The sequence below is a fragment of the Chlorocebus sabaeus genome, chromosome 6 (assembly GCF_047675955.1).
Source record: "Chlorocebus sabaeus isolate Y175 chromosome 6, mChlSab1.0.hap1, whole genome shotgun sequence".
Taxonomy (NCBI): Eukaryota; Metazoa; Chordata; class Mammalia; order Primates; family Cercopithecidae; genus Chlorocebus; species Chlorocebus sabaeus.
Genome location: NC_132909.1, coordinates 38283288 through 38355376, shown reverse-complemented (window position 1 = coordinate 38355376; position 72089 = coordinate 38283288). Strand labels below are relative to the sequence as shown.

The window sequence follows — 72089 nt, the reverse complement described above, 5'->3', positions numbered from 1 at the left end:
CACCAGGATGCTGGAGCCTGCCATCCCCCACTGGGCTGGAGATGGGGAAGTGACACCTAGGGCTATGGACTTTCTCATGAGTGACAAGCCTGCGGCCTGCATGGAGGCCACCAGGTGAACAGGAGCAGCTTCAGGATGTGATCTGAAATGCCAGCGTTCAGGGTGTGGAAACAACACCTAGCATATGGAGCGCACTCTCAGCAACATGTTCACTTCTTATATAAGGAAAAAACCTCGCTATTCTATGGAAAGTGCTATATATATAGCTGGAGGTATAGTAAGATGTTTTCTTACTCTCTTGAACTGCCATCAGCCAGTATGTGATTTGCAGAATGGGGAGAGGCATGCATTTACCTGCTGCATGCCCCATGGGAGGAGAGCCTCCTGAGAGCGTGCGGCGCCCAGAGTGTTGGAGACTCAGCCTGCTGTGAGAGGCCTTTAGGAACAACTTCTTCCACACTTCCCACAACAGACTTTTAACTTAGAGCTTATCCGACTTAACACCCCAAGCAGCCTTTTCAGTTCTTTCCATTAGATCCCACAGCCTTCTCCATTTCCTCCACCCCCTTGGCATTCCTGTGAATAAGTGAACACTGGCTTCTCTCCGTCAAGATTCAAGCCAAAAGACACAGAGATCAATACCCACTGCTCACCCCACTCAGGCCTCAGGCTGGAAGGCAGAGGTCATGCAGTGGCTTCCTGCAGTAGTTGTTCACAGCCTAAAGAGTCTTCTCTCTTCAAATACAGGAATTTTTCTCAATGTGTCCATCCATTATATCAAAGTTCCATGAAATCATATGGCTTTTTAACTAAATTTGCAGAGGTCAAACTTAGTCAATTTTTGCTTTGAAAAGGCATGTGTCATTTTTCCAGGGATATTTTAAATCAATTAAATAATACAATATACAATTCTGAAATAGAGTTTAATTTTGAGAGGCCAAGGCAAGTGGATCACTTGAGGTCAGGAGTTTGAAATCAGCCTGGCCAACATGGTGAAACCCCATCTCTACTAAAAACACAAAAATTATCTGAGCCTGGTGGTGCACCTGCCTGTAGTCCCAGCTACTCCAGAGGCTGAGGCAGGAGAATCACTTGAATCTGGGAGGCAGAAGTTGCAGCAAGCCAAGACCATGCCACTGCACTCCAGCCTTGGCAACACAGTGAGACTGTCTAAAAAAAGAGAAAAAAGAAAAAGAAATAGAGTTAAAATCAAGAATCACAATTGGCATTGTAGAACAAAGGAACTGAGTGACCGTTCTGGTTCTCAATTGTAGCCACGCTGCAGAACCCTTAGAGATTGCAAAGACCTTTAAACAACTACGTAGGGAACCCCTGACTGCTTGGATGGTCTGATTATGGAACACAGATGGTGATGGTATTTCTTTAGCCAGGAATAAAGCAGAAACTCTGAGAAACATCAACACCCACCAAGCCTGCAGCAATGCCTTCATAACTCAAGACAAACACAAGGGGACCACGTTGTGGGTGAACGACGACTATTTTGGCTGGTGGCATGGGGGTGAAAGAAATTACCAAGATGGTTGTAGATTAAAAAGGCAGATTTGTTAGAGAAAGTAGGAAAATACATTGCAAGGAGGCAATGGTCAAGCCAGCAGAAGCTGACGGCAAAGAAACAAAGGCTTGCTGACGAGTTTGTAGAAGAGTGTTTGTGCTGTGTGCTGAAGTGTTCGTGCAGTATTGATAAGGCCAAAGTTGCAGAGAGCTAACTTGCAGATGTCTGGTGATTGTTGGGAGCAGAAAGACTGTGAATTACTTTGGCAGGAGGGCTAAGTGTCCTGGACGATGAAGTAAGGCAGACTTGTAGTTTATCTGCTGCTTCTTTTTGCTTTTCCCAAAAAAAAGGCTGGCCAGGACAAGATTGAATAATATATCAGAAATATACTACTGCTTGTTCATATTCCTGGTGAGTCAGACAATATTACTGAATTGATAACTAATTTGAAAACGCAAATCACCATCTTTCAGACTGAAAGCTCACTTGGAATGACTGGTTGCATAACTGGGTTGGGTCGTGGGGTACCTGGCAGCAGGAGCTACTGCCTGCTTTGGGTGTCATACTTACAGGCTGTTCACTATCCTATTTTTGTCTTTGCTATTCCTGTGCCATCTGCCTTTGGCGGAGTCAACACAGTGCTGCTGAAGTCATACAGTATCACACATCCTTCCTCTAGGCCCAGGAACCGTGATGGGAAAGGTGGGCATGTGAGATTGTAAGGGCCAGTTTCAAGGGTGGACTGCAGGAAAACAACTTAATGCACGGGAAGAGTAAGGCCACCTTGAAGCAAAGCCATGATGATGACAAATATTTGACTCTGTATACCATCATGTTCCACAAAAAGTTGCTCAAGCAAAGCCAGTAGCAGAGACAAGCCTTCCAAAAGAAACACTCCCTCTAACATAGATATCCCCCAGAGAAACACTGCCTGTAGCATAGATGATGACTCCTAGAGAAACACTGTCTGTTGCATAGATAACTCCCCTAAGAAACCTGCCTGTAGCATAGATGACACCCCCAGAGAAACACCATCTATAGCATAGATGATACCCCAGAGAAACACGGCCTATAGTGTAGATGATACCCCCCTTAGAGAAACACTGCCTGTAGCATCGATAATCCCCACTAAGAAACTCTCCCTGTAGCATAGATGATACCCTGGAGAAAACTGCCTGTAGCCTAGATAACCACTTCTAGAGAAACACTGCCTGTAACATAGTTGATTCTCCCAGAGAAACACTACCTGTAGCATAGTTGATTCCCTCTAAAGAAACACTGCCTGTAGCATAGATAGCCCCCTTAGAGAAACACTGCCTGTAGCATAGCTAATCCCCCCAGAGAAACCCTGCTGTAGTGTAGATAACCCCTTAGGGAAACACTGCCTGTTTCGTAGATGGCTCTCCATAGAGAAACACTGCCTGTGGCATAGAAATAACCCCCTTAGAGAAATGCTATCTATAGCATAGATAACCCCTTAAAGATGTTTATATAACCTCTCCAGTGGTTATGAGTTTCAGCAAGAAAGTTTGAGACATGACTAGCCACATATGTTTTACACCAGAAGTTTGCTATACAAAGATATTATCTGGAGGGCAGGTGCAGGGATCCAGCACCTTGTGGCTGCCTGAGACATTACATCTTTGGTAAGTTCCTATGCCATGTTTCTTTCTGAGAAACTGCATTCCTCAGCCTCCTCCTCCAGCCTCTCAGCCTAGAAAGGCCTTTGGCAGTAGGTTTGCATAGACCTGCTCACTGTGGGACATTGATATTTGACTGTTCTGTCTTGGTGTACTCTTACTTGGGTTTAATCTGCTTGGTGATGTTGACCTTCCTGTACCTGGCAGTTTATATAGAAATATGAAAATTTCCACAATTTGGAAAGCTTTGTTACTGTTTCTTTGAATTAGCTCTGTATGCTTTGCTGGTATTTAACCCACTCTTAAAGGCCAGTGACTCTTGGATTTTCCCTTTTGAGGCTACTCTCTAGATTTCATAAATATTTTTCACTCCTTTTCATTCTTTTTCAGAAAAAAAAATCCCGACTGTATTTTCAAATAGGCTATTTTTGAGCTCACCGATTCTTTCTTCTGCTTGAGCAGTTCTGCTGTGAAGACCCTATGATTCACTCTTCAGTTTGGCCAGTGTCTTTCTCAGCTCCATGATTTCTAGTTTTTAAAATTATTATTATTTTAATCTACCTCTTAAATTATTCTGGTAAATTGCTGGATTGGTTTTATATTTTATCTTAGAGTTTGCTTTTTTTCCCCAAACAGAAATTTTTAGATTGCTTTTCTGTGTTATCTTTGAGTTTGCTGAGTTTTTTTTGTTTGTTTGTTTTGTTTTTTTCCAAAACTGTGATTTCTGATTTTTAATCAGAGAGTTCAGACATCATCATCTTGTTTGGGTCTGTGACTGATACCTTGCTTTGTCCATTTGGGGGCATCATGGTTTCATGTCTATTCTTGTTTCTTATGGATGTATATCTATGTCTTTGCATTGAAGTTTAATTTGCCTTCATTGTCTATTTGGGTCTTCCCTGTCTGACTTGTTTTGATTTTGCTAGAGTATGTCTGTCTAGGTGTCCTGATGTTTGAGTTCTCTTAGCCCGAGACTGCTGCCTTCCTCCCAGCACTAGATGAGGCCCAAAGCCCAGGTTTGCTGAGGCTCTGAGACTAGTTCCCAGCAGGGCCTTTTCCTGATGGTGGGGGGCAATCCCCTAGGGGATTCCTGGGCAGTGTGGTCAGGCTGGCCAGGGCTTCCTCCTGGGAGCACCAGGGCTTCCTCCTGGGAGCATCTCCTATAGTGCAGGGCTGCTGCCAGCAGGCTCAGTTTTTCCTGCGTTTGGGTTAAGGGTTCACCACAAACCCTCTCTCGAAATTCTGGCATAGCCAGGCATGTGCAGAACCAGGCTGCCAGGGCGCGGCTTGCACTTTACAGTGAGGAATGGCACCACCTAGGAAGTCATCTATGGGCTCCTTCTCCCATGGACAGGGATATGAGGTTTGCAAAAAATACAATATTAAGAGGCTATTGTAATCGAATCATGGAAGGGACGTCCCATTGCTTTTGCCATATCCATTTAGTAAAAAGCAAATCACTAATCCATCCCACATGCAAGGGGAAGGGACTCCACAGTGTGTGGGTGCTGGAGATCATGTCTGCTTGACAAAGCCGAGAACACCCTTTCCCCGAATAGCCTTAGGACTTGCTCCTTTATCTCCTTCAAGTCTTGGCTCACATCAGATGGGATTAATAAGTTCAAGAGATCTGTTGTACCACGTGAAGACTTTAGTTAATATTAATATATTCTTAAAAATTGGTCAGAAAATAGGTTTTTGGTGCTCTCACCATGAAAAATGATATGTGAGGTAATAAATGTGCTATCTTGATTTAGCCATTTCATAAAGTATACATATTTCAAAACAACGTGGTGCACACAGTCTACACTTTTATCAATTAAAATAGATAAAATAATTAAAATCAATGAAATAAAATTGCAGTCCTCACCCATCACTTCCCATCCTGCTCCCCAGTCAATGTCTGCCCATACAGTGGCTTGCTGGAGCCAGCTCTCACTAGTTCATGAGAGAGCTGATTGTTACATTTTCTGAAAATTTCTGTTTTTTTTTTTTTTTTTTTTTTTTTTTTTCATATTGGTAGCATGAAACTGACCACAGTGGGGACATATACACCACAAAAATTGAGAAATCAGGGCTTTTTTAAACTTACAATTGTCTTTATTTTAACTTTATAAAATGTTAACTTTTCTACACACAAAAAACATTCTAGGAATTTTTAAACACTAATGGTTGTGAAACTATAAATCATAAAATAAGAAACTTAAAATTTTTCTCTTACTGAAATCATAGTTCTTCCACTATATGTAACACTGGGGGATAGCTTCAGGAAAGAGTAGAATATTATATATAACACAAGGATGATGAGGAATCGACCCCTTCAGTGTAATAAGTAAGATCTTTTTTCTTCAACTAAGTTCAGGGGTACATGTGCAGGATTTGCAGGTTTGTCACATAGGTAAATGTGTGCCATGGTGGTTTCCTGCACGGATCAACCCATTACCTAGGTAGTAAGCCCAGCCTCCAGTAGCTATTCTTCCTGATACTCTCCCTTACCCCAACCCCACCTCATAGTCCCCAGTGTGTGTTGTTCCTCCCATGTGTCCACGTGTCCTCATTATTTAGCTCCCACTTATAAGTGAGAACATTTGGTGTTGAGTTTCCTGTTCCTGCATTAGTTTGCTAAGGATAATGCTCTCCAGGTCCATCCATGTCCCTACAAAAGGACATTATCTCATTCCTTTTTATGGCTGCATAGTATTCCATGGTGTATATATACCACATTTTCTGTATTCAGTCTCTCGGTGGTGGGTATTTGGGTTAATTCCATGCCTTTGCTTTTGTGAATAGTGCTGCACTGAACATACATGTGCGTGTAGTATCTTTGTAATAGAATGGTTTATATTCCTCTGGGTATATACCCAGTAATGGGATTGCTGGGTTAAATGGTATTACTGCTTCTAGATCTTTGAGGAATCGCCACAGTGTCTTCCACAATGGTTGAACTAAATTGAACTCCTACCAACGGTGTAAAAGCATTCATTTTTCTCCACAACCTCACCAGCATGTGTTGTTTCTTGAATTTTTAATAATTGCTATTCTGACTGATGTGAGATGGTATGTTATTGTGGTTTTGATTTGCATTTCTCACATGATCAGTGTTGTTGAGCTTTTTTTCATATACTTGTTGGCCACATGAATGTCTTCTTTTGGGAAGTGTCTGTTCAAGTCCTTTGCCTGCTTTTTAATAGGGTTGTTTGCTTTTTTCTTGTAAATTTGTTGAAGTTTCTTGTAGATTCTGGATATTAGACCTTTGCCAGATGGATAGATAGGGAAAATTTTTTCCCATTTTGTATGTTGTCTATTCACCCTGGTGATACTTTCTTTTGATTTGCTGAAGCTCTTCAGCTTAATTAGATCCCATTTATCAGTTTTTGCTTTTGTGGCCACTAAGGAAGAGCCAGAAATATTAACATTCACCAACACACTGTGGTCTCCACAACTCTCACCACCTTCTGATATGTGTCATAGTTTACGTATTTGGTTAATATGTGCCTCTCATCACTGAAGTGCAAGTCCACGAAGACACAAAATTTTGTACATTTTGTTTACTGTTGTTCCTGCAACACCAAGAGTAGTGGATGCTCAATGAATATTTATTTAATGTTGGATAAATCAATGGATATTACTTCTTCAGAAAGGGCTTTCCCTGACCAACTATTCCCCATAATCAAAGTTAGATCTGCCCTGTGATTCTCTCTTTCTCTCAGCACCCAGGTTTTTCCTTCAGAAAAGGTGCCATGATTTCTAAATATAAATGCTTATTTATATTTGTATTTTATCTATGACTCCCGGCAAGATTGTAAAAACATTTTGAGGACATGTGTTCTGTCTTACCACTACCTACGACCATTTTAGGTAGATTACAGGTGGTCAATAAAGGTTTCTTAAATATATAAATAGCAAAAGAAAAATCAATAAATACATAGCTTATACCACATACAGGTCTATCACTTTGCAGAGAGTTACAATTTTTATTTTGGGGAGGTGGAAACCCAGCATGGGAGGATGGGAGCAGAAACCAACATCTACGCACAAGCCTACACATGTGCATGCACGTGGACATTTACACAAACACTTGTACACACACATGCACACATGTGCACACACAGAAGCACTGATCGTTTAAGGATCTGAGAGAGAGAGTCCTTAATTCCTAAAGGCATGTTCTGTGATACGTGTGCTAGCCACAGGAAAAACAAGAGGAAGCACATTAAGAAAGTCGGTAGTGTGAAGTGTCCTCCCTCGTGGTTTAAAATGTGAGAACTTTCCCTCTCCACACATCCAGCCTCTCTAAGTGGACTCCCTCAGCATCTGTCAGCAATGCCCCTCCCTGTCTGCACCTGGAGCCCAGGAGAGGCGGCCCAGACTGAGCCTGCATCTCCAGGGAAGAATCCCAGTCCCAGGAGCCGCCTCCTTCCCAGGCCTTGCTCCCTGCAGTCTCAGCTCCCACCTGGCCCAGAACCTGAGGCGCTCACCACTGAGCATGCCACTGTCCTGTGGGTGGCCTGTACATCAGAGCAGGATGAGGAGCTACCAGGGTGCTCTCTGCAGCTTCCTCTTTGGGGGTGGTCAGACCTGCACCAGGCTGGGAAGGAGGGCCAGACTCAGGCGTGCAAGGCTGGGGGTCCTTGCAGGCTGGAACCTTCCTGCAGGGGTGGGATTGATCTCTCATGCTTCCCACGTGCCTGTTACACTATTCTGACACCTGTCACTGCTGGGGTGGCTCGTTCTGCACATTCAGAATTGTTAGACAAAGCAGGACTGGAGGCCCTTCCACAGAGTGAGGCAAGCAGGCTTAGCATCATGCATGGAGATTTATTGTGACAATTAGTCTTAGCCACATAACAAAATAAAATTGATGAGTCAGTGACAGCAAATCATTTCCAAGAAACAACAGATGCCCTTCCACAAGAAAGAGAGATTTTATAGTGTTCAAGTTTTTTTTTTTCAGGGAGGGGGAGGACTCAGCACTCATGATGATGGAATAATGCATTATAATAATTACTGTGCTAACTCTAAATTGGTTTTAAAATTTATGAAGTGATTTGTGTTCCAGTGACCTTAGGCAGGTACTAACAACAGTTACAACAGAAGTGGACAGTGTTTTCCCCACACCTTCGCACACACCCTCCCCATGTCCCTGGGTATTTCTGGTAGAGTGGTGGCTCCTAGGCTAGAAGACAGGGAGCAGAGGGAGCTGTAGCGTTCTGCATGACTTTTGAACATTTTATAAGACACTTACATGAGTGAAAAACCAACTTGTACATATCTGAGTGAGAACAACCATTTAATATGTGAATAAAAGCATTTCAGAATATTTTAATGTATATTGCATTATCCAATTGTAAGATGTAAGTTAAAATAAGATTATACTTCAAAGAGTTTACCACTTTGAAAAAATCGTGTCGATGGTAATGCCATTTTCATATTTGAGATGCCAGTCCAACACATCCCTTATCTATCTGTTTTTGTTTGGTTTGATTCTTATTATATTCATGTAATTCTAACATACACACATACAATTACTTTGTTTTTATTAATGAAAAGCCCAAAGAAAACTGCTGACAACATTCAGTTGAAAATTTGAAATTGGGTTTTATAATTCTGCCCACACAGCAGAAGCTGAAATGTTGTATGAAAATGTAGTTTTTGAAATAATGAAGCAAGTAGAGAGACCAACAAAACCAAGTAAAAAGTATGCAAAGAAACACAGTTATAAGTTAACAGAGGTATTATATACAATACACTTTTGCTTCACTTTGAAAAGATGTGATTTGATCTCATTTAATATTTTCCCTTTCTCTTATGATAAAGAAGTTTGCATGTTAATACATTGTCTGACTCTAATTTTTATTCCAATGTTACCAATATCATAAACACTTTATTTTTTCTTCTTTTATAGAGTGACTTCTGAACTTTCTAGTTTGTTTAAGTACAAACTTATTAATCATGATAAGTGAAGTATCTCATGATCTCATTATGTCTGGTAGTGTTGTCACCTCTGAGTATTTACATCTTCAACTATGTATTCCTTTGCTAAAATTCCTTTTATTTCTCTTTTATGTTAAGCTTTTTAACTACAATTTTTATGAATCTAAGGATCAAATATTTTTGATGAAAATTTCACATTTGAGTTGAGATGTACTAAAATGTAAAATACACAATGGATTTCAAAGATTTCATGTAAAAAAGGCAAACTGTCTCTAATGATTTTCATGTTGACACAATATTTTGAATATATTGGGTTAAATAAACTATTAAATTTTTTTAAAATTTCATACTACATTAAAAAATTAAATTATATGTGAATTACTTCTTGGGATAGAAGAGGGTGCATTATTAAATATTTACTTAAATTTTTTTCAAAAATGTATCTTTACCTAAAACATATTTTCAAACAAAACAAATGTATTTTAATTTTAATTTTGAATAGGTAAAATAAAATTACTCACGCTGAAATTCAATCACGACATGATAGTTTATAATGGATTTGAGGACTCTGTTTATAGCCCAAATAAAATATGAAACTTATGAAACCCTTTCAATAATCCTAATACAAAATACCTGTATAGATATCCATATAAGTATGTAAGTGTGTATGTGTTTATACGTGTGTGTGTGTGTATATATGTATATATGAATATATGGAATTTTCATTCTAGTTAAAAATGTCTGTTCTTTATAAGAAAAGTATATTCCAATCATGAAAATATTCTTAATTTATTTTAAAAGATCACTCTTTTAGGATGCATACTGATTAATATGAGAAGGGATATTTTACAAATTTTTGGAAACTGTTTAGAAACACATCCATTTTCTTATCAAGTTACTTTTCAATGTTTCTTTACTAAGTTTTAACTTAGTTCTTTTTTCATTTTTCCTGGTTTTACAAAATTTTCATGCTTTTTTATCATTTAATGTTCAATCTACAAGAGATTCACTGGCACCGAGTAACCCTCCTTTACTTCTATTCCATTTTTTTAAGTTACTTTCCAGTTTTCATAGTTTCCAGTTAAATGTCCACAGGAGCACATTGAATGAAAGGTCGTCTGAAGAGAAGCAATACAATTTGAGTCAAAAAATAACATCACATTATTTTACTTTATGTAGTGACCTAAGAAGTCAACATTTACCATGCCATTCAGCGTTCTCAGAATGCAGTTTTTCTTTTTAGCAAGATCATATGTGTAAACCAAATAGTCAACATTGTTCTGATGGCACTGAAAAGCAAAAATCCAAAAAGATAAAACAAAAACAACGACAAACGCTGGACTGTTTCTTCCCAGCTGCACAGTCTTACCATTTGTCATCTCCTTTTAAACTAGGCTGGCCACAGTCTTCAACAAAAATCCTGAACAATTATCTCAAAAAAGAAATGTGTCAACAATTACTTTCCTGTTTTCAAGACTCTTCCATTCTTACTTTAAAATAAAGCGGGTTTTCATGTTCTCACATCCCAGAGAATGACATTTGGGCATCGTCCAGCAGAAATTCATCGCTGATGGATCCATCTTCCGTGTCCAAGGGCACCCAAAGCAAGTGGAGGCTCCTTCACTTTCGTCTCAGTTACAATACAGCCTCTTTTCTCATGCAGGATATCTGCACCTCTCGAGAAAACCTCCCTTTGGAAGCAGTCTCCTCAAGCAAGTTCTTGATGCAGCCAGGCTCCTGAGCAGAAGAAGTCAGACAGCGAGCTCCTGAGTTTCTTCCAGAGGAAGTTCAGTTTGTCCCAGTCTCCTGAGTTGAGCACACACTCAGCTTCCAGCTGGGCCCGGCCAGCGTGGGGCTCTGTTGCACGTTCTTAGGCCCCTTCTTCCCAGGCATGTCCGCCAGTGCGGCCGGCAACTCTGCTGCAGACCCCGGAGACCTCGGTCCCGCAACCCGAGCACTCGGGCGTCTGCCGCGATCTGCAAGTGGGCAGACTGGCAGGACGGGGGCGGGGGCGGTGGGTGGTGGCGACACGGCGTGGTGGGAACGGGTGGCGGGGGCGGGGTGGTGGGAACGGATGGCTAATCTCGTGGCGGGAGGGGGTGACGCGATCGGGATGGCGGGATCGGGTGGTGGTCCATCGGGTGGCAGATCAGGTGGCGGGACGCCTCGAGCTACCAGGTAGCTCAGTATGTGCCTGGGGACCTCTAAGGTCATATTATCAAATTTTGTTTTATTGAGAAATTATTTTGTTTTTATTTAATAATACATTCTCAATCTTTTAAAAATGTTTGGCCCGCAAACATTTTCCCCTTATTTACAAAGAGGATTTTAGCTACCATTCACGTTAATTTAGTCCACTCACAGCCACATTGTGTGAAACGCTGTCTTGGGAACTGGAGTAAAACAGTATCATCCAGTCTTGTCAATAAGCAGATCATGGCCTGGCGCGGTGGTTCACGCCTGAAATCCCAGCACTTTGCGAGGCCGAGGCAGGTGGATCACTTGAAGCCAAGAGTTCGAGACCAGCCTGGCCAACATGGAAAAACCATATCTCTATTAAAAATATAAAAATTAGCTGGGCGTGGTGGTGGGCGCCTGTAATCCCAGCCACTCGGGACAGGCTGAGGCAGGAGAATCGCTTGAATCTGGGTGGTGGAGGAGGAGGCTCCAGCGGCACTCCAACCTGCTCAGTGGAGGAAGACTGTCTCAGAAAAAGAAGAAAGAGGAAGGAGGAGGAGGAGGAGGAGGAGGAAGGAGAAGAAAACCAGAAGAAAAGAAGAAGGAATAGGAAGGAGGAGGAGGAGGAGAAGGAGAAGGAAAAAGAAGAAGTAAAGAAGAAGAAAACCCAAAACCAAACAAACAACCAGATCAGAGCATCCCTGTGGAGGAACATTTCAGCTCTCATCTGCAGTCTGAATGGTGGATTACAAATTAATCATGTTCTAAGTATAAAAAAGTTCATGCTTAGGTGCTAGAACCGCAAGGTAGTTTCCACTGTGTTAGGCACTGAACGGTGAAATAGGTGAATGGCAGGAGTAAGGAAGAACAAGTGATGCAGCATCTTTCTTCCTTTTTTTTCCCTCCAACATACTTTTAAAAATGACTTTTCAAGTCATTTTATCACACTTCTTGTCTGTATATAGACAGAACTATCGTAAGGAAAATATTATTAAATTACACAGTAACAAAAACTATTCTGAGAATTGATGGAGGTGTTTTTCATCATTTAATTTTGTCCTAAATATAATAATGTTAAAGAAAATCCGCCGGGCGCAGTGGCTGACGCCTGTAATCCCAGCACTTTGGGAGGCAGAGGAGGGTGGATCAGGAGGTCAGGAGATTGAGACCATCCTGGCTAACACGGTGAAACCCCATCTGTACTAAAACTACAAAAAATTAACCGGGCATGGTGGTAGACGCCTGTAGTTACAACTACTTTGGAGGCTGAGGCAGGAGAATGCAGTGAACCCAGGAGGCGGAGCTTGCAGTGAATCGAGATCGCGCCACTGCACTCCAACCTGGGTGACAGAGCAAGACTCTGTCTCAACAAAAAAAAAAAAAAAAAAAAAAAAACAAAAAAAAAAACAAAAAAAAACTCACAAGTAAACATTTAAGTTCGATAAATTTTATGTTAGTGCTGCCATTTTGTAATGGTAAGGTGAATTCAATTATACTCTGTATGCTTTACAAATGGAACTTGCTTGGGGGCCTACTGTCTCCAAATTAGGAGGTAATTCGTGCATTATCTTCGCTGCTTAAGAGTCATAACAAGTCCCTAGACTTTTCTCTCAAGAATGAATGAGAGTTGGCTTACTATAATTTTACTTTACTGGTGTCACTGAATATAAACATTATTTCAAATGTGTGGCACTCGTACTTCCCAAAACTAGTGAAAGTTTTGTTCTCTATTAATTTATTTGTCTTTGGTCATTTCAAGATTTTTTTTTTTTCTGAGAGGGGAGGGCATGGGCAGAGATATAGTTGGAAAAGAAGGGCTCTTTGTTTTGTTTTATTTAATTTAGGGTATTTCTTTGGTGGGGATACACTGTCTCTGTTCATTTTTTAAAAATTATACTTTAAGTTCTGGGATACATGTGTAGACCATGCAAGTTTGTTACATGTGCCACGGTGATTTGCTGTACCCATCAAACCGTCATCTACATTAGGTATCCCTCTTCTAGTCCCCCACCCCCCAACAGGCCCCTGTGTGTGATATTCCCCTCCTTGTGTTGGTGTGTTCTCATTGTTCAACTCCCACTTACGAGTGAGATGATGCAGCATTTGGTTTTCTGCTCCTGTGTTAGTTTGCTGAGAATGATAGTTTCCAGCTTTATCCATGTCCCTGCAATGGACATGAACTCATCCTGGTTAATGGCTGCAGAGTATTCCATGGGTTGGTTCCAAGTCTTTGCTATTGTGAATAGTGCTGCAGTAAACATACGTGTGCATGTGTCTTTATAGGAGAATGATTTATAATCCCTTGGGTATATACCCAGCAATGGGATTGCTGGGTCAAATGGTATTTCTAGTTCTAGATCCTTGAGGAATCACCACACTGTCTTCCACAATGGTTGAACTAAGTTATGCTCCCACCGACAGTGTAAAGCGTTCCTATTTCTCCACAGCCTCTCCAGCATCAGTTGTTTCCTGACATGTTAAAGATTGCCATTCTAACTGGCATGAGATGATATCTCACTGTGGTTTTGATTTGCATTTCTCTAATGATCAGTGATGATGAGCTTTTTTTTCATATTTGTTGGCACATAAATGTCTTCTTTTGAGAAGTGTCTGTTCATATCCTTTGCCCTCTTTTTGATGGGGTTGTTTGTTTTTTCTTGTAACTTTAAGTTCTTTGTAGATTCTGGATATTAGCCCTTTGTCAGATGGATAGGTTGCAAAAATTTTCTCCCATTCTGTAGGTTGCCTGCTCATTCTGATAATAGTTCCTTTGCTCTGCAGAAGCTCTTTAGTTTAATTAGATCTCATTTGTCAATTTTGGCTTTTATTGCCATTGCTATTGGTGTTTTAGGTCTTATGTCTAAGTCTTTAATCCATCTTCAGTTAATTTTTGTATAAGGTATAAGGAAGGAGTCCAGTTTTATTTTTCTGCATATGGCTAGCCAGTTTTACCAACACCATTTATTAAATAGGAAATCCTTTCCTTATTGCTTGTTTTTGTCAGGTTTGTCAAAGATCAGATGACTGTAGATGTGTGGTGTTATTTCTGAGGCCTCTGTTCTGTTCCATTGTTCTATATATCTCTTTTGGTACCAGTACCATGCTGTTTTGGTTACTGTAGCTTTGTAGTATAAAGTTAGGTAGCGTGATGTCTCCAGCTTTGTTCTTTTTGCGTAGGATTGTCTTGGGTATGCAGGCTCTTTTTTGGTTCCATATGAAATTTAAAGTAGTTTTATATAAATCTGTGAAGAAAGTCAGTGGTTGCTTGATGTAGACAGGATTGAATCTCTAAATTACTTTGGGCAGTGGCCATTTTCACAATATTGAGTCTTCCTATCCATGAGTATGGAATGTTTGTCCATTTGTTTGTGTCCTCCTTTATTTTCTTGAGCAATGGTTTGTAGTTCTCCTTGAAGAGGTCCTTCACATCCCTTTGAAGTTGTATTCCTAGGTATTTTATTCTCTTCATAGCAGTTGTGAATGGGAATTCACTCATGATTTCTCATGATTTGGCTCTCTGCTTGTTTATTATTGGTGTATAGGAATACGCATGATTTTTGCACATTGATTTTGTATCCTGAGACTTTGCTGCAGTGGCTTATCAACTTAAGGAGTTTTTGGGCTGAGACAACGGGATTTTCTAAATGTACAATCATGTCGTCTGCAAACAGAGACTATTTGACTTCCTCTCTTCCTATTTGAATACCCTTTATTTCTTTCTCTTGCCTGATTACCCAGGCCAGAACTTCCAATACTGTGTTGCATAGGAGTGCTGTGAGAGGGCATCCTTATCTTGTGCCAGGTTTTAAAGGGAATGCTTCCAGTTTTTGCCCATTCAGTCTGATATTGGCTGTGGCTTGTCATAAACAGCTCTTATTATTTTGAGAAACATTCCATCAATACCTAGTTTTTTTGAGTGTTTTTAGCATGAATGGGTGTTGAATTTTGTGAAAGGCCTTTTCTGCATCTATTGAGATAATCATGTGTTCTTTGTCATTGGTTTTGTTTGTGTGATGGATTATGTTTATTGATTTACGTATGTTGAACCGGCCTTGCATCCCAGGGATGAAGCCAACTTGATCATGGCAGGTAAGCTTTTTGATGTGCTGCTGGATTTGGTTTGCTAGTATTTTGTTGAGGATTTTCACATTGCTGTCTCTGTCTGTATTATGTAGAAATTGCAAATTGGGGGACAGAAGCACTTCAGCTAAGTCTCTGAGTCCAAGCATTCTAATTCTTATCTGTAAAATGAGCTAGAAATCTAAATCTCAGAGTTAATAAAAAACAATTTTGAGAGAACTTCTTATAATTTTGAAATAACTTTGAAAGAACTATACAGTTTTACCTCTTTTGCCTACTCATTTCAGAGGGAAAAAAATGTAATTAAGGACCCTGAGTTTGCCATCTAGTCAAGTACAATTTGTTGTAAAACAAATACAGAAAACAATCTCTAGTGCACCAGAACATACCAAAAGGAGCCTGAATTATAATGTCATGAAGACCTGGTCTTACCTTCTGCTTTCATTATTTACTAATTATGTGTTCTTCACAATTTATTCAGTACACTTTAACTCCCAGTTTATTCATTTATAAATATAGAGTAATAATAAACTTTATTAAGTTTTTGATATTAAGTTAGATAATATCCACTGTACCTAGAATCTTGTATATCTAAGTTTTATGAGCAAAACTTTTTTGGTTGCTTGAGTTAGCAGTGTTAGGACAATATTTTAAATAATGAATAAAAAAGCATCAGTGTTGTTATACATATAATTTACATGCAGTACAATGACTTAGCAGCCAATTTTGCTCTTTAAATCCAGCCTTACAAATGAGACAACAACAAAAAAGCCATATTAAATAGCAGACATATCACTGGAAAACTCTTACAATTGAATTTGTATTTACTAAGGAAAATTGTGTGTGTGTGTGTATTTCATAAGAAATTACACTCCAAATTTTACTTTAACTTCCTTTGATCTATTTTAATGTTTAGCAACTTATCAATTCACATTTAATATAAATATTGTCAACCACATTTTTACAAACAAAATCTACCCAAGGAGAAGAGAGAGGTAAATTAGTTTTAGAATTGTATTACTGTTGTAGGACACAGAAATAGATTTCTATGACTATGGGATTCCGTTATGAATAACTGCAAGGCTCAATTGCAAATGATGACTATACTAAGCAGGATATGTGATTTTAGGGAAAAAAAAGTATTAATCTCATGTATGGCCTAAACGTTTCACTTCAGAGCTGTATTTTCATCATCTTGAAGATATTACTATACACTATGTAATGAAATATTTTATAACACAATTCAAGGCAGAGTTGATTTTTGACTTTAATGCTTTTATTCAAGGCCCAATATGAAAAATGAACATTAATGTAAAAATTTAAATAATCTTTAATAACAGTTATTTTGGTCTGAGCCTTATGATATTTCAAGTTAACAACAGCTATACTTATTTCCTCTTCCTGTGGAGAATAGAATAAATATACATTTTTGCTATTATTGACATTGTTTGTGAATGAAAATATATGTTACTAGTAAAATAAAAATTTTAAAACATTATGTAAAAACTAAATAATTTGCGTTTCCCTAATGAATGCTTTTTAATTTAAAACAATTTCTTGAAACTCTGAATCTTTACTCTTTTACTTCTAACACATTCTACACTATTTGCCAATACTGAACATCTGGTAGCTTTAAAATATATATATATATCTATTTTTTTTCCATAATGCTGTTCCTTTCTTATTCTCCTACCTTGTAAACCCAACACTACCAGGTTTCTAAAACATAAGTATACACAACAGTTATATCACCATTCCCTTTTCATCTGTCCCTTTTGTAGTTTTTTGTTTGCTTTCTGACTCTGCTTTTTAATGTAATAATTGTACATTTGGCATATATGTGATATTTTGATATATGCATATAATATGTAATGATCAAATCAGTTTAGGATATTCATCACCTCAAACATTTCTGATTTCTTTGTATTCGTGACATTTAATATCGTCCCTTCTAGCTATTTTGAAATGTACTTTAAATAAGTGTTAACCGTAGTTTAACCGTAGTCACCCTACTGTGCTATCAGACACTAGAACTCATTTCTTCTCTCTAATTTTATGTTTGTATGCATTAACCTGTCTCTGTTCATCTTCCCACCCCTCTCTTCCCAGCCTATAGTAACCATCATTCTACTGTCTACCACCGTGAAATCAATTTGTAAACTCCCACAAAGGAGTGAAAACACGTAATATTTGTCCTTCTGTGCCTGGCTTATTTCACTTGTTATAACGTCCTCCAGTTTCATACAAGTTGCTCCAAATTGCAGAATTTCATTATTCTTAATGGCTGAATAGTATTCCACTGTGTATGTACACCATATTCTCTTTATGTATTCATCTGTTGATGGACACTTGCTCTTTCCATATCTGGCTATTGTGAATATTTCTACAATACACATGAAGGTAAAAGTGTTCCCTTGGATATGCTGATTTTGTTTCCTTTGGATAAATATTGAGTAGTGGAACTGCTGGATGGTATGGTGGTTCTATTTTTAGGTTTTATTGAGAAACTGCTATACTGTTTTCCATGATATCTGTATCAGTTTTCATTCCCAAAAACGTGCATTCCTTTGCATCCACATCTTTCCAGCATTTGTTATATTTTGCCTTTTTGATAATAGTCATTCTAACTTGGGTGAAATGATATCTCCTCATGGTTCTGATATACATTTCCATGATGATTACTGATGTTGAGCATTTTTGTATATACCTATTGGCCATGTGTGTATCTTTTTTTTTGAGAAATGTCTACTTAGATCCTTTTTCCACTTTTTAGTGCAATTACTTATTTATTTTTGCTTTTTGTTTGTTTATTTTAGTAACTTATATTTTCTGGATATTAGTTTATTGCCAGATGAATACTTTGCAAATATTTTCTTTCATTCTAAAAGTGTCCTTTTACTCTGTTGATCACTTCTTTTCCTGTATTGAAGCTTTTCCATTTGATATAGTATCATTTGTTAATGTTTGTTTTGACTACCTGTGCTTTTGGAGTCGTACTCATGAAATCTTTGCCAATACCCTGAAGCATTTTTGCTGTATTTTCTTCTAGAATTTTTATACTTTCAGGACTTGCATTGAATTATTCAATCACTTGTGAGCTATTTTTTTATGTATAGTGAGAGATAGGGGTCTATTTTTATTCTTTTACATATGGATATCCAATTTTCCCACAACCATTTATTAAAGAAGGTGTTCTTTAACTACTGTATGTTCTTAGTGTCTTTTTAGAATATCAGTTGGCTTTAAATATGTACATTTACTTCTGGCTTCTTTATCCTATCCTATTAGATGGTTTCTTTTTATGTAAGTTCAATGCTGTTTTGGTTACTGTAGCTTTGTAGTATATTTTGAGTCAGGTAGTATGCTGCGTATTTTTGCTTGTTTGTTTGTTTGTTTTGCTCAGTATTGCTTTGGTTATTCAGGGTTTTTTTGTAGTTCCATACAAATGTAATGGTTGATTTTCCATTTCTATGACGAATGTCATTGATATATTGATAGCAATTGCATTCAATCTACACATTGCTTTGGGTAGTATGGCTACTTTAATAATATTAATTTTTCTAATTCATGAGTATGGGATGCACTTCCATTTGTTAGTATCCTCTTTAATTTCTTTCATTAATATTTCATTGATTTTATCATAGAGGTATTTCCCCTCTTTAGTCAAATTTATTCTTAGATATTCTATTTTTATTTTTGTAGCTATTGTAAATGAGATTACTTCCTTGACCTTTTCATATTATTCACTGCTGGCATATATAAATGCTACTAAGTTTTATATGTTGACTTTGTATTCTGCAATGCTCCTGAATTTATTTATCATTTACAACAGAAATGTTGGTGAAGTCTTTAAGGTTTTTCTTTTTTTTAATATTAGATCATGTCATCTGTGTACAAAACTATATTGAGCTCTTCCCTTCCAATTTAGATGTTCTTTTTTTTTTTTTTTTATCTTGCCTAATTGCTCTGGCTAGAACTACCAGTACTATGTTGAATAGGAGTGGTAAAAGTAGGCATCCTTATCTTGTTCCAGATATTAGCGAAAAGGCCTTCAATTTTTTTCATTGGGTATGATGTTAGCTATGGCTTTTTCATATCTGACCATTATTATGCTGAGATATGTTTTCTCTATACCCAGTTTGTTGATAGTGTTTAATCATAAAATATGTTAATAAATTTTATTAAATTTAACATATTTTAAGTATATTCAACATTCTAATATATACTTTAAATATAAATTCAATATATTTAGTATGTGTTTAGACAATTATATGATTTTTGTTCTTGGTTTGTTAATGTGGTGTATTACGTTTCTTGATTTTCATATATTAAACCATCTTTCCTTGAATCCCTAGGATGAATATCATGTGAACATGGCAAATGATCTATTTAATGTATTCCATTGCTAATTCCATTGTTTAATGTGTTTCATTGTTGAATTCACTTTGTCAACATTTTGTTGAGGATTTTTGCACTTATGTTTATCAGTGATATTGGCCTGTAATTGTTGTTGTTGTTGTTGTGTCCTTGTCTAGTTTTAGTATTAGGGTAATCCTGGCCCTATAGGATGAATGTGAAAGTATTCTGTCCTCTTTAATTGCTTTGAAGAGTTTCAGTGTATTGATAATAGTTTGTCTTTTAATGTTTAGTAGAGTTCAGCAGTGAAGCCATCAGGTCCTGGGCTTTTCTTTAATGAAAAACTTTGTCATAGCTTCCATCTTCTTACTCATTATTGGTTTTTTGAAGTTTTCTCTTTCTTCATGATTCAATTCTAGCAGATTGTGTGTTTCAAAAAATTTATCCTTTTCCTCTCATTTATCAATTTATTGGCATATGGTTGTCCATAATAGTTTCTAATGATTATTTGTATTTTTGTGGTTTCAGTTGTTATATAGCCTTTCTCATTTCCAAATTCATTTGAGTCTTCTCTTTCCTTCTTCATCTAGCCAAAAGTTTGTTAATTTTATCTTTCTTAAGAATTGAATTTTTTTCTGTTAATTTTCTGTATTGTTTTTTGTCTCAACTTTATTTATATCTGCCCTGATCTATATTATTTCATTTCTTCCACTAATTGTGCTTTTTTGTTTTACTCTTGCTTTTCTAATTCTTAAGGTACCTTATTAGGATTTGTTTTTTATTTCAAGTCTTTTTACTTTTTTGATATAGGCTTTTATTGCCATGAATGTCCCTCTTAGTCCTACTTTAACTGTATCCCATAAATTTAGGTATGTTGAATTTTCATTTTCATTTGTTTCGAGAGTTTTTTTAAATATTATTTTTAATTTATTGACTTATCAATCATTAAGGATTATTTTGTTTAATCTTCAAGTGTCTGGACTTTTTCTGAGGTTCCACTTGTTAGTGATTTATGGTTTTACATTATTGTTGGCAGAAAAGATACTTGATATGATTTCTACTTTTTTAAAATTGTTGAGACTTGTTTTGTGGCCTAACATACGGTCTAGTCTGGTGAATGTTTTATGTGTAAATAAAAAGAATGTGTATTCTGCCATACCTGGTTGAAATGTTCTGTAACTGTCAGTTTGGCCTATTTGATCTAGCATGTGATTTAACTCTATTGTTTCTTTGTTGATTTTCTGACTGAATGATCTGTTCCATTAATGAGTGGGGTGTTGAAATCCCCTATTATGGTATTACAGTATGTCGCTCTCTTTCGTATTTGCTTTATGCCCTTGGGAGCTCCAGTGTTGACTGAGTAGATATTTATAACTGTTGTATCTTCTTGTTTAATTGACCCCTTTATCAGTATATAGTGACATTGTCTCATTTTATAGTATTTGATTTGTGATTTATTTTAGGTGATGTAAGTATAGCTACTCCTACTCTTTTCCGGTTTCCAGATGCATGGAATAACTTTTTCCACTCTTCACTTTCAATCTATATGTATTTTTATAAGGGAAGTGATTTTCTAGTAGGTAGCATATATTTGATTCTTGTTTCTTTATCTATTCAGCCATTCTATGCCTCTCAACTGGAGAATAGAGTTCACTGAAATTCATTTTTGTTGTTGATAAGTAAGGACTTACTATTGCCATTTTGCTACTTGCTTTCTCATTGTTTTGTAAATTCTATCTTTCTTTCTTCTTTCCTTACTGTCTTCCTTTGTGGGTAAGTGATTTTCTCTGATAGCATATTTTAATTCATTTTTTAAATTTTCAGTGAATCTACTATAGTTTTTTGCATTTTGTTAGTATGAGGGTTGCAAAAAGCATTTGATAGATATAGCAAGTTATTTTAAAGAGATGATTACTTATCTCAGATCACAAAGCAAAAAATTCAAACAAAAAAAGAAAAAATGAAAAAATAAAAACTGTACTCCTTAATTTCATGTACCCATATATTATCTCAATTTACACGTTTATATCATCTATCTCTTAACAGTTTTCTATAACTATTTTTTTGATAAATTTGTTTTCTGGATTTATACTATATTTATTAGGAAACTACAATTACACTTGTGTACTTAATTTTACCTGTGAGATTTATACCTAAAATTCTTTTGCTCTTGCATATTAGTATTTTTTCTTTTAGTGTTAACAACTTTCTTTAGCATTTCTTGTAAAACAGGTCTGATTGCTTTGAATTCTCTCAACTATTATTGTTTGTCTAAAAAAGACTCCATCTCTTCTTTGTATTTATGGAACAGAGTTGTTGGGTATGGTATTCTTGGATAGCAGATTTTTAAAAAAATTTTCAGCACTTTGAAAATACTGTCCCACTCTTTCTTGGCCTGTATTGTTTTTGGTCATAAATCTTTTACCAGCTGAATTGGAACTCCATTTTATGTTACTTGCTGTTTTCTCTTGTTGCTTTTAGAATCTGTTTTTTGGACCATGGCTTTTAAGAGTTTGATGATTATATGCAATAGAGTGGACTTATTTGGGTCAAATATGAACACCAATAATTATTAGATTAGGTCTTTTGAGGTAACTTTTTTTTTTTTTTGAGATAGAGTCTCAGTATGTCTTCCAAGCTGGAGTGCAGTGGTGCAATCTTGGCTCACTGCAAACTACACCTCCCAGATTCAAGTGATTCTTCTGCTTGTCTCCCAAGTAGCTGTGATTACAAGTGCCCACTACCACACCTGGCTAAAATTTTTGTATTTTTAGTACAAACAGGATTTCATCATGTTGGCCAGGTTGGTATTGTTGACATAACTGTTTATACCTTGTTCATAGTCTCCATTTCCATTTATTTTTTCTTCTCTGACTTTCTATTTTCAAATACCCTTTTAACAAACCCTCTGATTCTTTTGTTTGTTTTATCCATTCTGCTTTTGAAAGCCTCAGTGAATTCTTTAGTTCAGCAATGTATTTCTCAGTTCTAAGATTTTTGTTTGAATTATTTTTAATTATTATTTTTCATTCAATTTCTCTATTAAATTTCTCAGTTACTATTCTGTGATTTCTTGAAGATCACTAATTTTCTTTAAAACTGTTATTTTGAATTATTGGTCAGAGAGCTGTTATATTGCTGTCTTTGTAAGGTCAGCCACTGGTTTCTTGTCTTGTGCGTTAGAGAATGTCATGGTTCCCAGTAAGCTATTTTTTTCTTAAGAATTTACATCTATGTCTTTGCCTTAAATGATTATTTATTCCAGTCTTCTCTGTCTTACTTGGCATTGTTTTTCCTCCCCCTCCCCTCCTCCTCCTCCTCCTCCTCCTCCTCCTCCTCCTCCTTCTTCTTCCTTCTTTCTTTTCTGAGACAGGGTCTTGCTGTGTCACCAAGGCAGGAGTGCAGTGGCAAGATGTTGGCTCACTGCAACCTGTATCTCTAGGACTCAAGCAATCCTCATATCTCAGCCTCGCAAGTAGCTGGAGCTACTGGTGTACACCAGTATGCTTGGCTAATTTTTGTATTTTTTGCATAGACAAGGTTTTCCCTTGTTGCCCAGGTTGGGATAATGTCCATTTAATGACTCCTAGTTTACTTCTGTTTTTGCCAGGTGACATTTTATACAGTTTTGAACATAAAAAAATTTTTATTTTATTGTTCAGAATCAGGTTTATCTTGTTAAATGTTATCTGGGTCTTGTAAATAATATATATTCTGCTATTTGGTGGAATATTCTCTATAAATAGCAATTAGGTCAAATTTGGTTAATAATGTTTCTAATAATGTTGGTTAATAATGTTTCATATATCTTCAATGATTTTCTATAAACTTCTTTATCAATCACTGAAAGATGACTGTTAAAAACCAATTATAATTGTGAATATGTTCTTTCTTCTAGTTCTATTCATTTTACTTCGTTGATTTTGAAGGCTGTGTAATTATGTTCTTGCATATTTAGGACTGTTATGCTTTCTGATGACTTATTCACTTTGTAATTGTGAAATATCCTTCTTTACCCTTGAGCATAATGTTTATTTCATAACCTAATTTGTCTGATATTTATATAGCCATGTCAACTTTTTTGATTAGTGTTTATATGGTATATTGTTGTCTTTGTATTTAGCATTTTGATGCTTCTAGTGAACAAACTTTGTAGTGACCATGGATGAGCCATATACTCTTGTAATTTTCTTCTCTGAGTGTGAGTAGAATCTGAACCATGCTTCTAATTAATGAAATAGGATGTCACTATCTCTATAAGTTACATTATCTACATCACCATTTTAGTTGACCAGAGAAGGAGAGGCTACCTTGTTGTGAGAGTATGTGAAAAGGCCCCTGGCATGGAACTAAGGAAAAACCTTTAGTATCTGAGAGTCAATAAGAAAATGAGATTTTAGTCCTAAAACAATAAAGAAATGACTTTTGCAAACAATCACAAAGAGCTTGGAAGCCAATTATCCTCAAGTCAGGCCTATAGATAAGAATACAGCCTGACTGAGACCTTTACTACGGCCTTGTGAGATGTTGAAAAGACCCAGCTGTGCTGCATGCACACTTATTTGTGATCCATGGAAATGGTGAGACAATTTTGTTGTTTTGAACTGCTAAGTTTGTGTTAATTTAAAACACATATTGTGTAACTGACAAAGTGCAGTTACATATACAAGTGTTTTATATGTGTATGGTGGTTTGTTTTTTGTAGATAGCATTACTTTTTATCTAGACTGACAATCTTTGCCTTTTAATTGAGGTATTTAGATTATTTGTGTTTATGGCAGTTTTTGGTATGTTTTAGTTTAAATCTACAATCTTGCAGTTTTTCTCATAATCCCACTTTCTTATGTTACTCATTTGTTCCTCTTTTTCTGCCTTCTTTTGGTAGAATATTTTATTATAGCATTTTATACCATAACTCTTGTCTTCTTAGCTACACCTTATTTTGTAGTGGTTGCTCTAGAATTTACAGTATGCGTTATTAATTGCCACAGTGTACCATTAAATATTATTATACTTGTTCACATGTAGTATAAAACCTTCCAAGATGGTAGTCCAATCTTGTGTCTCATTTTATGTGCTACTATGCTATTCTACATACTGAATTAACTCTACAGTTCATTATTAATATCTCACCTTAAAGAGTCAATGAATCTTCTAACAAGATTTATTTTTTGTTGAGAAAACGTTACTGTTTATCCACATCTTAATCATTTCTGGTACTCTTCATTCATTTGCAGAAATCAGAATCTCCATTAAATATCATTTTTTCTTAGGATCAAGACTTTAAACATGTCTTGCTGTGCAGGTGTTTACATAAAATTCTGTAGGTTTTAATTTATCTGACAGTATTTTTACTTTGTCATAATTTTTCAAGCATGTCTCACTTAATATAAAATTCTGTGTTCACAGTTTCATTGCTTCTTTTATCAATTTAATTATATCTTTCTAATGTTTTTTTGACTGGCATTGTTTTTGTGGAAAAATCAACTATCATGTTTATCTTTGTTCCCTGTGTACAATATTTTTGTTTGTTTTATGTATGTGTGTGTTTTGCTTTAAAGTTTTCTCTTTATCATTGGTTTTATACAATTTGATTGTGATGTGCCTTGGTTTGATTATCTTCATGTTTCTGTTGCTTGAAATTTTTGAACTTCTTGGAAATGTTTGTATGTTACCAACTTCAGTTTATACATTTTTTATGATGTTTTTCAGGTATTTATGTAGTCCCTCTCTCTAAATCTTCCCTTGTCTGTTTGATATTGTCCTTGCAGCTGTAAAACAAGCCAATTATTACTGCCCCTGGCCTCCCTGCATGCCTATTCTTATGCCAGGAACACTGTTCCCAGATGTTGTCTTCACTTGTTTATTTGTTTCTTTGGGGTCTCCGCTCAACAGTCACCTACATTCCCTTCCTGAGGTGGCTGCTCACTATCTATCACCCCCATGATACCATCCCATCATTCAGTCTTATTAACAGTTATCACTAGTTCTCACGCTTTCTGTTTACCCATTGGTGAATTTGTGTAAGAAAATGTTGACGGGAGCCTTACCACTTGTCCAGAATGGTGAACAGGGCTCTGACAGAGGAGTAAGAGGATTTAAGTGTTGAAGAAGTTGGTTTGTGATGGGGCCACATATCACCTCCCACCATTGGCCCAAGCAAACTTATCCTCAGAAGATGGATGTACAGTCCCTGCTCCCTGGCCAGCACCTATATGCATCCACACATCAGGCTCCTGTAAGAAAATGACTGCAGGTTGAGGTGGGGCACTGGGGATCTTATTCAAAAAGGCCTTTTCCCCACTTTCTCCCAGTTGAAAACAGACTTCTTTTATTCTTGCTCATGGCAATGATTTTTGGCCCTTCTTAGCATCCTTATAATCTGAAGTCTTCTGTGAAGTGTCTCTGGATGTGTTTGTTTAATGCTCATTTCTCCTCCTACATTTAAGTCCAAAAGGGCAGAGACCAGCCTGGTCTATCTCATCCATCACTTTGCCACAACACCAAGCACTGTGCCTGGCACATTATAGGAGTTTATTAAATATTTGTTGAATGAATGCATTTAACCTGTTATTATATTTAAAGAAACCTCTGGAAGGCAACCTTTCTCCATGGGGAAGCAGAGCTTAGAAGCAGAGATAGAAGGTCAAACACAGGTAAAGTCAGGTGAGTAGAGAGGCAGGCAGGTGGGTGGTAGGGGACAATGCCTTCTGTTAGCAATCACTTATTAGAGACATTTGCATAACTGAAAAAAGCTAGGTGTTGATAGCCAAGACAATTTAAAAAAGGCCTTGAAGGCATTTCAGAAATCTTTACAGCAGCTCATCCCAGCACAGACCTAAAGTTCTGGCAGGAAATAATGGTTTCTTGTGTAGCGGGATTTTTTTAAGGAATCAGAGAGACCGACGGGGTTGAGGAGGATATTTATTATTTAGGTGCACCAGTCCAGTCAGATTAACATCCAAAGGACTGAGCCCTGAACAAAGAGTTAAATTACCTTTGAAGCATTTTGTGGGGCTTGGTGGAGGAGATCTGTGGAGGGGGAAGCTTGTTTAGATTTTACAGGCTCATCAGTGGAAGATACTTGCTTTGTCTCAAAATAAACTGCACTTTTGAGTGATGCCGAAACAGGTTGAGACTTTTGGGGGACTATTGAGAAGGGATGATTTTATTTTGCAATGTGAGATGAACATGAAAGTTGAGGGGCCAGGGATGGAATGAAATAGTTTGGATGTTGTACCCTTTAAGTCTTACGATGAACTATAATCCCCAGTGTTGGAGGTGGGGTCTGGTGGGAGGTGATGGGGTCGTGAGGGCTGATTTCTCATGTTTAGCACCATCCTCTTGGCACTGTCCTTGCAAGAGTGAGTGAGTTCTCATGATATCTGGCTGTTTAAAAGTGTGTGGCACCTCTCCTTGCTTGCTCCTGCTCTGGCCATATGACATACTTTCTTTTGCTTCACTTTCTGCCATGTGTAAAAGCTCCCTGAGGAACCCTCCTGAAGCCAAGCAGATGCCAATGCAATGCTTCCTGTACAGCCTGCAGAACAGTAAGCCAAGTCAACCGTTTTTTCTGTATAAATTACCTAGTGCTTAGGTATTCCTTTATAGTAATGCAAGAGTGGCATAATGCAAGGCATAATGGTTTGTATTTTAAAAATGAAATTTAAATTTATGTAATTTATCTTGAAAAGATGGAATTAGTTAATACTGGCGAATCTGTCAAGGAATTACATGCATTAATCAAGCAGTTCCTTTCAAGTTGAATACCAAGATATTCCTAATCTAACATAACCAAATTTTGACATTATTTGGGAGACCAGAAATAATGCTAAGTAATATCAAATTGTCAAAGTCAAATAAAACATAGAGACAAATATCTGAAATTAAAATATTTTATTTGGGATACAAGTATTACAATTTGACACATACATGCAGAGTGGGTGTCTTTAGTATGTCCAAAACATAAATAGAAAGTTAGAGGTTTTATAAAAAAGGGAGACAGAGGGAAAAATGGTATGTATTCCTTGTTGAGAAAGTTCACTGGCACCAGTAAGGTTTTTGAGAGCTGGCAGTCTCTGATAGGTGAGGGACAGTGGTGGATAAACTACTTTTAGTGTTGCAAGAGGTTGTTTCAGTAGCCATTAGATAAAACTGGTTTCAGCTTCAAGCAGGTAATTTCAGCAGCCAGGCATGCAGAGAATTATGTTTTTGGAGTGGTGTTTGTGCCCTCAATGCTTGCTTCCCCTGGCTTCTTGATGGTCTTATTTGGTATGACAAGAATGACTCAACTCATATGATCAATTTTTACATTTACCCCTTTTCATCAAGATCTTTCTCTTAAACTATCAACCATGTTTGTAGTTGTAGAACTGACTACAAGGTAGGCTTAATCATTCCTTAGTGCTAGGATGGACCTGTCCCAGTTATCTCTATTCCACAGCTGGGAAAGGTATGGAAGTCTCCATGAGGTCTATGTCAAGATTTATGTCTTAAAACATCTATCCAAGCAGAAAATAAAACTGACCAGTAAGCCCAGGAGAAAAACATATGTGGGCAAATTTGAAGAGATTTCTAATTTTATCTTAACAATTTTAAAATTAACATATCAAAGATTCACCTAAGTCATGTGAACTAAAATATGTTTGGGTTAATTAATATATATTTTATATGATCATTCCTTTATTTAAACTATCTTTTCCTAGAATGATGGATTAGAGTCTTTCAGTGTGTCTCAGCCACTTGAAGTAGAAAAATAGAGCATAAAGATACACATTGTGAGCTTCAATTCAAGAAGCAAAATGGGAATTCACAGGAATAGAGAAAAACAGTCCATTCCTGTGGAGGGGAAAGTGGGAAAGCAGCCCCTGTGATAGCATTTGGCTCATAAAAATGAGTGAAACCCCAATACAAGAAAAGGGCAGCCAGTCTCCCTCTGTGACTCACCTTTCCACTGGGGCTCTGTGCAACCCAGACCAAGGGAGAGCACCCAGTTTCTCCCAATCCCTGGAGCTAGCACAAAAGTGACTGAGAGATGGGGAGAGAAAGATAGTCAGAAAAGCTGCAGGCATTTCCCCAGACCTGGGACTGAGAGAAAGATGCCATTTTTAATCTGGGTTCATACAAAGTCAATCACCATTTGGGCCTGGCCATGGTGGCCACTGCAGACAGTTTAATCTTGGGCTAGGGACTGGAGTGCTTGCTCTGGAGCAGGAGAGCAGCCTCCATAGCCAGAATTGAGTGTTGAGTGTGGAAAGTGGTCAGCAGTAGGTGTTGGAATTAGGCTCTCTCCTCTTACAGGACTGTAGAGGGAGGAGAGTTGCTAAAGTGGAGGTTTCTCATGGATGGCGAGACTTGCAGCCGGTAACAGCTTTGCAACTTGGAACTGGTCTGTGTGTGTCGTTGCTGGGTGTCCCAGCCTGCTTCCTTGGTCAGTTGAGAGAGTGCCCCGTCAGCTCCATGGAACAGGAGGGAGATGAACCCCATTCCTCAGGAGATCTAAACCTTGTTGAGGACCAGCCCTAAGGGAAGGAAGAATACAGCTTGCCAAAGCACCCCCCTCTGCCCCCAACCCCACCGGGTCAACGGAAACACAAGTATGACATCAGCTGCTGAAAGGAGCACCACCAAAGCCTGGGAACAGATTTAGAGAGGTGGTCATATCTTGCCCTCTGTCCCCTTCCTAGTACACTGCTGCAGACCCAGCAGTGGCTCATCCTGTTGGGGCCCAAGTAGTGTGGGCTGAAAGAGGCTTCTTCTCAGGTTTCTCCATCAGCTTAACCCCTGCAAAAGACTAGCACACACTGGGACAGGGCGCTTTTTGTACTTTGTCATTTCTGCCCCTGTTGAGCATGAGTACACAGAGGATAAGAGCCTCCAGCCAATTGTTACTCTTAAGCACTATTTACTGGACTACAGCCTGAATCACACCACCAAACAAAAATACATCACCACACCAAGCTACCACAGGAGACTATCTGCAACCAAAGAACTTGTACAGAGCCTTGGTCCTCTGAAAGTACCCAGAAATGAAGCAAATTGATCCCATACAACATTCACTGCAGTCATACCCTTAAGAGAAAGAAAGAATAAAAAATTGTTAAAAACTCCTTCCAAAGGATAGCAAATTCAACAAAAGAAGCACCAAGTCTCTCAGATGAGAAGAAACCAGCACAAGAACTCTAGCAATAAAAAAACCCAGAATGTTCTGTCACCTCCAAAGGATTACACCAACTCCCTAACAATAAATCCTAACCAGAATGAAACATCTGAAATGATGGGTATAGTATTCCAGATATAGGTGGCAAGAAAACTCACCAAAATCTAACAGAAAGTTGAAATCCAACAACAACCCCGTAACAACGATCCTGGATTTGATTGAATGACAACATAACTATAATGAGAAAGAACCAAGCGGAGCTTCTTAAATTGAAAAATTTACTATGGGAATTTCAAAATACAGTTGGAAGCCTTAGCAACAGACTAGGCCAAATAGAAGAAAAAAAATTAAGAGCTCAAAAATCAGTCCTTTGAATCAACCCAGTCAGAAAAAAATAAAAATAATGAATCAAACTTTTGAGAAATATAGGATTATGTAAAGAAACCAAATCTATGACTTACTTTTTTAAAAATAGAATCTTACTCTGTTACCCAGTATGCAGTGCAGTGGCATGATCTTGGCTCACAGAAACCTCTACCTCCAGTTCAAGTGATTCTTGTGCCTCAGCCTCCCAAGTAGCTGAGATTACAGGCTTGTACCACCATGCCTGACTAATTTTTGTATTTTTTGTAGAGATGGGGTTTCACTGTGTTGGCCAGGTAGGTTTCAAACTTCCTGCCTCAGGTGATCCTCCCATCTTGGCCTCCCAAAATGCTGGGATTACTGGCATGAGCCACTGTGCCTGGCTGACTTACCAGCATTTCTAATAGAGAAGAAGATAAAGTAAGCAACTTGGAAAATATTTTTGAGGATATAATTCAGGAAAGTGTCCTCATTCTTGCTAGAGAGGTCCACATGATGATACAAGAAATTCAGGAAACTCTTGTGAGACAGTACACAAGAAGACCATCCCCAAGGCACACAGTCATCAGACTATTCCAGGTCAATGTGATAGGAAAAAATCTTACAGGGCAGCTAGGGAAAAGGGCCATATTACTATAAAAGACAATCCATCAGATTAACAGCAGTTTTCAGCAGAAGTCTTACAAGACAGAAGAGATTGGGGGCCTGTTTTTAGCCTTCTTAAAGAAAAGAAATGACATCCAAGACTTTCATCTTCTGCCAAACTAACCTCCGTAAATGAAGAAGAAATAAAGCTTTTCCCTTGTAAGGAATCACTAAGGGAATTTGTCAACACCAGACGTGCCTTACAAGAGATGCTTAAGGGAGTAATAAACATGGAAATGACAGAACAATACTCACTATCACAAAAGCACACACAAGCACATGGCCATGAGCCCTACAAAGCAACTACACAATCAAGACTATGAAGCAACTAGCTAACAACACTACAACAGGAACAAAACCTCACATATGATTATTAACTTTGAGTGTAAATGGTCTAACTACTCCACTTAAAATACATAGAGTGGCAAATTGGATGAAAACAAAAGAATATCCGTCCTGCTGCTGTCTTCAAGAGACCCATCTCAGATGTAATAATACCTACAAGTTCAAAGTAAAAGGATGGAGAAAGATTTATCATGCAAATGGAAAAGAAAAGAATGGGGACTTCTATGTCAGATAAAACAGACTTTAAATCAACAACAGTAAAAACAGACAAAAAGGGCATTACATAATGTTAAAGGGTTCAACTCAACAAGATTTTAAAATGTTAAATGTATATGCACCCAAGATTGGAGCACTCAGATTTATAAAAAATTACTTCTAGACCTAAGGAAAGACTTAGGTCTAGATAGCCACACAATAATGGTGGGGACTTCAACACCCCATTGACAGCATTAGACAGATCATTGAGGCAGAAACCGAGAAAGAAATTCTGGACTTAGGTTGGACACTTGACCAACTTGACTTAATGCACATCTACAAAATACTCCATCAAACAACCACAGAATATACTTTCTTCTCATCTACACATGGACCATACTCTAAGATTGACCACATGCTTGCTCATAAAGCAAGTCTCAGTAAATTCAAAAAAAATGGAAATTCCAAGCATCCTGTCTGACCACAGTGTAATAAAATTAGAAAGATGAAATTAAACAACTTGCTCCCAAATGACTTTTGGGTGAACAATGAATTTAAGACAGAAATTTAAAAATTCATTGAAACAAATGGAATAGAGACACAATATAATAAAACCTCTTGGATGCAGCAAAAGCAGTGTTAAGAGGAAAGTTTATAGTGCCAAATGCCTTCTTCAGGAAGAGAGAAAGATCTCAAATAAACAACTTAATGTTCCACCTAAAGGAACTAGAAAAACAAGAACTAATTAAACCCAAAGTTAGCAAAAGAAAAATAACTAAAATCAGAGAAGAATGAAATAAAATTGAACCCCCCAAACCATAAGAAAGATAAATGAAATGAAAACCTTGTTCTTCAAAAGGATAAACGAGATTGATAGACCACTAGCCACATTCACAAATAAGAGGGAAATCTAAATCAGTATAATCAGAAATGACAAAGGTGACAAAACAATCCCATGGAAATACAAGAGATCCTCAGAGATTATAATGATCATTTCTATGCACATGAACTAGAAACTCTAGAGGAAATGGAGTAATTTCTGGAAACACACAACCTCCCAAGATTAAATCAGGAAGAAATTGAAACTCTAAACAGATCAATGACAAGGTACAATTTTAAATCAGTAATTTAAAAACCCTACCAACAGCTAAATTCTACCAAATGTACAAAGAAGAGCCAGTACCAATTCTACTGAAGCTATTCCAAAAAGTTAAGGAGGAGGGATTTCTTCCTAACTCATTTCATGAAACAATCATCAGCCTGACATCAAAATCTGGCCAAGACACAACAACAAAGAAAACTACAGGCCAATAGCCCTGATGAACATAGATGCAAAAATCATCAACAAAATATTAGCAAACTGAATCCAACAGCACATTAGAAAGGTAATTGATCATGATCAGGTGGGTTGCATTCCAGGAATGCAAGGATGGTTCGACATATGCAAGTCCAAAAATGTGATTCACCACGTAAACAAAACTTAAAACAAAAATCATATGATGATCTCAATAGATACAGAAAAATATTCAATAAAATTCAACATCTCTTTATGATAAAAGCCCTTAACAAACTAGGCACCAAAGAAACATATCTCAAAACAATAAGAGCTATCTATGACAAACCCACAGTCGATGTCATACTGAATGAGCAAAAGTTGGAAGCATTCTTTCTAAGAACTGAAACAAGACAAGGATGTGCACTCTCACCACTCCTATTCAACATAGTACTAGAAGTCCTAGCCAGAGCAATCACTCAGGAGAAAGAAATTAAAAGCATCCAGAGAGGAAAAGAGGAAGTCAAATTATCTCTCTTCTCTAATGATATAATTCTATTCCCAGAGAACCCCAAAGATTCTTCCAAAAGATTCCTAGACCTGACTTCAGTAAGTTTCAGAACACAAAATTGACATAGAAAAATCAGTTGCATTTCTACACACCAATAATGTTCAAGCTGAGAACCCAATGAAGAATGAAATACCGTTTACAATAGCCACAAAAATTTAAATACCCAGGACTACATCTAATCAAGGAGGTGAAAGATACTTTATAAGAAGAACTACAAAAAACTGATAAATCATGGATGACATGAATGGAAAAACATTCCAGGCTCATGGATTGGAAGAATCTGTATCATTAAAATGTCCATACTACCCAAAGCAATATACAGATTTAACACTATTCCTGTCAGATCAATTACCCACGTCATTTTCATAAAATTATTTAAAAAAATCTAAAATTCATATGGAACAAAAACAGAGCCTGAATAACCAAAGCAAATGTGAGACCTCAACCTATAAAAATCCTTAAAGAACACCTGGGAAATACTCTTCTGGACATCAGCCTTGGGAAAGAATTTGTGGCTAAGTGCTCAAAAGTAGTTGCAGCAAAAAGAAAATGGACAATTGGGACCTAGTCAAATGAGAGAGTTTCTGCACAACAAAAGACACTATCAACAGAGTAAGCAGACAACTTGTAGAATGGGAAAACATATCAGCAAACTATGCATCTGTTGAAGGACTAATATCCAGTCAACAGGCAAAAAGGAACCCCATTTGAAAAGTTAACAAAGGACATAAACAGACATTTCTCTAAAGAAGACATACAAGCAGCCAACAATGTGGAAAAATCCTCTACATCACTAATCATCAGAGAAATTCAAATCAAAACAACACTTAGATACCATCTCACACCAGTCAGAAGAGCTATCATTAAAAAGTCAAAAATAACAGATATTGATGAGGTTGTGGAATAAAGGGAATGCATTGTTGGTAGGAGAGTAAATTAGACCAGCCCGTGTGGAAAGCAGTTTGGAGATTTCTGAAAGAACTAAAAATAGAGCTACAATTTGACGAAGCAGTCCCATTGCTGGGTATATGCCCAAAGGAAAATTAATTGTTCTACCAAAAACACATATGCACTTGTATGTTTATCACAGCACTATTCACAGTAGCAAAGACATGGAGTCAAACTCAGTGCCCATCATCGGTGGGTCAGATAAGGAAAATATGGACCGTATACACCATGGAATACCAGAATACTATGCAGCTATATAAAAGAATAAAAGCATGTCCTTTGCAGCAACATGGATGTAGCTGGAGGCCATTATCCTAAGCAAATTAACACAGAAACAGAAAACCAAATGCCACATGTTCTGACTAATAAGTGGGAACTAAATATTGGGTACACGTGGACGTAAAGGTGGAAACAGTAGACACTGGGGACTTCAAATGTAGGGGAGGGAGGGAGAAGGGGAGGTAAGGGTTGAAAATTACCTACTGGGTATTATGTTCACTATTTGGTTGATGGGATCAAAAGAAGCCCAAACCTCAGCGTCACACAATATATCCATGTAAGAACAAGCAGGGGGAAAAAGGAGGGCAGGTAGGCAGTGAAGCAAACGGTTGCATTCTTGTGTGGCTCTGATTAGCATCAGGATATCTACATTTTTCATAAGAAAGGAGGAAGCAGAGGAAAAAGTTAATTATGTGTTCATCACGCACTAAGTCTTCGTTCTACATAAGATAAAGTAAGTATGTGAATAGAGGAAGTGAAGTAGAGGAAAAGTCAATGATGCATTCATCTCACAATAGGCAGAGGGATAATTTCTGGTCCTGACCTTGTCTCATAACTATAAAAATAAGCTGGTGATTGAGATTGTCAGAGTGAAATTGAGCTGAACTTGGTTTTAGTGAGTTTATGGGGGGATGTGCATTCTAAACGATTTAGGGACTCACAACAAATTGTGAGGGAGGACATCTGAGAAGACAGGTGGCCTTCTGTCATTGTGGGAACCTGGCTTATGGATGAGGCTATGGTACAGGGTTGTGAAGTTTCAGCTGTCTGTTTGAGAACAAGGAAGGCAATATTGCATAACTCAGTTCCCAAGCTTAATTTTCCCTTTGACACAGTGAGCTTGGGGTTGGGGGGCTCTGTTCTCTTTACTCTCACAAAATCATATGGGAACATTCCAGAAAATGTGAGGTTCTGTGCTCCTGTTAAATAAAAATGACCAGGAGAGCCATGGGTAAGCTCCCTCCCCAGTCATCAGGACTGCAACAGAGAGCTTTTCCCTGTGTGGACCTGGTCCTGAACTCTGCAGGATCCCATGAGGACACAAGTGTCATGATAGAGGCACTCATTTGGTCAGGCACAGTGTCTCATGCCTGTAATGTCAGCTACACTGGAGGCTGAGGTCGCCTCGAGGCCAGGATTTCCAGCCTGGATAACATAGCAAGATCCCGTCTCTAAAAATAAAATTAGCTGGATATGGTGGCATGCATCTGTAATCCTAGTTACTTGGGAGGGAGGCTGAGGTGGGAGGATTGCTTGAGCCTAGGGGTTGGAGGCTACAATGAGCTAGGATCACACCACTGCACTCCAGTCTGGGCAACAGTAAGACTCCATATGTAACAACAACCAACCAATTAAGTGTTTTCAGTGTAAATTACCATAGCCTTTGAAACATAAATTAGTCAGTAACTCTTATTCAAAATGCTTAAGCAACTTGGCCAAGCAATTGTACTTCTAGATTATTTATTTATTTATTATTGGGACAGAGTCTCACTCTGTCCCCCAGGCTGGAGTGCTGTGACATCATCTCAGCTCACTGCAAACTCCTCCTCGTGGGTTGAGGCAGTTGTCCTGCCTCAGTCTCCCGAGTAGCTGGGGCTACAAGTGCACATCACATCACCACACCCAGCTAATTTTTGTGTTTTTTGTAGAAATGGGGTTTTGCCATGTTGGCCAGGCTGGTCTTGAACTTCTGACCTCAGGTAATCAACTCTCCTAGGCCTCCCAAAGTGCTGGGATTACAGGCACTAGATCCCTAATGTAGAGCCACATTCTTTAATGTCTAAAAGCATTCTTGCATATTTATTACTGCATTGTTTCAACTTAAATATCCACAACAGGATAATTAAACAGAAATAAAATGAAATCAATCTCTGTGTACTGTGGTGGAAAGCTTTTCTGAACATAATTCAGGTAAAAGAAAGATCACTGTTGAATAATGCTTCTGGAGTAACACAATGTGTTTGAAAGTGTACACAATACACTGTAATATCCAATGCATATATCTATCAAAGTAAATATATTTTATTATTTGGTAATTATTAAAACATTAAGAAATACTCTTTAATCCTACATGTTAAAACTTGTAGAAAATCAATAACATCCAAGTACAGAAGATCAAGAAGCCAAAAAAAAGTAAATCCAAGTATAGAAAGCTTGGCGAAAAGTGACAGAAGTAAACTGCAGAAATTTAAAATGTGAAATTAAAATACACCCATGTAATTCATGATACGTAATTCTTCATTGAACCCTGATTCTCTCAGGACGTATGTGTGATCTTGGATAATGCATTCAACCTCCTTGACACTAAATTTTCTCAACTGTAAAATGTTTTAGAGATGTTCCTTACCAGGTTGCATGAAGCACATCTGTGTGTGTGAAGGTACTTCCCATAGCATCTGACACACAGAACAGTGGCAACTATGCTCTTCGTGGTCCCTGCACACAGACCCACAGCACTGTATTGTGTGTGTATAAAAGGCTTTGAAAATGTCCCACTGCTTCCTCAGTAACTGTCAAAAGGGGCAGTCTTCAAAAGTAGAATTCTGGAAAATGTCTTAAAAGGCAATGGGCACATTTGCACCTCCCGTCTTGCTCTTCTGGATGGATCCATTCTCTCCCACAGCATAGTCATTTTCTTCCACTCCACTGTAGAAATTGTCCTTCTAGTGGCAAGAGTGAAGCAAGTGATATACTTGGAGAAGTTTCTTCTGCCTGCTTCTCTTTGGCCACCTCCTGCCAGTGTAAGAGCAGAGGGCCTCCAGGGCTGCTCTGTCACCCCCAACAGCATGGACCTCGCTGCAGTCACTCTGGAAGCTTCCCTCTAAAGGAAGCTTGTGCAGGAAACATCATGCACAGGGACAGGGGCTGGCCAGCTGGGGAGGGCTCACACTCCTGAATCCCAGACTCCAGGATACTCCTCTGTCCCCACCCAGGGCAGATCCCCGCCCTAGAAGTTCTCCCTCTCATGTCCAGCAAGTGTTACATGGAGCCCCAGAATTCCACATGGAAAGCTAGGAAGGGAGAGAGCTGAAATGAGGATGTAATCACCCTTTCCAAAGAGGTTAGTCCAGTACCACCCTGTGGCCCTGGGCAAGCTCTCTGGGCTGAGGGAACAGGAGCAGGGGCTATGTTGGGTGAAGGTGGAAGTGACGGACCTCCCAGAAGGTGTAGAATTTTCCACTAGGGATACCTCGTACCCTTCCAGGATTAGACCTTGAGGCCTAGAGATCCCCAGGCAATTAGTATTCAAGGTTGAAAGGCCAGTGACAGGAATAAGAAGGCCCACTGTGTCATTCACAAAGCACTTCCAAACCCGTCACCACAGGTGACCCTCCCAACAACCTGTGAGAGCTGCAGGGTGGGGGCTCCCACAGAGGAGGAGTCAGGAATGTTGGGATTTTAACGACTTCTTCAAGTCAGGATCAGGAAATGCTATCCCAGCACTGACCTATATTCCCAAGGCTTCCTCCCACACCACAGCTTAGGGTGATTGCCACTTGTGGGCAGAGACCCTCACTTTCCAATCCCCACGAGGGGCTGTGCAGTGGGGAGGACGAGGCCCCCTCCTCTGACTGTCTCCCCCAAGATCCTATTTTCTGAGGAAAGTCACTCTGGGAACTGTCGGCCTCTGCAGATGGGGGCCTGGACCTTGTGGAAAGATGATGTAAAGGTCAGACCTGGCAGGGACCAGCGCTGGAGAGCAAACCTCACCTTTAAAAACTCACACTTTTTAAATTTATTTTTATTTTTAATTTCTATGGGTACATAGTAGGTGTATATACTTATGGGGTATGTGAGATATTTTAACACAGGCATGCAGCATGTAATAATCACATCAGGGTAAATGAGGCATTCATCACCTCAAGCAGGGGAAATGCCAGATGCTCCTAAAACCATCAGATCTCATGAGAACACACACATTTATCTTTTTATTATCTGACTCCTAATGCTGGAATTAAAACTTTATGGGAATAGGACCTTAACTGAATTTTTAATCACTGAATATGTGGTGCCTAAAAGGATAGTGGTAGGCACTTAGTAAACATTTGTGAATGAATGGAAGGAATGGGTCCAACTCGCAGGTGCAATTTCTTTAGTGTTCAAATTTTGGAACATAATGTACAGTCATAATGAGGTGTTCTTTTGGAACTTCACAATGGAAATTGGAACTTCACAATGGAAAAGATAATGCACATATGAAAATGTAATGCTTGGATTGTTATGGCCAGTGTGTTTTCTCTCTCCAGTCTCATGTACAGAAAAAGCAAAATCATGAACAGAAGACTATCAGGAGAGGATGAAATAAACAGGCCTTGTTTGTTGTGCTTTTCTGTTTTCTGTTTGTTATTTGTTGTTTTCTGCTTATCTTTGATAGTTTGGAGGAGTTTCTGAAAGGAAAAGAAATAAACATTTTTTTCTATTTTAAGACCAAAGTTTTAAATCTATATCACATCTCTACTCATCTCTTTTTCAAAATTCTGTTTCATTTGCATTGTTTCCTTGGTTAGAATTTCTAGTAATATGAAGAAGTCATTTTTAAATTTTAATCTTTTATGATCTGTTGTTTCTTAAAGTGGTTTAAAGTCCTTAAATATGTTACGCTTTTTATTTTACTTATATGTTCTTTTTAGGTTTTCAGGCAGATGATTTAGTTGTTTTTATATTTTCATTTTTTCTAAAAGTTTATTTGAAATTAGATATACCTCCATTTCCTGTTTTAAATTTGTTCTCAGAAACTTTACATGTCTAAATTTATTAATTTACCTGTTGTTTTCTCTTTAACCTCAGGGATAGTTAATGATGGACTTAGTGATTTCCAAATATATGAAAATGTTTGTTGTTGTTGTTGGTTTTGAGATTGAGGAACACAATATGATACTGATTATTTAGAATGCATTGATTGTTCTCTCCTTGTCTAATTCATGAGCTACTTTTGAAAACATAACAAAATGTATATTTTTATTTGATATACCTTTGTATAGTTTTAGATAAAGCTTATTAATCATGTTTTTTATATCTTTTTAGCTTTTTAACTTTTGTTCTTTCAATATTACTAATCAGTTTACTAATAGAGTAGTTAAAACTTATTTTCTGCCTATTTCCCCTATATTGTGTGTTTAATTTAAAATTTCAAAGTTATACATTTATTTATGTTAAAGATTTACATAGCTTCTTATCAATTGTTTTTACAACTGTTCTTTGTAAAATTGTTTTTGACATCCTGTAATTTCCCCCTTTAGTGGTGTTGAAGGGAAACAGTAAAGCAACTGAAACAAGGTGATAAGAACCAAGAGAAGACAGACACAATTCAATGTGTCAATTTATTTTGAAATTTAGCTATACAACAGCAAGAGAAAAAAGTGCTGTAGAGCAGCAACAATAACAGAAAAAATAACAGAAAGTGAGTCTCAAAAATTTTAAGAAGTTTTCACACACACACACACACACACACAACAATCAAAACAGCTATGGAGCATAGGAAACAACATAAAACAACTAATGTTTAAAATACAGTGATTGTTCATGTAAAGACAGATAGAAGAATATTTTGAAGCAGAAATCCAAAATCTAATGATAGTTCTAGACAAAAGGAAAAGAAAATGCAAAGTGGATACTCATCAGTCTCAGAGAAAAATTGGGAAAAATTTGTGTATCAGAAATTAAGATTAAATTACAATGTTCCTCAGGCAGGGCATGAATAACTGAAAACATTGTGTTAGACATAGGGGATAGAAACAAAGTTAAGAGAATAAAACAATTAACAATGTTATCAAAGGAATTAGAAAGGAATAGGTGTGGAAGATAAGATATGCAAAGATAATCTGGCAGAGATGTAATGGGAGTAACTTATTTCCCTCACTTTTTTTCTTTGAGGAAAAATGAAACATTGAAATAGAGTTAATTTTAAGACTATAACAGTTTCATAAACACACACACGCACGCACATGCGGGCACACACACACACATTCTTGAAATAAAACAAAATTTGAATGTACATATTAAGGGGCACCCAGGATATGCCTGAACATTTTGCCCAGAGACAATAATTCTAAAATATATTGTAACAAAAAGTTAAACCTTAAAAACTATGTAGTGTGTGAACCTTCAAGTATAAAGACCAAGTCACTTAAAAAAAAAAAAATCAAGTTGAACTTAGATTCAGGCCCCAGATCCACATCAGACCTCAGATCAACACCAGTGCCCCAAATGGACCTCATGCCCAGCATGAACAACAAGCCCCAGGGAGACATCAGTCCCCAGTTATATAGTCCACAGATGAACATTCAGCCCCAGGTGGATATCAGGCCCCGAGTTTACTTCAGGCCCCAGAGGGACACCTAAGCCTCAGGTGGACACCAAACCCCAAGTAAACATAAGGTCCCAGCTGGACATCAGTCCTCAGCTGGACACCAGTCCCCAAGTGAATATTTGGTCCCCAGCTGAACATCAAACCTCAGGAGCACATCGGGTCCCATGTGGACAGAAGACCCAAGTGGAAATCTAGACCCACAAGAAACATCAGGTCCCTGATAGACACACAGTCCCAGGTGGACACCAAGGCCCTTGATGGAAATGAGGCCCCACAGAAAACCCAGGAGCCAGGTTGGTATCACATTTTCATGCACCTGGCAAACATCAGGCCTTGGGTGGACACTGGACTCAAGGTGTACATCAGGACCCAAGGTGATCTCCAGGCCCCAGATCGACACCAGGTAATAGGTGAACATCAGGCCACTGGAGGATATGCAGGTGTCAGGTGGATATCTAGCTCTAGGTGGACCCCCCAGGCCTTAAGGAGATGTCAGGGACCAAGTAGTCACCCATGCCCCAGAAGAATATCCTGGACACATGCAAACAACAGGCCCCAGATGCACACTAAGGCCACAAGTAGACATCAGGCCTAAGGTGGACATCAGGCTCTAGGTTGACACCCAGGGCTTAGGTGGACAACAGGCCCCAAGTGAATTCCAGGCCCCAGCTGAACATCAGTTCCCAGGTGGGCTCCCAGACCCCAGATGGAAATGAGGCCCCAAGTGGACATTAAGTCCCAGGTGGATACCAAGGCCCCTGGTGAACATCAACCCCCAGGTTGACACCCAGGGCCCAGGTGAACACGAGGCTTCAGATGAAAACAAGGCCCAAGGTGGACATAGGTCCCTGACAGACCACAGGTCTCAGGTGTATAGCTAAGCCCCAGGTTGCTACCGGTTTCCAGGAGAATATCTGGCCCTATGGGGACACTCAGATCCCAGGTGGATGTAGGCCCCAGGTAAACACTAGGCCCCAGGTGGACATCAGGGCTCAAGTGGACACACAGTCTCCAGATGTATATCAGGCCCCAGGTATATACTATTTACCTGGTACGTATTAGTACCCAAGGGGACACTGGACTCCAGGTGTACCTCAGGCTCACAGGTGGACACCCATGCCCCATATGGACACCAGCCTACAGGTGAGCATCAGGCTGCAGGAGGATACCCAGGCCTTAGGTAGCTATCAGACCCTATTAGGACACCAGGCCCCAGGTGGAACATCAGAGCCCAGTTGGGCACTCAGTTTCTAGGTAGACACCCAGGCCTCAAATGGCATCAGGGCCAAGGTGGATACTAGACTCCAGGTGGAAATCAGGCCCTAGTTGGACACATGGAACCCTGGTGACCATCAAGCCCCAGATTAACTCCAGGCCTTAGTTGAACATCTGGTCCCAGTTGGATATCAGGCCCCAGGAGCACATCCGTCCCCAGCTGGATATCAGCTTCCAAGTAGACCTCAGGCCACAAGTGGACACTGGGCCTGGGGTGTACATCAGGCTCAGGTGGAAATCAAGGCACAGGTAACACCAAGCCCTAGGTGGTTACCTAGGCTTCAGGTGGACATCAGACCCCAGGTGGACACCTGGGCCTCAGGTGGTCATCAGGCCTTAGGTGGAAAATCAGGCCCCAGGTGCACATCACGCTCCAAGTGGACACCCAGACCCCAAGTTGATACCCAGGTTCCAGGTGGGCACTGGGCCCCACATGAACACCAAGCCCTGGGTAGATACCAGAACCTGGGTGGACACCCAGCTCTGAGGTGGATATCAGGCTCCAGATGGGCATCAAGCCTCAGATATCTAGTCCCCAGGTGGACATAAGGGCCCAGTACGACACCACACCCTGGGTGGATACCTGGGTCTCAGGTGGATGCATAGTCTCCAGCTGAACATCAGTCTCCAGGTGGAAACACAGGCCCTAGGTGAACACTAGCTCTTAGGTGGACATTAGGTCCCAAGTGGACACCTGGGCCCTAGGTGAACACTAGTTCTTTGGTGGACATTAGGCCCCAAGTGGACAAACAGGCCCCAGGTGGACACCCAGCCTTAACATGGACATCAGGCCCTAGGTAGACAGCAGGTCCAAGGTGCACATGAGGCTCCAGGTGAACACCGGTCCCCAGGGAGCCCCTCGTCCCTGGGTGAACACCAGCACCGAGGAAGACATCTACCTCCACCTGGACATCATTCCGCAGGTGTATACCTGGGCCCTATGGGAGCACCAGGTCCCAAGTGAGTACATAGATCCCTGGTGGCCATTATGCACCAGGTTAACACCCAGGGCTTAGGTGGACATGAGGCCCCAGATGAATGCTAGTTCCCAGGTGGATAAATAGGCCCCAGGCATACATCAGGTCTGAGGTCTATATTCAGTCTACAGGTGGAAACTAGGCATCAGGTAGACACCAGGCACCAGGTGGGTTCCAGGCCCTATGCAGACACCAGTCTGCAGGTGGACAGCAGGTCCCAAGAGGACATTATGCCCCAGGTTGCCCAGGTTGACACCTAGGCTCCAGGGGGACACTAGGCCACAGGTGGTTACCTATGCCCCAGGTGGACCTCAAGCCTTAGGGGAATTCCTAGTCCCCAACTGAACATCAGGCCACAGGTGGATGCCCAGGCTCTAGGTGAATACCAGTTCTCACATGGACATCAGGCCCCAGGTGAACATCAAGACCCATGTAAATACCTAGGTTCCTGGTGAACATCAGGACCCAGGTGGCACTCAGGCCCTAGAAGGACACTCAGGCCAAAAGTGGAAATCAGAACATATATGGACACTCAGCGCCCATGTGGCTATCAGGCCCCAGGTTTATACCACGTTCCTGGTAGACATCAGCACCCAGGTAGACACTGGACTTCAGGTGTACATCAGCTTCCCAGGTGGACACCCAGGCCCCAGGTGGACACCAGCCCACAAGTGGACATCAGATCACAGGAGGACACCAAGGCCCCAGATAGATATCAGACTCCAGAGCAACACCCAGGCCCCAGGTGGACATCAGGTCCCAGGTTAATTCCAGGCCCCAGATGAACCTCAGGCCGCACCTGGACACAAGTCCCTAGGTAGATACATAGGCCCCAGGAAACATCAGGCCTTAAGTGAAGTTCTAGGCTACAGGTGGACATCTTGATCCAGTTGGACATGTGGTCCCAGGTGGACATCAGTCTCCAGGTGGACACAAAATCCCAAGTTGGACATCAGGCACTAGGAGGATTTTAGTCTTCCAGTGAACACCAGCTCCCGGGTTGACACCAGGCTACAAATTAACACTGGACATCTGATGTACATCAGGCCCCAAGTTGACACCCAGGGCCCAGATGGACATGTGGCCCCATATGAACACTAGTCCCCAGTCAGGTAGGGCCTGGTTCCACCTGCAGCCTGATGTTTAGCAAGAGACTGGATATACAGCTGAGGCCTAGGTATCTACTCAGGGACTGGTGTCAAACTGGGGCCTGATATCCACCTGGGGACTAGGTATCCACCGGGGTTGATGTCCACTTCAGGCCTGGGTGTCCATCTGAGGTCTGGTGTTGATTTGGATACCAGTGTCTACCTGGAACCTCTGGTAGACATCTAGCTCCAGTAAACATGAGCCTGGGGCTTGGTTGTCCACCTAGAGCCTAGAGTTTTCATCTAAGGCCTGAAGATCACCTAGGACATGAGGTTCAGAAGTCACTTGTGCCCCCCTTCCACCGGGCACACACGTGGACGCCATTGTTTGCTTTGCCATCACCCCACATGCCCTCAGTGACACACGTTCACACCATGTCCTGGACTCGCCAGTGCCACGGGTCCTCGCATTGGCTCCACCTCGGAATCGCCCCTGTCCCTGTTTACACCTGTCCTGGAAAATGGTATCCTCTTGCAGGAGCCCCAGGGCATTTAGAATCACGGCAGGCCACTGCTCTTTCAAGGGAGGGAGGCAGAGGGCTCATGGGTCAGTGAACTTTCAGCTGACACCACGCCTTGAAGCCCATGGGATCATTCTGGGCTGCAGGGAGGCTCTGCCTGCCTCAGTGGGTGTGCTCAGCCCACCCTTTCTCAGCCGGAGGGGTCCAGAAACGAATCTGAAGAGGAGACCGGAGACCCCAGCAGGCACCCTGAACCTCCCCCTCTCCCTGTGGAAATCGGCTCAAGGAGGTCCTGAAGGCAGGACTCCCAGGAGTTTGGTCCCGGGACGCCCGCGGCCCCCTCTCCCACGCGGCCCGCTACTGGATCCCGGATCCAGCCCCTGCCAAGGCTGCAGCAAGACAGCACCTGCCGCGGAGCTGCTGCCATTGTTTTAAGGGGACGCTGCCTGACTGCCCAGAGCGCAGAGCGAGTCGGCCCAACCAATGTGCATGCACGAGGCGTGAGCAGACCCCCGTCACAGTGGTTCCCACGGTTGTCATAGGAACCAGTCCCTGCGGCTTGGCAAAGCAGGAGCCCTCAGTGGCAGTGCTTGGCTCTCCAAGGGATCCAGTCAACAGGAATGTATCTGGATACCAGGAGTCGCCAAGGGCTGACCAGGAGGTTGAAACCACAGGCGCAGTCCTGGTGAAGCAGCGCGACATCCCAGCGTCTGGCCTACCCAGATGATGTTCGGGTGAGTCTCCCCAGAAGTCTTGCCCTCGGGATGTCGAGGACAGGTCGGCCTGTGTGCCCGTGGGCTGCTCTCTCATCCGAGGGTCCTTCTGTTCGAGAGCGGAACCCCGTGGCCCCAGTGATTGCATGGGGATGTTGGTTTCTGTGCCCCTACTGTATTACTCTGTGTGTGTGTGTGTGTGTGTGTGTGTGTGTGTGTGTGTCCCACTTTCTCTTCTCTCTCTGTTTCTCACTCTGTTTCTTTCCCTCTCTCTGTGGGTTGGTGTGTGTGTGTGTGCCCGTGTGCATGTGTGTGCTGTGTGCATGTGTGTTTGGACAAATGTGCCCTGTGCTCCAAAAAGCGACTTCTTGCATGTCGGCCTGTCTTTGGTGAGCCTCCTTCTGCATCTCTGCCTGGGTCTTGTGGCGAGCCTCCTTCTGCATCTCTGCCTGGGTCTTGTGGCCGGTTTTCAACCCTTTTGCTTGAGCCAATTTCCACCGTGGGAGGGGGAGCTTCAGGGCACCTGCTGGAGTCTCAGGAGGAGGCTTCAGGTCCAATTCTGGACCCCTGCGGCTGAGAAAGGAGGTGCTGACCACGTCTACTTAGGCAGGCAGGGCCTCGCTGCAGCCCAGAATGATCTCATGGCCCTCAAGGCGTGGTGTCAACTGAAAGTTCACTGACCCATAAGCCCTCTGCCTCCCTCCTCCTTTGAAAGATGAGTCCTTGTCTTCTAGGACAGGTGGTGTGGCACTTCCTCTCCACATCCAGCCTCCTTCTTGAGGGACACCCTCTTTTCTCCTCCTGGATGGACTGATCTCCTGAGACTTTTGGCCCCCTGCTGGATCCCAGGTGTTCTTTGATTTTTCCTGGCATTGATGGAAAGGTCACTTGTGCCCCCCTTCCACCAGGTGCACGTCTGGACGCCATTGTTTGCTTCGCCATCGCCCCACATGCCCTCAGTGACACAAGTTCATATTATCTGCTCTAGAACTCGCCAGTGCCACGCGTTATCGCATTGGCTCCACCTGGGAATCGCCCTTCTCTGTTTACACCTGTCCTGGAAAATGGTATCCTCTTGCAGGAGCCCCAGGGCATTTAGAATCAGGGCAGACCACTGCTATTTCAAGGGAGGGAGGCAGAGGGCTCATGGGTCAGTGAACTTTCAGCTGACACCACACCTTGAGGCCCATGGGATCATTCTGGGCTGCAGGGAGGCCCTGCCTGCCTCAGTGAATGTGCTCAGCACACCCTTTCTCACCCTGAGGGGTCCAGAAACGGATCTGAAGCGGAGTCTGGACACCCCAGCAGGCGCCCTGAACCTTCCCCTCCCCTGGTGGAAATCGGCTCAAGGAGGTCCTGAAGGCAGGACTCCTGGAGGTTTGGTCCTGGGATGCCCGCGGCACCCTCTTCCACGCGGCCCGCTACTGGATCCCGGATCCAGCCCTTGCCAAGGCTGCAGCAGGAAAGCACCTGCCGCCGAGCTGCCGCCATTGTTTTAAGGGGATTTGGCCTGACTGCCCAGCGTGCAGACCGAGTCAGGCCAGTCAATGCGCATGCGCGAGTCGCGAGGGCCCCCCCCCCCCCCCAGTGGTTCCCACGGTTGTCAAAGGAAACAGTCCTTGAGGCTTGGCAATGCAGGAGTCCTCCATGTCAGTGCTTGTGGGTCGGGGCTCCGAGGCTCCAGCCTGACCTCTCCACAGGGTCGAGTCGACAGGAATGTCTCCGGATGCCAGGAGTCACGAAGGGCTGAGAGGAGGTTGAAACCACAGGCGCAGTCCTGGTGAAGCAGCGCGACATCCCAGCCTCAGGCCTGCCCAGACGATGTTCGGGTGAGTCTCCTTGGAAGTCGTGCCCGTGGGATGTCCTGAACATGTCAGCCTGCGTGCCTGTGGGCGGCTCTCTCATCCCAGGGTCGTTCTGTTCGAGAGCCGAACCCCGTGGCCCCAGTGATTGTACGGGGTGTTTGTTTCTGTGCCCCTGCTGTATTATTCTGTGTGTATGTGTGTGTGTGTGTGTGTGTGTGTGTGTGTGTGTGTGTCCCACTTTCTCTTCTCTCTGTCTCTCACTCTCTGTGAGTTTCTTTCCCTCTCTCTGAGGGTTGGGGTGTGTGTGTGTGCCCGTGTGTGTGTGTGTGTGTGTGTTTGAACAAATGTGCCCTGTGCTCCAAAAAGCGACTTCTTACATGTCGGCCTGTCTTTGATGAGCCTCCTTCTGTGTCTCTGCCTGGGTCATGTGGCCAGGTGTCAATCGTTTTCGCGGTGGTTCCACTTCTGGTTTGTGAAGGCATGGACCAGGTGAGGAGGTGTGTGTCTCCCGGAGCAGTTGAAATCTCATCCGCATCCTGAGCAGCCTCTTTTCTAGGATCAAGATGAACACACTTCAGCCAGGGACAAAAGCCACGCTGGAGCTCATTGTCCTGCAGGAGAAATTCAGACCTACATCTCAGAAGACATTTGTATCTTTTCACGGCTCTTCTCTGAGGAAGAAGTCACACCACAACACAGACTGAAAGAGGATGCCAGGAATGGGAGATGTCAACAATTCCAGTCACTGTAACCCTGGTCTCACTGGACAAGCCACCCGTTTGTCATCCCTCCACTTACGCTTGTGATGGTGGCACGGTGCTTTAGTCTACCTTGGCTGTAGCCTCTGCTCTGTCCTCCCTCTTGCTCTGTCTCCCGTGTTTCTCCAGGGTATAGATGCTTCGTGGTCTGACTGGATGTCTTCAAATAGATCACTTCCCAGTCTATCAGTTAGAGAGTTGCTGGAGATCTGTGTCTTGATTGTTTCTCTCTCCAAACCTGTTTCTGCTTTTTGAGCAGGTTTGACAACCTTGGAGCTGTAACTTCCATATATGTCCCAGACAGGTAGGGTACCATGGTCTCATCTTTCTCCTCGTGTATGGGTCAAAGGTCCAGAATGAGTGTTAGGTGACCTTGACTGGCCTTGTCTTCTAGGAATGGTGGTGTCACATTTCCTCCATACATCCAGTCTCATTCTTGAGGGATGTCCTCTCCTCTGCTCCTGGGTGGACTGACCCGCTGAATCTTTTGGTCCCATCCTGGCTTGGATTTTCTCTGGCATTGACGGAATTGTCACTTTTGCCCCCCTTCCACCGTGCACATGCCTGGACACCATTGTTTGTTTTGCCATCATCCCATATGCCCTCGGTGACACACATTCACTCCATCTGCTTTAGGACACGTAAGTGCCACGCATGGCTGCAATGGTTGCACCTCAGAATTGCCCCTGTTCCTGTTTGCACGGGTCCTGGAAAGCGGTATCTGCTTGTAGGAGCCCCAGGACTTTTAGAATCGGGGCAGGCCACTGCTCTTTCAGAGGAGGAGGGAAGCAACGGCTCAGTGAACTTTCAGTTGACACCACGCCTTGAGGCTCATGGGATCATTCTGTGCTGCAGTGAGGCCTTGTCTGCCTCAGTAGATGTGGTCAGTTCATCCTTCCTCACCCGGAGGGGTCCAGAATTGGATCTGAATATGAGTCTTGTGACCCCAGTAGGTGTCCTGAAGCTCCCCCTCCCCCAGTGGAAATCGTCTCAAGGAGGTCCTGAAGACAAGACTCCTTGGGGGTTTGGTGTTCAGAGGCCCATGGCCCCCTCTCCCACATGGCCCCCTACTGGACCCTGGATCCCTCCACCCCCCGGGTGCAGCACGAGCCCCCCACTGTTGTTTAAAGGGGCCACAGCCTGACTTGCAGGAGTGGAGAACGAGTTGGCCCAGCAATTGTGCACCCACGAGTCTCTATCTGATTCTCCCGTCACAGTAATTTCCACGGTTGTCTTAGAATCCAGTACCTGAGGCATGGCAAAGCAGGAATTCTCTGTGGCTATGCTTCAGTGAAGGGGCTCCGAGCCTCTGGTGTGACTGGCAGGAGTTTTAATACCCCTCCCATCCTGAGCTGCCTCTTTACTAGGATGAAGATGACCACACCCCAGCCAAGGACAAAGGTCTCACAGGTGCTCATTGTCCACCCGCAAGAGGGTGCCCACAGACCTTCAAGAAGGTGGTTATCACTCCTCTCACCTTTTGCCCTCATTTGGAAATCTACCCACAGCTCCACACAGGGACAGAGAAGGAAACCTGCATTGGGATGGGGCAAGCATCTCTGTCACTCAAATGCTGGCCTTCCTGGTCAAGTTGCCCGTTTGTCACTTTTTTCCAGATGCCGGTGATGGTAGCATTATGCCATATATTGGCTGCGCTCTGGCCTCTGCTCTATCCTCCCTCTTGCTCTCTCTGCCCAGTTTCTGGGAAGCCTAGAGGCTTCTTAGTCTGTCTCAATGTCTTCAACAAAGAACACTTCCCAGTCCATCAGGGAGAAATTTCGTTGGGGTCCGTTTCATGATTGCTTCCCTCTCCAAACCTGTTTCTGGATGATTGGACAGGTGTGATGATCCTGGATCTCTGGACTTTCATAACTGTCTTGTACAGGGAAACTCCCTTGTTCTCCATGACCCAAGTGATGGCTTGGTGGTCGGTCCAGGAAGAGCAGCAGGCTACCCCACCGTGGTTGACCTTTGCCTTCTAGGAAAGGCTGTGTTTTATCCCACTTGCATTTCCTCTCTTATTCCTGAGTGCCATCCGGTTTCTCTGCTCCTGGGGAGAGTGCCATCAAACACTGAATCTTTCGGCTGCCACGGATGTCAGGGAGCCAAAGGGACTGGGTTTTGCTGGGTGCAGGGGAGGTGCCGTCAGGGGTACCTACCGGCTGGCGAGGTGTCATTGTGGCATAGTTTGTCGAAACCTCTCGGCCCCTCTGGCAGGTATCCCTGAATGTGGCTTGGACTCGGACACATGTCCTGTCTCGCAGTTTTTCAGGTGTGCTTAACTTTTCCTCAGCTTTGTGTGGGAGATCCCAGTGGCCCACGGGTGCACACCTGGACGTCACTGTCCCTCTTGGCATCGCCCCATACGGCCTCAAAGACACACCCTCACTCCATCTGCTCTTGAGGAACGTCAGTGCCATGTGTGGTCACATTGGCTCCATCTCGGACTCACCTCCGTCTCTCTTTGCAAGTGTCACAGAAAGTAGTGTCAGGATGTCAAAGACCTGGCCTTGGAGATGAAGGCAGGCCACTGCTCCACCCAGGAAAGAGGGCGGCAGTGGGCTCATGGGTCAGTGCATTTTCAGCCGACAGTGTGCCCTGCGGCCCTTGGGATCTTTCTGTGCGCCAGCAAGACCCTTCCCGCCTCAATACATTGTAACCCCATTCCTGATCACTGGGTCGCATCCATGATCGGATCCGAAGAGGAGTCCGACAGTCCAGCTTGCACCCTGAAACTCCTCCTCCACCAGGAACTGAAGCAGAAGACCGATCAAGAAGGTCCTGACGACGGGACTCCTATGAGTCTGACCCTGGGTCTTCCACAGGCCCCTCCGGTAGTCCTTTTCCCACCCACTGCCTCAGACTGCGCCACGGCCGCCACCACTGCCCCAGTCCCCGCAGCCGCCGCGTCGCCGCCATTTTTTAAAGGGTCTGCAACTTGTCTCTTGGGAGCTAGAGGGGAGTTCGGACCCTGGGTCTTCCACAGACCCCTCCGGTAGTCCTTTTCCCACCCACTGCCTCAGACTGCGCCACGGCTGCCACCACTGCCCCAGTCCCGGCAGCCGCCGCGTCGCCGCCATTTTTTAAAGGGTCTGCAACTTGCCTCTTGGGAGCTAGAGGGGAGTTCGGCCGCGCCAGTGCGCATGCGCGAGGCCCGAGCCTCGGCTTTGGTCTCAACCACGGTGGCAGTGATTGCCACAGTTACCCAGATGGGTCCCTGAGACTTGGTGAAGTAGGATCCCTGTGTGATAGGGCGTCAGAGATGGGGCTGAGAGCAGTCCTGGCCAGGGCGTTAACAGGATGGTCTCCGGAGGCCGGGATTCTCAGAAGGTCTGACCACCAGGAAGAAACCTCAGGCGGATGGACCGGGAGGTAGCACGGGATCCCACCCTCAGGCCAGGTTTCGCCGAGGGTCGACGAGGTCCCCCTCCCAATCTTCATTTCACCCGCTGCCGCCCCAGCCCCTGCAGCCGCCGCTCTGCCATCATTTTTCTTTTTTTTTTTTCTTTCTTTTTTTTTTTTTAATAGTCGTAGTCTCACTGTCACCCAGTCTGGAGTGCAGTGGCAGGATCTCAGCTCACTGCAAACTCTGCCACCCGGTTTCAAGTGATTCTCTTGCCTCCACCTCCAGAGTACCTGGGATTAGAGGGATTAGTCAGAGTCGGGGCTAAGACCACTCCTGGCCAGGGCATCAACAGGATGGTCTCTGAAGGCCAGGATTGGTGGAGGGTCGTCCGGGAGGAAGAAACTGCGGGCAGACGGCCGGGGAAGCAGCGAAGGATCCCAGCCACAGGCCTGTATGAATTGTGTGCCAGTGAGTCTCTTCAAAAAAGGAGAGGTTTGCGTGTGTGCCCGTGGGCTGCTCTCTCACCGGGGGTCGTAGTCGCGGAGAGCAGAACCCGGCAGCTTCAGGGGCTGCCTGGGGGTGGGTGTTACCGTGCCACTGCCCTCCCCTGTGTCTATGTCATAACCACTACGTCTTTGTCAATTGCAGTGTTAGCTTTGGTCTTGTCTTCCTTCCTTCTAAGACTGAGGAAAATGCGGGATGGTAGAATCCACCCAGCCTCTGACAGCATCCAATCTGGAGCAAAGGCTTCCTTCAAACTTCCCCCAAGCCCCCAGTACAAGCCCAAATTCTGGAACAAGTCTTTTCCAACACCTCCTTCAGAGATGCTTCCTGGCTCCAGGCAGTGCTTGCTCCTCTCACTGCAGCAGGAAGCCCAGCTTGTGAACTGCAGGTGTGCTCCAGGTGGTCGCTGGATGCAGGGCATTGACAGATGGAGCCCATTAACACCACCACCGCCTAACAATGTAAGCATATCAACCCCCACTTGCACATGATGAAACTGAGGTCCACAGGGTGGGGAAGGGGCAGACATAAATTGCCCTTCAAATGTGATACCAGTGAGATATGAGAGGCAGCACCACTCGGAACTCAGTGAGGCAGTGGGCACACCAGGACCCTCCCAGGCAGATCGGGTGTGTGGTCACCCCCATTGCACAACATGGGCAGGAGTAGGAGAGACCACACATGGGTCTCAGCACCTCTCCACTGGCCTGACCTCCCTGCAGACCCCCAGGACAGGATTGGCATCTCCTTGCTGGCAGGCCTGGCCACCAGAGGTCCTTGCTTATGTCTAAGGTGCCTGTAGTTGTGGTTCAGAGGACGGGGTTTGCTCCTGAGATTCAGCACCACACAGGCACTGCACAGCACTGTACCACGGTGGCAGGCACTCCCTTTCAGATAGGGCCCATGTTACCAGCAGGGCATGATGCATCATTTAGCCTACCCTTAGTGGGATAGGTGGTTTTATAGAAAAAAATTTGGGCTAGGCGCGGTGGCTTAGACCTGTAATCCCAGCACTTTGGAATGCCAAGGCGGGTGGATCACAAGGTCAGGAGTTTGAGACTGGCCTGGCTAATATGGTGAAACCTTCTCTCTACTAAAAATAAAAAAATTAGCCAGATGTGGTGGTGGGCACCTGTAGTCCCAGCTACTGGGGAGGCTGAGGCAGGAGAATCACTTGAACCCAGGAAGCAGAGGTTGCAGTGAGTCAAGATCATGCCACTGCACTCTAGCCTAGGTGACAGAGGGAGACTCCATCTCAAAAAAAGAAAAGAAATTAAACGGAAAAGTATTTGTAGATGAATGAAGGTGATCCCTTTGAATGTTGTAAACTATTTTATTTTAGCCATTGGTCTGGCTCTCATTCTGATGGGGTGACAGGCATCCCTGCCTTGGTCAGCAGAGCACAGGAGTGTGCTACTCCTCCCCTCATCTGAAGACTCAGGCCATGAGCAGGAAGGCCTGTCCTTGTGTCCACCAGCAGAGAGGATGTGTCTGGTTCCACCATGCACTGCAGAGGCAGCAATGACACAGAAGGAAGAGACAGTGTGCTCCCGGGATGTGTCATTTTGACCCAGCAAGGGGGGCATCTCCTTTCCTGTCCACGACTCCCAGCCTGAACACAGAGGCAGAGAACATGTGAAGGGCTCCCATTCTCAGGTGGACCAGGGTGCCAGCTGTGAGCTTGTAGTCCTGGTCACTGCCCTTTTCTCCACAGCGTGGCTGCCACCATCCTGGACTGCTACACAGAGGGGCTTTGCAGAGATCAGCATAACAAAATCATCACTGAGATGCTGTAATAGGAAACCGTGATACCTTCATGGGCTGCCAAAGCAGCTATTTGTTGCTGCACTCAGTATCCCCAGACAGCTCTGTGGCTGTCACTGCCTCTGGTGTGTCCATTTTACTTCTCTTCTCCTGCCTGAGCTTCTGCTCTGAACTGTCTCTTACAAGAAATCAAGCTCACTAGATTCTGAGCTCTTTGTGGTCAAGGACTGAGTCAGTAGTTCATGTCTCATTCTAGAGATAGTATCTGGTACTTAGCAGGTGCTCAGCCAATGCCAAATGATATATTTGCCAGGAAGCTGAATTTCATCCATAATCCTAGTCAATGCAAATATATTCTGCCGGTGGGGTGTGTGTATGTCCCCTGAAGGCATTTTCCCAGACTTTGTAAATACATACAGGCCATTTAGAAATTTGAATGTCAAAGAGTAAAAGAGCTTAGAAAGTAAACATTGGAGAAGTGTGGGAGGATGGTATTATTTGCAAAACATTCCTAGGTCCTTATGAGTTCTGCATACCCTCGATGACCACCAATTCTGGGCCAGGCCAGAGACCCAGCTGGACCCAGGAGATACTGAGGTGAGTAAAGCCAAAGTGCCTCCCTTCAGCAGGAGGCGGGCAGCCACAGCAAAGTGATAAAGGCACAAAACCCAGAGGCAGCAGAGAAGCAAGGACTACCTTGTTCCAGGAGGCTGTGACCTCAGGAAGAGCGCTCAGAGGAAGACATCTGTGCAGGGCTTGGAAGGATGAACACAAATTTGCCCAGCAGACAAGGGAGCCAAGGACATCCTGATGGAGGAGAACAGCTTGGGTGAGAGTGTGAGCCACAGGATTGAGCGGCACAGGCATGGAATTGGAGGAGGAGAAAGAATAAGAGGGATAAAGTAGGGAGATCAGCAGAGGTCAGTCACAGAAGGTTTTGAATCCTGGTGAGGAAGCGGTGGGTGCGGAATAAGGGACATGGTCCTGGAGGAGATGCAGTTAGCTCTGAGTGAAGATGGAGCATGCCATCCACCAGGGGAACCACAAGATGCAATAGAAATAAGAACCCTGAGAAACGTGCACAAAGGATGAGGGGCCCATGGGTAGCAGCAAGAACGTCCTTGTCAGAAACCAGCTTTGAAGGGAGACAAAAAAGACTCTTGAGGGCCTCAACTGCTGCAAACCTCCTCAACAAATCATATTTTACCTTCAGATTTTTGCTAAAGAACACTACCTATTGGAAGAGCAATGGTCCATTTATACAGTGAGGGGATAAGTGATAATTATCCCCTCACTGTACATTTCTTTACAATTCTCAAACTGCACTCGGGTCCAGTGTCTCATTGGAACCCCCATATAATCCCATTTTGCAAATAGGGAACTGAGGTCCTGTGATGTCACACTGAGCTTTGCAGCAGTTCCAGGCTAGAAAATAGGGAGCACTTTCAGCTCAGCCCTGGGTATAAGGCCCAAAGTTCCTTTTCTGGGAGGGGGTCCTTGAGGCCATCCAGTAGCCCATAGTCCAAGTCTTCCTCTTCTTCCTTGGGCTTCTCCACACCTGTGTCCAAAGCCTCCTTCTCCTCCTCTGTTCTCAGGCACCACTACCAGTTGTTGGGCAGGGAGACCTCCTGCTGCTGCCCGTCCTAGGGTGCATCCTCCAAAATGAGTGCATTGTGGTTCAGCCAACACCTGCACCTACTGCAGCCCAGGGCTTCTCTGTTTAGGGAGGGCCTGAGGTACCTCCCTATCAAATGGAGATGCACTGGAGTTGCTGCCTTTGCTTGAACCCATGTCCAGGTCATCTTGGGGGTGGCCAAGGGTGCAGGGCCCTGGGGACAGGCCAGAGGGCTGCAGGTCGAAAACCAAGAGGATGAGGGGATCACTGAGTCAGACCGCCTGGATCCACATCCCAGAGACTGGCTGCAAGGCCTGGGAAAGCCTGGTTTACCTCTCTGGTCATCAGTTTTCTCCCCTGTAAAGTGGGAGGTATAACAGTTGTCTCTGAGCTTTACGGCAGGTAATGTGTGCAAAGTACTTCATACAATGCCTGGCATATGGTAGGTGATAATAAACAGGGCTACTGTGATGTCATCATCTGAGCTAGGTCGATCGTGCACTTCTGCAATCCTTCAGGGTTCCCCTCTGTCCGTCACAGGATAGCAGCAAGTGAAAGGGATGCCCCCGGCCTTAAGGAGCTCACATCTTCTCATTTCCCAGGGGTGTTTGTCCAGTGCCCACACATGCCTGGCATGCAGTAGGCGCCTGGCATGCAGTAGGCGCCTCATCCACATCTGGTGAAAGAGTGGAAAGCAGGTCATTGTCATGTACTGTTTGGCACAGAATCTCCAGTAGGGAACAGAGAAGTGGGTGACTGTGGTTGTGCCCTCCAGTTCCTGTCCCTGAATTTTCAGGGATCAAGAGGCCTTAGCAAGTCTAGTAGCAGGGACTGGGCACTGTGTGGTGGACCAGGAGGCAGGTCCTGAGGAAGGCAGTGGGGTAAGGAGAGGAGCTCTACCTTTGGGATCTGGGAGACCCTCCACTAGGACCTCACCAAGGGCCCCGGGTAGGTCATCCGTCCTCCCAGAATCTATGCTCCTCTGTATAATGGGGCTAACCTGGAAGAGATACTTGCACAACCATGTTCAGAGCAGCATCATTCACAATAACCAAAAGGTGGAAGCAACGCAAGTGTCCATGGATGGATAGACGATCAACAAAATGCTGTCTATGCATAGAGTGGAATATCGTTCAGCCTTGAAAAAGAAGGAGATTCTGACACCTGCTGCGTCAAGAAGGAACCTTGAGGACATTAGGCTGAGCAAAATAAGTCAGACAAAAAAAGACAAATGCTGTATTATTCCACTTTTCCAAGGCACCTGGAGTAGTCAAATCCTCAGAGACAGACAGGAGAATCGGGGATACCAGGTCCTGGGGAGGGTGGTGAATGAGGAGTTGTTTTTAAATGAATTACAGGGTTGTAGTTTTGCAAGATGAAAAGCATTCTGGAAATAGGTTGCACAACATTGTGAATGTACTTAATGCCACTGAAATGTACACTTAAACATAGTTAGACAAATGTACTTAATGCCACTGAAATGTACACTTAAACATAGTTAGACAGTATATTTTATGTTATGTTTATTTTACCACAATTTTTTTAATGGGGTAGTTATGCCTGTCTCCTTGCATTGCTGTAAGGATTTCATGAGATAACATATAAGGAACAATGCAGCATGTTGCCTGGCACATAGTAACTGCTCAATAAATCACAACTGGATGCTACTGAAGATAAAGTTACCTGACTTCTGTGAGACCTACTCTCCTCAGCTGAAAATTCTTCCAATAAATATTAGATGAGACCCTATTGTATTATACTGGGTTCATAAATAGCACTCCCCATTTTCCCTTCCCACAGAATGCAGTAAAGAGAAGACTCTTCTCTGCACCCAAAAAGTTCCATGCCGATGGTGAGAAGGGAAAGCTGGACGGAGGGGTTCCTGGAACTACTGTGAGGGGTGAGCTTCCCCCAGATGTCTAGAAATGAGGTAGGGACCCGACATCTTCCACCCCCACTAAGGTTGCCTTGCACTTCCCAACTGGCTCTATACTTCCTAGAAACTGCCACTTTTCTGCCCCCATTACCTCATGGCCCAGTCAGCACCATTATCATCATCATCATGATCACCATCACCATCCTTACAATCACCACCACTATCATCAGCATCACCATTCTCACCCTCGCCATTCTCACCATCATCAACACCAGCATCTTCACCATAACCATCACCGTCATTATCACCACCTTCACCATCACCATCCTCACCACAATAATTATTGTCACCCTCCCCATCCTCATCATCATCATCATCATCATTACCATCACTATCATCATCACCATCACCATTCTTACCCTCACCATTCTCACCATCATCAACACCAGCATCTTCACCATAACACCATCATTATCACCACCTTCACCATCACCATCCTCACTATAATTATTGTCACCCTCCCCATCCTCATAATCATCATCATTATCATTACCATCACTATCATCATCATCATCACCACCATTCTCACCCTCACCATTCTCACCATCATCATCATCTTCACCATCATCCTCACCATAACTATCACTATTATCACCACCACCTTCCCCATCACCATCCTTATCACCATCACAATCACCAACAGCACCATTCTCACCATCACCATGTTCACCTTTACCATTCTCACCATCATCACCATCATCATCCTCAACGTAACTATCACTTCATTATCACCACCTCCACCTTCACCATCCCCATCCTCACCATCATCATCATCACCATCACAATGACCCTTGCTACATGGAACCATGCATTTTGGCTATGAGGGCTCTCGGGTCAGGGCACCTAACACATCTTGTAGGATAGAAACCCCGCACCTCAGGGTCTCACAGTTGGTGAAGTAACTGATTCTTGTGAGGTCATGTTCCTGTGGGTGATGTAGGTTGTCATGAGATATCACAAGACCAATAAAAACAGGTTGAAGCCCATTGCATCACTTCTTTTTTTGTAAAATAAGCTCCATCATCGGTAGTAATTGTATGATAGCAGAGAATAAGAACTAAGCAAATATAAATAATTTGATGCTATGAGAAGCATGTGAAGGGGAGTCCATATTCCGATATGCATCTATTCCAGTCAGGGCAATTCTTTACCACTTCCATGAAGGAAGGGAAAGAATGTTATTACAATGTTACCAGACATCTCTCCGGTCTAGGCAAGGTAGTTCCTCTTTCCAGGGTCTCAGCATTGCTGACTGTCAGCAGTTAAGTCACCCATCTGGGCAGCAGGCAGAGCAGGCAGCACTGGTGCAGGGAAGTTCATGTTATTGGAAACAGGTAGCATCTTCTGCTACCATCGACACATTGTCCATGAACCCACTGGGCAAACGCTGAGGAAGCTGGGAAAAGCAGCTGATTGGTATCTACAGACCAGCCATCATATGGCCCTTTTATTGGTAGCCTCTCCTACTCAAGGATACTAACACGAGGTTCTCATAACCAGAATATAATCATCCATATCAGGATATCAGCATTCACGAAGCACTACTGTCCAATTGACAGATGCTGTAATGTCATCCAAATTTTCTCACTTGTGCCCTAAATACATTTTTTTTTGAAGTTTGTAATCCAGGATCCAATCCAGGATTTCCCATTGCATTAATTGTCATGTCTCTTAAGCTCCTTCATCTTCAAACACTTCCTCTGTTTTGTCCTATTTTTCACAACCTTAAGAGTTTTAAAGAGCAGAAGTGTTTCCTTCTGAAGGATGTGTTCACCTTTTTCCATCTGATGTTTTTCCACATCCAGACTTAGGTCATGTATCTTTCACAAGAAAACCACAGAAACAATGCTGTGATCTACCTAGGACATCACAGCAGGAGGCACACGATCAAATTTGTGCCAGTTTTCTCCACCACAAAGTCACCATTCTTCCAATTGTAATTGATAAGTATTTCATATGAAGATATTAATTATACATATACATGAATATATATATTTATATGTAAAATATATACTAAATATGATTTCAATGTCTAACCAATATAAAAGTTATTAACTAGATATGTTTAATTTTATTTCCTACTAAGTCTTCAAAATCTGGTGTGTGTTTTCTGCTGACAGCACATCTCAGTCCAGCCCAGCCACATTTCAAGTGCTGCATATTCACAAGGCTGTGGCTACCATATTTGTCAGGGCAGCACTAAAGCACTAAAGAACTTCTTCCTTGGAGAAGTTCTAAGCTTTCAAAGTGTTTGGAAAATACATTTTATAAAATTCTTCAGAATCCATAAACAGGCAACTACACATTTAGTAAGCCATAGAATCAAACATGACATTAAAAAGTGAATCCCTTGACAAAGAATGTGGGCAAAATTTTCTTCAGACCAAATGGAGAAATCGATGATTACCTAACACGCCCATTATTATTTATTAACATCATTAATACCCCCAAACCCCATCAACAGGTAAATGAAGAAACACATTGAGGCCTATCCGAACAATGTCCAAATTTCTTACCATTCTTACTTCTTTTGCAAGCAGAAAAGACTCAGTATTAGCAAAGACTATTCGGATAGTTTGTTCTTACGCCAGTAGTTGTAATTTCCTGGAGGTCTGTGTGATATCAATTATGTAATTCAATACCTCTCACAATACTTTATCTGTTTGGCCATTTTCTGCAGGATATCCATGCTCCCATTTTCTGTATTCTTTTATTTCTATCCTAGACTTTTCTTTCATCCTGTAATTCTTTATCCTAAAAATATTAATTGAAGGATAACATCACAAAATAGTATATTTCTCTAGATGATACTCTAAATTGATACCTAATATACAGAAATGACTATCATGGACATAACCCACAACATGTGAAATGCATGGCTCATTCTACCGACACTAGAAAGGAAAGTTAATGACAACTGAATTTATAGTCATTTCCCACCCAAACAGTTGCTTATAAAATGGCAGGGAATTGTAGGTATGTACGCAGTGGTCATTTTTTGGTGGGGTGTTCAGCAGCTCTCCTCTTGAGCCCCTCTTTTCTTTGAGGACTATTTCAGTGAGCACCAGCTGGGCCTGACCCAACCTACCAGCCCCAGCCCTAGAGGTGAGCATGATGCCCAGCTCTGGCCAGAGACTCTACCCATGGACCATAGCAACTGATTCAGTGCTTTTCTTCTGGAATCATCAGGAAGGACTCTTGCTTTTTCTACCACTGTGGTGTGCAAGGACAAAGTAAAGTGGGTTATTTGTAGCACTGTGTCTTGCTGCAGAGAGAGAAGAAAGTCATCTTCAGAAGGAGAAAATGAAGCTAAAACACAAAGAAAACTGTCAAGAGAAAGAAGGAGAACATTTCTTGATGGTTTTATATAAGCCCCTGGGTCCAGCTATGCATGACAGTGACTTGGGTTAAAGCCCTGTCACTTATAGGATCATTGACTTAAACACAAAATAAAGTATTAGAACCTATTAACTTTTAGATGAAAATACAGAAAAAATATTTGTAATATTCAATTAAAAATTTCTTAGATAAAGGCCCAAAAGCATAATGCACAAGAACAATTAATAAAACGGACCCCATCAAAATTAAGAGCATCTGCTATTTGAAAGACAGTGTTACGAGAACAAAACAGAAAACTCAGACAGGGAGAAAATACTTGCAAATCTCATATCTAATAAGGGATTTGAATCCAGAGTGTATTAAAAAACTATTAAAATTTAATAAAGAGAAAATAAGCCAAGAAAAGGAAGAAGAAAAAAAATGTGAACATACATTTTACCAAATATATACAGATGGCATGTAAGTTCATAAGGAGATACTAAATACTATTAGACATTATGGACCCATAATAAAATACTATTGTAAACATGAAAATATCTAAAATTTTAAAAGAAGGCCCATACAAAATGTTGGCAGGAGTGTGGAATTCTCATATACTTCTGATAAAAATATAAAATGGTACAACCATTTTGACAAATATTGTGACAGTCTCTTAAAATTAAACCTAAACCTATTAGCTATTACATTCCTAATATTTACTCAAAGTTATAAGAACTTATGTACGTGAATGTTCATTGCAAATGTATTTGTATAAGTCCAAAACTGGAAGCAATGCAAAAACCCATCAGCAGGCAAATGGATATATAAGCTGTGACCTCTCTGCACTATAGAATACCACTCAGTAATAAAATTTATGACCTATTGATGCCTGTAATATAGCAGAATCTCAAAATAATTATGCTGTGTGAAAGATGCCAGATCCCTCCAAAAAAGGGTCCATGCTACACTTCATTTATGTAAATGTCTAGACAAGGCAAACTATTTTATAATGACAGATTGGTGATTGCCAGAAAGAGTAGTAAAGTAGGAAGGTACAGAAAGTTTGGGATTATAAGAGGGCAAGGAGCAACTTTTATGGGTGCTAACCCGGGAGGCAGTGGTGAGGTCTAGGCTCACTGCAACCTCTGCCTTCCTGAGTAGCTGGAACTACAGGCATGCACCACCATGCCTGGCTAATTTTTGTATTTTTAGTAGAGACAGGGTTTTGCTATGTTGCCCAGGCTGTATATTTTTGAGGGAGACAAAGCAACATTTGCTAGAGACCTTAAGAACTACTAGCCTGAGGCAGTTCATAGTTTCAAAAGTAGTTAGTTAGAAGTACATTTCTTTACCTTTAAGGTGGGTGGTGTTAATTACCACGATAAAAGAAAGTATTGTGCTAAAGTCACTGTGGAATAGGAAATAAGGTCCAGTGGTTGAGATCCAGTCCAATTTTAAGATTTGAAAAGTTGTGCTGTGTGCCCAACAGGCACACACATCCCATTAGTAAATAATTGTGGTTTTATAAGAATGAAACAAAAATACTGTGTGTGTGTTGTTTGTTTGGTTGTTTTGAGACCGAGTCTCGCTCTGTCACCCAGGCTGGAGTGCAGTGGCATAATCTCGGCTCACTGCAAGCTCTGTCTCCCAGGTTAATGCCATTCTCCTGCCTCAGCCTCCCGAGTAACTGGGACTACAGGTGCCTGCCACTGCGCCCGGCTAATTTTTTTTTTTTTTTTTAGTAGAGATGGGGTTTCACCATGGTCTCGCTCTTCTGACCTCGTGATCCACCTGCCTCGGCCTCCCAAAGTGCTGGGATTCCAGGCGTGAGCCACCGCGCCCAGCTGTGTGTTATTTTTTATATGTACTTGCCAATCCATCACCAAAATAAAAATAATGAACATATCCAGCACCCATAAAACCTAAACCTATTAGCTATTACATTCCTGATATTTACTCAAAGTTGTAAGAACTTATGTACATTAGTATTTGTGTAAGTCCAAACACCCCCAGGGTTCAAATATGGTTAAATTCTTATTTCATCTTAAGAGTCCTATCCTTTCTTTGTACATTTTTTTTTTTTTTTTTTTTTTACCACAGGCCTGAGCAAGAGCCTATCTACTGTCCATTACTCTTTTTTTTAAATTTTATTTATTTATTTTTATTATTATACTTTAAGTTCTAGGGTACATGTGCATAACGTGCAGGTTTGTTACATATGAACCTGCCTGTCTCTGTAGACTCCACCTCTGGGGACAGGGCACACCTAAACAACAACAAAAGCAGTCTCAGAAACCTCTGTAGATGCATACGACTCTGTCTGACAGCTTTGAAGAGAGCAGTGGATCTCCCAACACGGAGGTTGAGATCTGAGAAGGGACAGACTCCCTGCTCAAGTGGGTCCCTGACCCCTGAGTAGCCTAACTGGGAGACATCCCCCACTAGGGACAGACTGACACCCCACACCTCACACGGTGGAGTACACCCCTGAGAGGAAGCTTCCAAAGCAAGAATCAGACAGGTACACTCGCTGTTCAGCAATATTCTATCTTCTGCAGCCTCTGCTGCTGATACCCAGGCAAACAGGGTCTGGAGTGGACCTCAAGCAATCTCCAACAGACCTACAGCTGAGGGTCCTGACTGTTAGAAGGAAAACTATCAAACAGGAGGGACACCTACACCAAAACCCTATCAGTACATCACCATCATCAAAGACCAAAGGCAGATAAAACCCCAAAGATGGGGAAAAAGCAGGGCAGAAAAGCTGGAAATTCAAAAAATAAGAGCACATCTCCCCTGGCAAAGGAGCGCAGCTCTTTGTATATTTTACTGCAACAATCTAAATTTGCATAACAACTGAACCCAGCCCTCAGAACTTGAAGTTCATTCTAGCCAAAGGCAGATTAAACTGTCTAAGTAATAATGTCCTTCAAGTTGTTGTCCCCTGCTCCAATAATGGAGTATAGCTCCAAGAAACTAACAGACTATTTGTCCTTCACAGTATACATTCTGTGTTACATCAAAATACAGTATAAAGCCTCAAAATAAGCAGCAGAAAGAAAATGAGATCAACAACCATCTAGTTGTGACCTCACTACTTAGTAATGATGCTTTTAGCTGACTCCTTTACTTGATTCCTAACTGCTTATTTCTGGCAGGGAAGCACTAACCGCTGACCAAGCTGACTGTTTAAGAAGTGAGCAGGACGAACAGGCTCCACCACCAGTGATCAGTTTAATAACCTGCAACTCTAGTCACTAGCTGCAACTCATATTATGGGTGTCAAGAGCTCAGAATTATTACTGAAATACTATTTCAATATTAGTTGAATATTGAAATACTATTTCAATATTAGTTGAATATTGAAATACTATTTCAATATTAGTTGAATATTGAAATACTATTTCAACTCCAAAAGAAACCCAGAAATCTCTGGGAATCCAGCAAAGATAGAAAGGGTCCTCTCAGTAGTCACCTCTCACACTTTGCTTTGTTTTGGTAACTATTTTATTATATATGGACAATTTTATTACATATGGACAATACCAAAAAAGGAGGCCTTTTCCTCACTGTTAACACTAACTCTAAAATGGTAAGTCTCTTGCGTGTTGAAACCCCCAGGCTCTCACTGGCCCTTCAACAGAAGAGGGTGAAGTCACCTGCAAGAGTGATCACCCAAAAGCTTCCAGGCTGGACAAGTCGGGACTCAGTTCTTGCAGTTCCCAAATTCACAGTTCTCTTGGGACATGGTTATTTATGGAGCACCGAAAGATGAGAAATTCCACGCAGGAAATTCTGCTTATAAAAGATTATTCACATCTAATTATCTCAAGAGACATCAACAGCAATGTTGAAAATTTCCCATTAATCGTTAATCTATGGAGAAAAATCGGACAATTATTTTTAAAAATATGAAAAGCTTCATATAATAAAAATTATACTCCCACATGTGATTCAATTCCTATTCATTAATGCCAGAGAAGTTAATAATTACGAACTGCCAGTGGTAAAAAAAATAAATCATTCATCATTGGAGAAGTGCAGAATGTTTAAAAGAAAGAAAAATTTGTTATTGGCTTTAGGACGTTTTATGCTTTCCATACACTCGTGGCTTTCTCTCTCTCTCTCTCTCTTTCTGATTTCAGTTTCTTTTGATTTCTCCTGCTTAGAAATGGTGAGAGAACTTTGGATGTGGAACGTGGAGGAGGAGGAACACGAAGTGGGGGTCTGCACGTGGGATGGTCAGCACTACAGGTGCCCAGCAAAGGCACTGCCTGGTCCACATCCCGGAGGGGCCTCTGCGCCCCAGTCGGCATCGCAGCGGATGGTGAAATGTTTGGCGTGGCAGAAGAGTCTCCACAAACTTTGGAAGGTGTCCACTGTGTCCTCCATAGCCCTGTATCCCTGCTGAGGGCGATCTTCCGGGGGAGCGGAAAGTCCCGCTCTTGGGCCAGGGCTGGCTGGCTGGAGCCACTCGGCGCAGCGCAGCCTTGGTGGAGGTGAAGGCGGCGCGTGACACGGGGTTCGAGAAGCCCCACTTGCCTGGGTAAGAGCAGCAGCGCGCTCACTCACCAACAGCTGGGCCCTGGTGTCGCAAGCCGATGTGAGTGATGCCTCCTTTGGGCCGGAGGGGTCCCAGAAAGGCTGCAGACCATGGCTGACCAGAGGGCAGCGTGGTGGCCGCGATGGAAGGTGACGGGGTTCGCAGCGCCAGGCGGCCCAGCAGAGCCAGAGCCCTGGCATCCCACATCGCCAGCGGCACCGCGGGGAGGCCTGGCGCTGGTGACACGGTGGCCAGAGTCCAAGGCCCACGGCCCTGTCCCAGACGCCCGCCCATCGTCAGCTAACTTCAGGAACCCGGGGCCAGCTGAGGCCCAGGCCTCACGGGCAGGACAAAGGGCAGAGAATCCGCAGGCGGGGCCGACAGCTGGTAGCTCGGGCCAGGATCCACCGCCGCGGAGCTCTCAGGGCGCAGCAGGCACCTGGCAGCGACCAGGGCTTCCAGAGGAGGCTGCACTGGCCCGCGAAGGCTCCTGCCCAGCGTCCAGCCTCTCCGCGGAAACTCCACGTGCTCCCCCTCCTCATTTTCCTTGTCTAGGGCCGCAGCAAGGTCCTTGCTCCCATGGCGCGACTCCTGGTGAGCAGGAGCCTGGGCTGAGCAGGTGAAGCAGAGCGGCCACCCCCAAGAACCCAGCGAGAGTGGTGGCACAGGGGACTGCAATTCACGTGTCAATTATCTCAAAGATTTTATCACATTTTATAATATCTATAATGTCTATTATATCTTGTGCTATAATTATTAACACCACTTCATTGTGATGATTATAATTATTTTTATACCAACACATCTTCAATTACTAGTATTCCCACTTGCTAGAGAAAAATGAGAACAACGAGTTTTGAAAGCCTTCTGCCAATGGAAGCACATTCCAGCATGTCGCCAAAGCAATCCACTTTCCACCACTTTCACCAAAAACATTGCTGCACAATTATTCTATCCTACCCTTATATATCTTGTGTGTGTGTACTTGTGTGTATATATGTTATATATATATATAGCGAGAGTATGCCAGAGATGAACAAGTATTAGAAAATTAAATGCACACAGTTTTACACGTCAGTACTATGTATAATGTGGTGTACTACATATAGATGTTCAACAGTGTGTGATCCAGGCCGGAACAAGATTCCTTGTCTTAAGCAATTCTTTCTAGGTTCGGTCTCTGGAAATAATGCTTTGGATCAAACATGCAAAAAAATTAATGGGTTTTAAATACTATTCTAAGTCAACTGTAACATTTCATTTGGGGATTTCTGTCCCTTATAATTATCTACCTCATTTTGGATGGATTCCTTGAGTCCTGGTTTACTTTTCTTTCCTCTCTCACCATGTCTTTTCCTCTTTCACCATTTTGCTCAGGCTGGTATCAAACTCCTGGGCTCATGCAATCCACCTGCCTCAGCCTCCCAAAGTGCTGGGATTACAGGCGTGAGTCATCGTGCCCGGCCTCCTTTTGAGTTCTGACTTAAACAGAACTCTTTGTAATTTTATACAAAGCCAAATTTAGCCAAAAAACCAACACACAAGAAAACTCAAGATGCCCAAGTAAGTTTCAATGGTATATAAACAACAAATAATCGTTTTGTATAAGTATACCCCATGCAATATTTTAGACATATTGAAACTATAAAATTTTCACTATCAGAAAATTAAAATTTAACTGCATGCCCTATAATTTTCCTAGAAATTCTATGTTTGCAATTATAAATAAACTAAATATTATTTATAGGTTTTCTAATGTGTTTGATCCCTATTATTTTAGAATGTAATGATGTCATGTATAAACTTAAAGAATATTCCACTGATTCTTTTGTCTAAGTTTCTGGTTTTCTTTTAGTCATGATCATCCATGGGAATAAACCATGACTTACACCTGCAGTGTACAGTGCATTATTTCAACATAAATGTGTTCATTGAAAGGTCTTGTCTTCTTTCACCTCTACAACATGGTATCTAGTATACTATAGGAGCTTAATAAATGTTGATAGAAGAATAAATACCTGGAGATTCAAATACCTAAGAGAAGGCATATTAGGGTTCTCTCAAGAAAGTGAACCAACAGGAGATAGATGATATAGATATAGATATAAATAACAAGATTTATTATAGGAATTCACTTATGTGATTATTGAGGCTGAGAAGTCCCATGTTCCATTATCTGCAACCTGGAGCCCCTGGAAAGCCAGGGAGTAGTTCCAGTCCAAGTCTAAAGGCATGAGAATTATTAGTGCCAAGGAGGTAAGTCCCAGCCTGAAACCAGAAGACCAGTGTTCCAGTTCACGGATCAGGCAGAGAGAGGGTGAATTCTTTCATTCTCCACATTTTGGTTCTATTCAGGCCTTCACTGGATTGGATGATGCCCATCCATACTAGTGAGGGCCATCTGCTTGACTCAGTCCACCAATTTAAATTCTAATCTCACTGGAAATGTCCGCACAGACACACCCAGAAATGACATTTAACCGAACATCTAGGTACCTTGCGAACCAGGCAAGTTGAAATAAAAAGTTTATAATAACACAAGATTGGTAAGTGCACAAGGTTGGCTTATCTGACACACTTCCCCCCACTTACTGATTACTTTGATTGCCAGTGGGCATTATTGCTCTTTCTCAGGAGCCCTCTCACTCTTCCCCTCAACACTGCACTCCACACAGACACTACCAACCATTTTGAGTTGACAAAAACTCAGATTTTTTCTATCCCAGACATGCTACAGAAGTTCAGAGAGAAAAGATAGGGATGACTGCAGGCAGTGGAGTCACAGAGAATTCCTGTAAAGGCAGGGGTTAAATGTGGCTCAGGATTGAGGTAACCTTGTGAGGATGGGTGAGGTGCAAAGTCTTCTATGCTTTGAGAAAAGGATGGAAGGTTAGAATGAATCTGATGTCTCAAGTGAATCACAGAAGCACCCATTTGTTCTTGATTAGCACATTCATTTGGGAGAGCATAGAATTGTAGATTTCAAGACATTTACAATGCTCTAATAAGAAGAACTTTAAAGACTGGGTGTTAGAAGTTATGACAAAATTTCCTAGTCAGCAGAATATTTTAAAATATTTTTTGGTGTGTGTTTGTAGCAAGCAGTACTTCAGTAAAAATAATCTGGCTTTATAATTTATCTTAAGAGGAGATATTGCAAGGAGAGCTCTAAACAAGAAGGTTATGGTAACGGTCCATACCTGAAACAAAGATGGTTGGACTTTAGACAAGAAATGTCCAAACTAACTTTGCACAGTAATGGAAACATCCTACCCTCTCCTAGTCACTCATGGCTATGAAGCCTCAAATGCAGCTAGCTACTGTGACTGAGAAACTGTATTTGCAATTTTATTTGACTTTAATTAATGTAAATATCAATGGCCACGTGGTTAGTGGCTACTGTGTTGGACAGTACAGGTTTAACTCATTTAAGACCAAGATGTGCTTGTTTTCTTCCTAAACCTGTTCCAGGAGAGACTCCACATCTTGCCAGTTTTTACAGTCTCACTTATCAAAAGGGCTTTTCTGTTTCCATCTAAAACTTTCTCTTATTTTAGTAATATTGTTTTTAAAATCATAGGATTTTATTCTCTCTAATAATCTGTTGTTCAATACAGTAGCCACTCTCTATAAGTGGCTATTTAAACTAAATTAATTATAACTAAGTAAAATAAAATTAGAGTTATTGATTTCCTAGCTTCATTTCAAGTGACCAATAGTCAATGTGGTTAGTGTCCACCATACTAAATAAGGTAGTTCTAGGTACAAGTAAAAGAAGTAGAAATAAAAATCTGAATGCTGAAGATCTTAATGCAAGATATTGAAAAAAGAATCACTAGCCAGAGCTAAAAATATATGGAGGAGTAGAGATAACCAAACATCTGGGTACCCTGTGACTTAGGCAAGTTGGATCAAGAAAAATGACAAGAAGTTGAACCTTGGCTACCAGAGAAATGATGCTACCACTAACCAAGATTTAAAGGTAGCAGAGTTCTCTCGGTAAACAAAAAACAAAATAAAATAAATGTTCAATTTTAGACCTATTACAATTTCAGTCTCTTTTCTTCAGAATTGTCATGTATCCTGCTCAATGTAGTGAATGAAAAATGAAAGGGTGGGTGATTTGCTGTAGCAATATTAAAGCCATTTGCTAATGTGGAAAAAGCGAGGGGCAATTGGGGATGCAAATTAAGCAAATCTTTGTTTTCCTGTGCAAGGATGGGAAGTCATCATAGTGATTGATGTTGAAGCAACAGTCATTGAGAACTCAGAAGCAAGAGAACAGTAACAGTAAATTCTAGGGGAAAAGGAAAAGATAAGGGTGGTGGGCTATGGAAGGACAATTTAATCTAGCAACTAGAGCAGTGATTTGCATACAGTGGATATTCAGGAACAGGACATACAGGAGGAAGGAAGGAAGGGAGGAAGGAAGGAAGGGAGGAAGGAAAGAAGGATAGATGGAAGGATAGATAGAAGAGAGGAGGGAAGAGAAAGGAAGGTTATAGCAAAAATTAATAGTATTTTATTACATTCATTCAGGAAAAATAAAAAATTTCCTCCAACATCTGTACTATTAGTGATATAAACATAAAAGTATGAGTACTATATTTTTATGCACTTTTTGTTCCCTATAAAACTTGAATTAAAGAACTATATTTCATAAAAAGTAAAACATACACGTTTTCCTCATCAGAAACTATTTTACCTGTTATTTGGGAACATGTGGGTCTATATACACTTGCTTATGCCCCACACATTAAAGCATAATGTGCAGAATTTATCATATTTTAGGTACTAGAGAAAATTATCAAAGGGGCCTTCAAAGGCTGATCCATGGAGTCACAGGGCACATTCATCTGGATTCTATGACATGGCAAAAATACAAAAGAGTTTTCCCATCACTAATGTGAAGCGGCTGCAGTCTAACCAAATATTTTATATTTATAAATGCCTTCTGAAAATAGCTGTACATAATTATGTGTAGGTTATTTACTGTAGATGAAAACGAGGAAGTTGAAGGTGAGTATTGCATGAAAGGGATCAATATAAATATTGAGTTTACACAGTTTCAATTGTGAGGCCACATTGGGCAGGAAAATTATCCCTATATTATGAACATTCAGGAAAATAAGCGATTGTTCCATCCCACCTGTGTCTGTGTCTGGTCCTCAATCTTCTCTGAGCCTGTCTCTTGGATGTGGTTGTTTAAACACAGCATATTTTTATTCTGAAATATTCTTGTGGCATCTTGTTAATTCGTCTTCAAGTAAGGTCCCATTCTATCGAGACTCTTCAAGTATACCGAAGATTCTGCTATTCAGTAACTTAGAAAAATAGTGTTTCTTTGCTTTTTTTTGCACTTGTATATTTCTCTGTCTATTTTATTTCTTAACTCAGAGAACTGGGAACAACAGACTAAAGTGGATGAACAGTATGTCTTTGTGGCTCTTTCACTCTACCTATTCTTTTCAAGCTTCGGTCAAATCATCCAACATGTTTTCTTAGTGTAATGAAATAGATACCATGTTCTTGATCAATAGTTTCAATTAGTTGAAATAATCAAAAATTAACATTTCCATAATTTCAAGCAACCTCAGAAATCTGAACGGGAAACTTTTTAATTCATATTGGAATATACAAAGGTTTCTAAGTACTAGTTTAAAATAAAGCACAGAACGTACTTGATTTTTTAAAATAAGTCATAAACTAGTTGAGCAAAGAAAGGGCTAAGAGAGGAATCCATATTCGATACTCCTCATACTTCAGACCACAAGGTTCCAGAATCATCTCTGTATGTTGGCTCATGTCTGCCCTTCTCACCAGGAAGAATGTGATTTATTATGTATCAACAGTAACCAAAACCCAGGATTATAAACATTGAAATTGTTAAGCTTCTTTTTAAACATAGCCATTATTATTTTTTTCTTGTTTAAAGGAAATTTATCTGAAAAGGAAGGACTGTTTATATAGGTGATGAAATTATAAAATAATCAAAATACTGAGATACATTGATTGTATACTCTCCATGTGATTTTATAATAGCTCTCTCTTCTTCATCTACATTAATAGATATTATCCTTTAGAGAAGGAGAGGCAAAGTCCTAAGCAGTACAGCATATGTGGAGAGTAACTGGACAATTTAACTAGAATCTCCAAACAGTGTAAACAAATCGAATACACAATTGTGAAACTAGGTTTTATCAAAGATGTGTTAATCCATTTTAATACTGCTATGAAGAAATACCCAAGACTGGGTAATTTATAAAGAAAAAGAGGGTTAATGGACTCACAGTTCCACATGGCTGGGGAGGCCCCACAATCATGGTGGAAGTCAAAGGAGGAGGAAAGGCATGTCTTACATGGAGGCAGGCAAGAGCGTGTACAGGGGAACTGCCCCTTATAAAACCATTAGATCTCATAAGACTTATCACTATCACAAGAACAGCATGGGAAAGATCTGCCCCAATGATTCAATTACCCCCTACCAAGTTCCTCCCACAACACATAGGGATTATGGGAGCTACAATTCAAAACAAATTTGGGTGGGGACACAGTCAAGCTATAACAAAAGTGGTGGCATGAAAGAGATCAGTAAAGCAGAAAAGAGTTCAAGAATGTTTAATTCCAAAGGAACAACATTTATGAAAGCAATTTACAAGACTAATTCTGTCACTTCTGCTTCCATTGTATTCCAAAGAATAACAAATGCATTTGCAATATTTACTACTGAGTTTGAAGCAGATTTTAAGCATTGAGGAAGTGGTGTCATTACTGCTCTAGTCTTTTTGGTAAGGGAAAGGACTGACCTGGCATTTATTTAAAATATAACCCCAATAGACATTGATTTTGAAAGACATGTAGTTTTATAAAAAGGTGAAAGGATGTCAAATCTTTTAACAAAGAAAAAAGAAAGCCTGCCTTTTTATTTTTTACATTTAACTATATGACTTGAATATCAGAATTTGGAATAAAACATAATTAGCTTAAAGTTTGCTTAAATGTTATTTTTTCACATTGAAAGCTCAATGCAACCAGAAAAACTGAGGATAAGACCAGAATGTTTGTTGTTACTGTTTTTGGCTTCTAGTATATACTTATGAATGTTTGACTCATATGTCAACAAAGCTAAATAATCTG

At 41.7% G+C, this 72089-nt stretch overlaps 1 protein-coding gene across 1 annotated transcript; it reads left to right on the top strand.

Annotated features, from left to right (window-relative positions):
• The first annotated feature begins 52186 nt into the window (after window positions 1-52186).
• LOC103247490 (protein FAM182A-like) lies at window positions 52187-64820 on the top strand. Its single transcript, XM_037995485.2, has 3 exons — window positions 52187-52237; window positions 56956-57055; window positions 64555-64820. Exons 1-3 carry the CDS (start codon window positions 52187-52189, stop codon window positions 64818-64820), a joined length of 417 nt encoding a protein of 138 aa, XP_037851413.1.
• Window positions 64821-72089: the final 7269 nt, after the last annotated feature.

What these genes read in the sequence shown, in the direction of transcription:
- LOC103247490 (XM_037995485.2), top strand. Translation starts at nt 52,187, where the DNA reads ATGCAGGGCATTGACAGATGGAGCCCATTAACACCACCACCGCCTAAC. An exon ending in CACCACCACCGCCTAACAAT is followed by an intron (nt 52,238 to 56,955) that starts GTAAGCATATCA and finishes CCCTTCCCACAG; the next exon opens with AATGCAGTAAAGAGAAGACT. An exon ending in TCCTGGAACTACTGTGAGGG is followed by an intron (nt 57,056 to 64,554) that starts GTGAGCTTCCCC and finishes TTCTGATTTCAG; the next exon opens with TTTCTTTTGATTTCTCCTGC.